Below are 71,934 nucleotides of genomic sequence, written 5' to 3'. Positions count from 1 at the left end.
TCTGGACTGCACTTGGGGATGAAATCACCTCTCAAAGCCTTGGTGCAAAAACACTTTGGTCTGGGAAAAAATGTGCCTGTGTGAAAATGCCCTTAGACTAAAGTTGTCCTCTTTTTCTGTCAGCATATTGTGTGAGAGTTAAAAAAAAAAAAAAAAAAAAAAAAAGGACACATTGTCATAGAAACAGCTGTACAGACACTTTTCACACTTGCATTTTTTTTCCAGCGTTCTATACCTTTGAAATGTGAAAGCTGTTTTCAAGCCTGGGAGGAGTCCAGAGATTCCTGGCCCTCCTGAAAATAGTGGTCTTGGACTTGCTTCCATCGAACAGTGGTGCGGTCTGCATCAGGAAGCTATTGGAACTAAGCGCCACATGCTGTGTAGCGCGATTGGTTCAACTTGTCAACGTTACTTCCTGGTTCAAGTTTTGTTACATCAGGGAAGTGGTTATTATGGTCAGTGGAGGAGATGGGACAGCCTTATTGATTTATAAAACTGACTTTCAAAGGACTGGAGTGCTGTAATTAGCTTACATTTGGTGTGCGAGTGTTTGCACTGAAAGCCACATCTTGTGCTGGCCTGCACGTCTAAAAAAAACTTTTTATATGCAAATGGATCCACTTTTGTAGCTATTCCTGTTTGATGACATGCCATGCCATGAACAGTGCTGATCTTCACTTGCTTGCGTGTTGGCACCAAAGGGGGGGGAAAAAGAAAAAAATAAATAAATAAAACAGCAAACAGTTGCCTAACATTTTTGGTAACTTGCATATAAAAAAGTGATGTATGGAATTCCACAATCAGTCCATGGTTCGAAAGGAATTCTAATATGTGAAAGCAAACCTATATAAACCTTAGTAGTGGTTATCTGTTTGTTGTGTTTTTGTCATATGGTCATAATTATGCAATGTTCCTGTAGGGGTATTTGAGGAGCATGGACACCACAGGGCTCGCTGGACTCCAGGTAAGACAGTATGACATGAACATGTAACAGGTCTTTCTGAGATTTTTATACATGTATAATACAAATTATATGATTTTTCCTAATAATCATTTTCTAATTTTATGACTGTTCTTAAAATCAGTTTACCGCATTCCTTTCTTAATTTTTTTCCCTCAGCCTTTTTCCTGGTCGCCACTCTGGCCATCATGTCAGTCGTGCTGCTTGTTGGGTTGTTCCTGATCTCAGTGCGTCGTGTGAAGCATCAGCGCCTCCTGCTGCTGGATGACAAGCAAGAGCTACTACCTGAGGAGCACATTCCTGAGGAGGACGTCCGCAATGACTCCCACTAAATCCTTTTCCTTCTCTCTTTCCCCTCTCTGCTACTGAGCACCTATATATCTACACTCCGATATCTGCACTACACACAGCCTGTCGCACACATCTGGGGTTTGGGAAAGCTTTGAGAAGGTAGGGCATTAGTACAAAGGCAGAATATTGGACCCAGTGGTTATAAGTATTTGGCAAAAATGTACTGTATAGGTGAAACTACACTGACATACCAGCTTTAATCAGATTCATTATGTATCATGCAAGTGAGATGAGCGATTGTGATTGTAGATGATGATTAGTAGTTCTTTAAAACACTGAAACTTTGAGTGAGAAACTTAGTCTTCAACTGTTTTTTTAGTGATGGAGAAAAATGTGGTAACATTCCTTTCTCTTTGTTTTATTTTTTATAGTATAAAACAAAAATCAGCAAATGAGCAAATAAATTTAATTTCATTTGCTCATTAGAATATAGTTTCTTCAAAATAGTTACCTTGGCATACTTTGGAAAATGGACAGATTTTTAGAAGGTTCATTAATGCATTCCCTCATTCCTGTCTCGATGTGTGTACACTAAAATACGAATGGATTTTCTATTTTTCCTTTTTAATTTATTCTACCTGTTGATAGAACAATCATTTTGGGTGATTACATATATGTGATATATCCTTCTGCATAAATATTCTTAGAATAAGTGGCTTTTTTCATTTTTCTTTTAAATAAAGTGAAACTTATTTAAACAGAATTAACAGCCAATGTTGTACAATGTGAAAGATAATGTGGACAAAGTAGTGTGATTATATAGGACAACTCTTTTAGTTGATGGTACACTCCACTTATTTCAGATTTTCTACTGAAGATAAAACAGCACAAAAAGATTAAAGATTTTAAGAGTTAAAGATTAAAATATATTAGAAGATTAATTATCTGACTAGTATGAAACATAATAGTGGATTCTTAGCATATATATGTGATGTTTCTCACGCAAAGTGAGATGGATAACTACAATGGTTGAACTACTGAATGTGTCAAGCACACAGAATCTCCTTTGAACTGGAAATGGAGACATTACTTTGAAGTTAGCAATCTATAATAATAAAGAAAACACTTGACTTAATACCCTGATATGTGTGTGTGTTATTTATAGTATGTTGTTCATAGAAGCAAATATGTTAATTCTCTCATCCTTCCAGTTAGTCCTCTCTTAAAGATGCAGGCTATTAAAGGCTGACTATTTTAACTAGGGGTAGTTTTTACTGTACAGTGCATGTCTACACGTTTAGACACGTGATAAACAACAAATTGTATCGGGCTTTGTATTCAACAAAGTATTGAGTGCACTTTGACATAGATTCTTCAAGTATCTGGAGCTGTACTGGAAGGATGAACGTCACTGCTTCAAAAGATATTCCTTTTTTTTAATATAGTTGTTGTTTATTGATGGTGGTGGAGAGCACTGTATAACACGTCAGTCCGAAATCTCCCATTCAGTCTTCAGTTGGTTTGGGATCTAGTGACTGGGTAGGCCATTACATATGACTGACTTCATTTTCATACTCGTCAAACTTTTCAGGGAACCCTCATGCCCAACAGCCACTGTTTTTTCTTTATTCTGTCGCCCATCTATGGATTTAGAGGTTAAAATAGGAATACTTTATACTATATACTGTTTGTATACCAGGATTTTGGGTTTAACATAATTGATCAATCCTTTGATCAAAAAAGGATGTATATGTAAAGTATGCTTATAAATGCAAATGCGGTTCAGTGCAAAAGTTGGTTTGTGGGTCGAAAATGTGTGTGTCCTGCAAAAAGACAACCAAAACAGAAAAATAGTTTTCCCATGACCCTCAGTCTCCAGACTTGATTTGAAGACAGCAGTATCTGTTAAAGCTCTTAAGAGGATACAAAAGAGGTTGGAGGCAGCTCTGAAACCAATAAATGTCTTGCTGCTATGAATCAGTGTACTGGTCTTCATAATGTCCTATGGGTATGCAAACGTTTGCAATCAACTGTATACAGTATGAATAGAATGAGTCTGAACATGACACTTTCCTTGCTAAAGCACCTGAAGGTCTTGATGGAAAACTGCTGGATCGTGGTCCCTAGGGCTTGCACTGAGAGCCTACAGGTCTTAGTATGTTAAGCTCTGTATCACAAGGGGGCGCTGCTGGCTCTTCCTGCCTGTAGATAGTAAAGCTGCAGTAATGATTCTGCCTGTGGCCTGTTGTCTTCTCCTACTGTTTTAGATGTTGGGAACTGACACCAGCAGTTCCCTTGAGATGATGAGTCCCTTCCTGCTTGAAATTTAACTCAGCTGGTCTGTTCTTTTAAGTCATGAATAAAGACAAGATTCAAGAATATCATGTATAAATCATGTGTTTAATCGACTCCATAGATAGATTTCTTTAGTAAACCAGCTCCTGCTTTGTATCTGTTAAAACAAAAGTGTAAGAGAGAGAGAGAGAGAGAGTGTGTGTGTGTGTGTATGTGTGTGTGTGTGTGTGTGTGCATGTTTAGGAGGTTGACACGGTGAACTGAAGAGTGTGCTGGGCTTGTGCCATTGTCTCTGCAAGCTGAGGCAGCTGAAATTAGGTCATAAAGACCGAGCCATTAGCTCATTTCCTAGTCATGTCCAACCAACCAGCCTCTCCAAAGGCAATGCACTTCACTTTTTAGACACTTACCAAAATGTAGCTTTCACTGAAGCTCTACATTACAGTCTGGTTACAGATAGAGAAGTGTGGAGTTAGTGTAATTTAGCAGAATGGAGGATTATGTGGAGGAAGTCTGAAATGTCTTCAGAATAAAATCCTCCTGAAACTGTACCTAATGATTTTGATGAAAAATATGACAGAAGTTTATCCAAGAGCTCAATGTTTGTGTTTCAAGCACAGTGTTAGTGACAGGGTGTTTACAGAGAAGTCACAGGTTTCCTTAGGGCTGACTGTTAGTAGACTGCACGTGTGACTGTATGTGTGTATGCTATGTTCACCCTGACCGTAGTAACCCTAGCATGTTGTTATAGCCCATGGTCATCTGGTTTTCATCCTACATTAGTATAATTGTGGATTCTTAGCATTAGCGCCCATACCAGCTGCCTCTTTAACTGCAAAGATGCTTAGCATTCCATGTACGTGACTATGCCATGCCCTCCTGCCCTCAAACACACACTCACACACACGTGTGAGAATCTGAAACTTCATGCATATATGGAATAGTTCATGTAAACATTCGTAGCTTAATATGTATGGCAAAATGCGTGCATAAAATACTAGAAATGATCTAGAGATGGGAAGTAACAAAGTACATTTACTTTGTTACTGTACATGTTTGAAGTATTTGTAATATACATTTTACTTGTTTTTTTTTTACAGCACCTGTAATACTTTTAGAACACATAAGCAGACTTTTTATGTGTACACTTTTAAGCTCTTCATATTCAATAATTCTACCTCAAATCTTAAAACCCACTAAAGTGACTTAATATTTATTGCTACATACTGTATATTTGTTTGTTGTGAGCTTACATTTTGTATTTATCTAGCCAATTTGTCATGTGAGAGCTATTAGCATTATTAACATATTAAAATTAACATATTATTGTTTTATCAGTTTTATCATCCTGACTAACCTTTGAGACATTAGGGATTTACAGTAGATAACATTTTTCGCTAGATTTTGCTAGATAGCTATTTGTTAGCTAGCTTTAGTTGCCCACGTTCTTTTGTTAAAGGTGACTCATTTAGTATCAGTAACCCAAATTAACTTTTATACGGTGCAGGCTGTGTGACTACTTTGTCTTTTGTGTTTCTCACATTGCATTTACTTTAGCAAGTTTAAAAGTTTGTACTTTACATAGAGGTTTGAAACCAGAGTATTTATTTAGATTGGCACTTTTGCTTGAGTAAGGAATTTGCCACCTCTTAGCTCATCCCAGTAGGAGTATGTGTATGTGTTGGTCCACAGTAGACATCGCATTTCCTTTCACAGATAATAGCTGTATTGTTGTGTTGTGAGTGTTTATGTTCCCCTGAGGCGCTGTTTCCCCTGAAAGTCCCTCTGTCAGCCATCTCTCCCTGCAGCCCTCTGGCCCTCTCAGCCCCGTCAGCACATCTTTAGCATGTGGAGAACAGACAGATCCCTGAGCCCAGCTGATCCAGAGCAGAAGCCAGTAGATTAAAGGACAGAAAAAGAGAACGACACAGAGGTTGAGGAGGGGGCATAGAAAAAAAAATGTAGAAGATAGGTTGTGACAAATGAGAGTGGTAGAAAGAGTGGGAAAGCTGGAAGACCGCACAGGGGTTGAGTTTCAGCATGAGACATGCTCCGCCCATGACAAGGATGATGTCATGGCTTTGTCTCTCAGAGCATGGATGAAGTTGAGGAGCTGAGATGGTGGGCGGCAGGGATCTTGGCGGAAGGGGGACTGTAATTTGAGTGACCCCGTCTAAAATTGAAAGCAGTTGTGAATCCTCTGGAGGGCAAAGCATTTGCAATCCAGACTCCGCTAGCGGTTCCCACGACACCGACCGACCTCCCTCTTCCCTCTTTCCTGACTCCTTGTCCTTTTTATTCTGTTCTTCCATCAAGAGTCTATGTGCCTATAAATGGGAAGTCTGGTGGCATTTTAGAAGGATAGTCTGCACTGAAAAAGGCAAGAAAGTAAGACAAAGGCCACAGGGTCACAGTGTACATGCTTATTAAAAGCAATTTCAAATGATAGAAAATACCATGAAGTGGAAAAATAGTTCAGATAACAGGAGAATGTCAGGCGGATAGCCTACATTCTCCATTTTCCTTTTTACGTTTTCCAACAGTGCCTGTCTCACTCTCTCCATCACTATTATATAAACTAACTGTTTTCTCTTTATCTCAAAGACAAATACTTTTTCATGGGTCGAGATTCAGATTTTAGTGTTTATATTCCTAGTGAGGGAAGTGTGGCTACAGTTCAGATCTGATTAAAAATATTTAAATATAAAGAATCATGACTTCTGAAGTCCCTCTGAATTGGCAGCTGAGGTCTGGCCATATATCAACTTATCAGGCTTGTGACCAATTTAGTTAGACACATTTCCAGATGATATTGTTGATAAGTAAAAATCTGGATGAATACACACATACAGAAGAATAACTTCTAAATTCTTTGTCATTGTTTCAAATGAAATGAGAATAATCAAATCATTAAAATAAAATTAAATTAGCTATAAAATTGACTGTATGCTAAATGCTTTCAGACCACAGGCGTATGTGTTTTGGCGCACCTAAGGTTGCGAGCCCAGGATGTCAGCCAGGTGAATTGTGGGTGGTAACCATTAGGTAAGCCAAGCATGTGTGTGGGAAACTTTATGAGCAATCAGTTGTATTTATGACAGCGAAAGGATTATGGGCTATTGCCATTTTCAAATGAGCGAATCTTTGTTGATGGGAGTGGCTACAATTTGATGTCAGATATGAGGTCATGGAGTTTTTTCAGGTCATCGCCCCTTGTCTTTCTTATTCTCCTACCCTCATTCCATTCCCTCTCTCCTTTGCCTCCCTACTCACCCGTAAAAAATAATGCCCTATTGTATTTTTGCAAGATAGAATCAGAAGGAAAGAATGTTTGGTACTGATTCAAAAATGTAAATAGCATTTGGAATTGGTCAGGAAAAAAGAAGTTGTACGTCAACTGAGCGAAAAAGAATAGAGCCATGTTCTCTCATTTTTCATCCCTAAGTGGGCTGTGAATTGATTTGTTACATAACAGCAAGCTGAGATCAGATAAGCACCATTACCAACTGTTCTACATTCAGCATATCGTGACATGAGATTCGTGCAGCTCTGGGGTGAAAGGTGCTCTGTAATTTCCGAGCACTGATTATAAGTTCTGGCAAGCATTCCCTACGCATACCTGTGACTAGGTGGCCTTTTTTTTTATTGCTGTCTTAGCTTTAGGGTGAAGTACTATGGTGTAAAATAGTAACACAAACAAAGTGCCAAAAACAAAACACTCATCAGGACAATCAGGACAGCTTTTATTTAATTTGGAAGCCTTGTGTAACATAGAAAACATACCACATGGCCACGAATAGTCCCAGATGGAATGCTTTTGGTTGGGGTTTAATTGTTTCAACACTTATTACCATGTTTGGTGATTGTGGTACAACAGGGCCATATCAGTAAGATTTGCGATTGGTCACAATCCAATAAGTAATTTTCATTTTTATCTTGTTTGATATCACAATGATCCGTAACATATATGTTTAATTTATTTCCATGGAGTTAACACTGTTGGCCTGAATGTACTTAAAAGCAGGCAAGTTTAACAATGGCTACAAATATATAATGTGTATAATGTGCACCACAGAAAAGATAACAAATACTCTAATAGTCAGATATCCTAACAAATAGTGTTCTGTGGGATTTTAGAGATTAGACGTATTAACTAGAAAGAAAAATGGTAAGACTTGGTACTTTCTCAGTTAGTCATTATGCCTTCCAGGAAGTGGGGTGATAAAGACTCAGGGAATGTCAGATTTTTTACACTGTCCTGGACTCCTGCTGTGTTTGATTAGTGGCTACAGAATTAACCATATGCTGTAATTATGAATGTGTGTGTGTCTGTGTGTGTGTGACAGACAGAGAGAGAGAGAGAGAGAGAGAGAGCACAGGCAAGAGGAAGAGTTTAGAAGCAATATGTTATCAATTATGATGTTTGACCTTTTTTTGCAATACAAAGTTGAAGCCAGGAAAAGCGAAAGAAACGAGAAAGCAAGAATGTGCACGCTACAAGTTTGAGAACAATGGACTAGAGATAAGAAAAAATGGGATCCTTATGCCTACTACAGTCAACAAACAATAAATGATGAAAAACAAAGATTAATTCTATTGACTCCATCTAATATCTATTAAGTCCTCTACTGACATACAGTATCATTACTCCTCTCCTATTCCAGCACCTGTCTAGAGAGGCGATATCACATGGAGATTCTCAAACATGTCTCATAAAAGATTTCAGTTGCTAATCAGTGTAACTTTTCTACTGGTTAAATAAACTGTGGTTCTCTAAACTGGGAACATGTTGACTTCTGTTGTGTCTTATGATGGATATGGATATAGCTCTCTTAAAGAAATGGAGGAATAATTGTAATATCCATTGTGAGTAAAAGTAACTTTACAATGTCCACTGACAGATGAGAAAACAGAAGATCCACATGCTCTAATCTGATTGCAGTCACACAGTTTTTTTTTTTTTTTAATGAGATTTGGTTGGTTCTTATTTTCCATTAAAGTAACTTGAAAAGCAAGTTAATGAAATGAAACACCAAGTGTGGAAAGCATGTGAGACTTGTATGAAGATCTTTGTTTTTAAAATGACTGAAAAATTATTTTAAGCTGGAAAAAAGAAAAACCTATATTTGAGCCATGATGTTTGAGATGTAATATGTTCTTGGAAGGTCTAATTGCAAATGTAATAAATGTAAAAAATGTAAAAAAAAAAAAAAAAAAAAAAAAAGAAGGTTTTAAAATTAAATGTAATTGAGTTAAAGTACAAGTAATAATTTAAATTTAAACCAAGGTAAAATTTAAAATCCTTAAAATTATACTTTCTTTATAGTAACAAACTATAATTGACTGTCTGCCTCTGAATGTTAGCAATCAGTGATCACACAACAAAGTCAACATTTGTGTTTACAGCAGTGCTGATTATCAGTGAATCTTCTGTTGAAAATTCATTCTTTCTTTTTTCTGGAAAACACCTTAGGCTAAAAGTGTGCTAGTATAACGCAGCCATGCTACTTCTTTGTGTAAAAGTCTTGTGTGCATTTGTCTGTCCTTTTCTTCTCCATAACTGCTCAAATATTCCAAGCATCCATTTACAAGCACAGAAACCAAGTGGACCCAAACAAAGTTACTGCACCAGCTGTGGCAACAGATTCCAAGCTGCAAAGCTCTGCCTCATTTCTCTGCTGCCATAGGAACAGGTGGAGGGCCTGGCACTGCATTTTACCAAGCGTTAGACTCCACTAGGATCAACTCCAAAGTCATAGACAGCAAATGGTCTCACAGGCTGTGTGTGAGATGGACAGAGACAGGATGCAAACTTTCTGTTTACTTCCCCAAAGGTTCGAGTCGTTTCCTGCTGGTCATTTGGTCACTGAACGCAAAGTCAATGAAGTACTGTATGCTTACCCGTCATGTAACTCAGTCCTTGACACAGCGAAAAAATAAAAGGCCTCTTCCTCTGTAGTCAGTTGCACCAGTCTCATTGATCAGAGTGTGAAGTCTATCCTAATTTCTATGTTGGATGTTTTTAACACTAGCTTTGTATAGAATTTCAGTTGCATGACAGAGGTGTAACTAGCATTGCATTAAAAGTAAACATACAACAAAACTAGGATAAATGACAAAGTTAGTTAGCCTTATATAATAGGTAACATAAAACATTACTAATTATTAATTGATCATTGGATGAAACCAAGAAACCGAACATAAAAGCATATATTAATAAAAAAGATGAATGCTTCGAGCAGGTTGAATACTTTGTACATTTGTCTACTATACCATACTATTCCACCAGGTCCATAAATATTTGGACAGTGACATTGATGATGATTATTATTATTATTATTTTAGCTGTCTACGAGAGTATACTTGAGTTAATATTAAATAACAAATATGAGCTCAAAGTGCAGCCTTTCAGCTTTAATTTGAGGGTATGTACATCTAAATGTTGTAGGAATTACAGCACTTTTTATATGTGACCCCCCCAAGGTTATGATGGCTCTGCTGATGGACTCACAATTTCAAAATCCTCCATAAATTTTCAATGGGATTCAAGTAAGGAGATTGGCTAGGACATTAAGCACCTTCCTGAGTTATTTTGGCTGTAGGTTTGGGGTTGTTGTTTTGTTGAAATGTCCATCTTCTTCCCAGGTTCAGTTTTTGGCCTGTTAGTTTAAATTCTCCTCTCGGTACATCAATCCATTGATGTTTCCTTTGAAAAGAGTTCTGATTGTCTAAATGCTTTTAGATGTCTATCTCTGTGCTTCTCTTTTAATGGAGATCTTTTGCGTGAGGTGTAGGAATGGAAATGATCGCGGTGCAGTTCATTGCTTATTGTTCTCTGTAATTGTTGTTCCTGCTGCTTTCAAGTCCTCCTGCAACACTTTTTAAATGATTGCTGGCTTCTCTCTTACCTTCCTTATCATAAGTCTGAGAGCACATTATAAAATCCCGCATGGGGCACGTGAGGAAAATTAGTTGTGGTTTTATGAACTTTCCACCTGTATATTATCAAGCCAATTGTACTGACAGGGATTGTACTAACATCCTTCATCATATTTGTGTATTATGCTACTAGCCTATTTTTTGTTTGTTTCAATTGTCTTTTGCATTTCTGCTACAGAATATTGCAGTAGACAGATAAAAATGCAATCTTTTACTATCACTTTCATTGTCTGTTTTTCATCACCTGTTTTTTTCCCTGCTTTCCATGGTCTTTTAGGGATTAATACTTAAAGACAAGCATTGTAACACCAAAAGAGAAGAACCTTAGCTATCTAACAACGTTGCAACGCTGCATAAAAACCTCACTGTGTGAGAGTGTTTGATTGCTTGAGGCTAGTGATTATGCTGCCTTATTGATCTTCCTTTGTGTAACCTAAAATGCACATCAGAATCTAGAAATCTCTATAAACCAGTTCATTGCTCAATACATTTTTTCATAAACACTCTGTTGGCCAGATATAGCAAACCTAATGAACGTTATTAATTGTGCTGATATGCATATATAATATGCATATATTAACTGTGCTGATATAATTATAACATGCAAGTATGATTTGGTATTCTTAAAAATGTAATTCTTAAGAATGGTATTCTCAAGAATGTAATTATTAATTGCAGGTAGACACAACATTTGGTGAAAATGACCATAGAAAGACCATAGGATTGTTCTCATATAAAAGTGCTCTCTAATGTATTCCGATCCTTTTTGGCCCATGTGCAGCTTTGAGTAACATGTGCTTGTACAGCTGTGTTATTGCATCACCTTTCATGCACCAAAAAAAAAAAAGAAAACTCACAGCCCAATTATATAGACATGCACAATGTCTGATAATGTGTTTCTCAAGCTTCCAAATTTTTTCTTGACAACAAGGTCCTGATGTCCTGCAAAAGTTTGTAATTGGTCTCCACCAACAGAGGCCCCACTATGGCTCCACATGTGTATTTCATCCCTCCTGCTGTGAATATGAATCATCAGTTATTCCAGCAAGGCTTCAACTTCATAGAGACAGTCAACCTATTCTCAGACTGACATATATTTAAGTATGAATAAGGCTGTACGGTAACTTTGGAACTCTGGTATCTTGATGCTGGTTTACATTCTCAACAGAAGTAACTGAGTCATTAGTCTTTCTGTCACATGTTGAGCAGTAATACAGAGCCGTGATTTGGGTAGATGGGGTAACTGCATCTGGCAGACGTGAGGTGGCTGGTGCCAGTCACCACTGTTTCAAGCTGTTTTAACAATTCTAGGTTAGAGCCAGTGACCAGACTTCTGTAATTAGAGTAACCCAAGCCTGAGCCTCCAGCTCGTGCCTGTTGAAATGTGGGTAGTGCAAAGGGAAACCCGGGCCAACTTGTCTCCCTATATCTAGGTCACTGAAAACAAAGTGTAATTTATGGGTTTTCTCCAGCAGAAGTTCAGCTGTGGTGTCTTTATTCTCTCCTCAAAGCTGGCAGTGGTAATTTTGCACAACAGTCCCATTCCAGTAAGCAACAGATCACAACACTACTGTCCTTTTTTAATTAAATTTTTTTTTTCTTTTTTTAATTTCATTTGCACAACCGGTTCTGGAAAAGGAGAACTTACATGGCTGTCCAAGAATGCAAAAGAGGTGCATGGCAAAATATTCAGGAACTTCTCCAGTTTTCCATGCTGGAGGCCTCTGAAATCTATCTACCAGTCATACCCCAGACTGCTTAGGCCATCATCAGAGCGGAGGAAAACTCTATACAAACTCCTGTTTGGCCTTCGTTGTCTTACTTGTGCTGAAATGCAGAATTCCTTTATGCACACTCCTGTTGTGAGATGCTTTTTGGAAAAGCTCTCTGGTGCGCACTCTGCAAATACAAAGACCAAGTTCCAATTTTGGATTGAGTTGCTTGGGGCACAGCAGGAAGGTTTCCTCAGCTTCATCTATGCATCACAGCCCTGAATGCCTTCAGGTACCTGTGACTACTTTTATGAGTCCTGACACAAAATGATATTAGATGAAGTATACCTAAGCTATCAATCTGAAATGAGCTAAATAAATCTAAAATAAGCATGATTCATCCTGGTCATTCCAATGAAATAAAACTATTAAAACAATGAAAGCAAGGGCTTGTGCTATGGTAATAAAACAAATAGTCATAAAAACACATTCCAAGAAACTTCATGGAAAGGAAAATAATCTGATAATAGTCGTCTCTTAATATAATAGCAGCCTTTGGGGATAATCACACTAACATAATGTGTGATGTGGAAAAAGCTTTGCTCTCTTTTTGTGTCAAAACTGTTGAGCTGAAGCTGGAAGTGAGCATTCTTCACATCGTGCCCCCACCCTGTGCAAAAAACATGGCCCTCCTGTTTGTTTGTGTAGAAGTTAACTGTGTGACTGGAATGTCTTTCACCCCCACCACATCTTTCACTCTTCATTCTCCTAAATATTTCTGTGTGAAAACAACCATTTATGTGTATATGTGTGTTTATTTGCACATAGCTGTTGATTCTTATATAGCCTATAAAATGCCTGTGAGCAAACACAATGTTTATTACTGAGTCTAAATATTCTGATTTATGGAATGAAAAATGCTCATCATTCATATTTCTCGTACAGGGCTCCAATGATGGAGTTGCTTTCGGCACAGTCCCTTAATTTAAAGTTTCCAACAGTCAACTGAAAACATGAAGAGTCTTCCTTTAATCTCTTTAGACATCTAATGTACCTGAACATCTGTTTAGTCCAGAGACAGGATGATTTCACTGCCTCACTTCTCTGATGCTGTCTGAAATGTCCTGACTCAGAGCTGGAGCTGTGCTGAAGTAACAGCTACTGCATATATTTAAGAACAGCAAAATACAAGTTCATGCAACACTGGGGATTTTCCTGTGTGAACTACAGAGCAGTTCCAAACTGAGGTGTGACACATAATGAAGTCATCTTACTCTGGCTACAGTCAAACCAGATGCTATCATACTGAGTAACATTTCAAAAAAGTATGCCACTTAATCTAACCTAGTGACTTTTTTGACTAATACACAAAACTCCTGCAGTTAACTCCTTTTTTGTCCTGTTTTCCATTTGAATTTTTGGGCAATGACCTGTTTAATCCATTTAAATAATAAAAGACAGAATTCTAAGTTTTGTATGATAACTCTCTTGTATATGAATAAATTTATGAGCATCTAAATATTATTCTAAATGTTTAAATAATCTATATAATCTAAATATTTTGAGAAGTCCATACTTTAGCCATGACTGAAAGCACAATTTAGGACTCCTTGGACTGTGTTTAAGACTAATTAAATTTGAAAGCATTTAGTTTTCTTGACTAAATGACCACTGTGCACTGAACCACCTATTGTGTCAAAGTTCAGCTCTGCAGATAAGCAAATTAAATTGTTGCTCAGGGTCTCACAGCTAGGACTCCATGTTAAGGACAGGTTAAAAATAAGCTTATAATAATAGTACAGTAACACATCTAATTTCCAACATAATTGATTGTGCCTGATGTCAGGTAAAAGTCATAAGACATAGAACAAGTAAGTGTTGTTGCATTTTATGAGATGTTGAATGAAGTCCCAGTTTCAAGGAAAGGAACAACTGCTAGCCCCACGCATAATAGCTTTTCATATAAATTCCGGTGTTATGAATGTGACATTTGCACTCATATTAGCTAACAAAATGACTCACAGCAGAGACATGGCTTAATAAGTCATTTTGCATGTGTTGTCATTATGCGTCTTGTGGACAGTGCTGACAAATCTTACTTTTGTGGGAGACTACACATTTTCTACAAACTGTGAATTTTAAAACCATCACAGAAAGCATCATATGTATAATATGAAAGAGGCTTGAATGAACACAAAAAAGTATAGAAAAAAAATTGTTTTGAAAATACTGGCATTATGGATGTGACATTTTGGCACTATTGGATGTGACGTGTCTGGACCAGTACTCCATGTATTTGATATGACGCAATTTTCTCTATAATTCAACCAGAGAAATGAAATATAGAAGTTAAGTGGAGTGAAATATAAACATTTTAAAAGTAGTTTTTTTTCCTGTGCTCACAACTTTATTTTTCCATACTAAGTTTGACATTTGTGTGGAATCAACCCAATCGTTTTATTCTCTTGTGTAAGAAGGTAGCACAGGGAAAGGCGGCACAGAGATTCCAGCATGTTAAAAAAGACTTTAAATGTTAGATTTAAGTATGCCAATACAAAGCATAGAATGAAGAAATTCAACTGTCAGCACTGAGAATTTCAGATTGCATGTCTTGGCCATCAGCTATCCCATTGGTGTAATAATTTTGAGATTATGGATGGTCAAGTAAGTTGTCAAAAGAGCTATGGAGGACTAATGATGTTGGAGAAGGCTAACATGAGCTAAGCATGACTGGCTTAGCTAACCAGTGTCACTGTGGGAAAATAAAGACATATTGTGCTCTGGAATTAAGCCAACACATAAGTAGCTGTTAATTAGTTTAGGTTTGTCTATTTTGTCACTACATTAGAAACACTGTGATTAGGTTCACTCTTCTGTTCTTACTATTGTTATTACTATTTGGTTTGCATCATGTTGCATCTCAGATGATCTCAGTGCATTATTGAAATATTCAGTGGACCACAGACAGCTACAGTTGCAGCCCCTGGCGAAACCTCAGCAGATTATAAAACCATCTAATTATATAGCCTACACATCAGTTCAGTTCCCTTGATTTATACAAGATGTGCAGATAGTAGACTACAATATCATATCAGAACTGGATCTGTGTCAGTGTCCTGAACCCCCCTCCTAGAAAGGCTGGTCCTGCCCTTCACTATAGCCTTATGAACGTTTCATTTCTCGTATCATAAGCTCTTAGCTTTACTTCCCATAAACTACCAGTTATGAGTTAGCTCATACAGTATGAGTGAGAGGTTACTGAGCGCGCGCGACTATTCCCTCCCTGAAACTGCGCGCGCGCGTGTCCTCTCCTCAAAGCTTTACTGCCACAGAGGAAGACCTGGGAAACAGGAAATATGCAAATATAGGTGAGCTTCGCCGCATTTTCTTCCAGCCTTTTGTGTCCTCGTAACCGGCAGTGTAACCGCTGGAGTGACGTGTGACCTTCAGCCGTTAGTGGGCGTTCAGTGGTGCAGTAACGTTCCCGAGCAGCGCGAGCTGAACACACAGCAGTGTGGATCTCTCCTTCTCCGTGTGCGTGAGGCGCAGCGGACAGCACGGCTGCTCTTCTCCTCTCCTGCGCCAATGTTACGCACAGAGTCCCACTAATGCGCCCTGACTGGGAAACTTACTTCATCGACGCACGTGGAAAAGGTTTTCCAGAGAAGGACCCATCACAGTGCACGACTTCGGGACCTTTGATGACTCCGATCTGCACACCTGTGAAGGTAAGATAGCATCTTGATAGAGCTTGTGTCAGTTAAATACCCGTGATGATGCCAAGCGAACCTTTCCCTGGCGTCTAACGCACACTTCATGTCAAGCAACTAGTGTGCTTACTGTTAGGGATGAGTCAGAGAGCTTTTTGTTTCAGTTAAAGCTGTTAAATGTGTTGTGTTGTGTTGTGTTGTGTTGTGTGAGGAGTGAGTGAGTGGTTGATAAGGTTTTATTAAAACCAAAACACTACACTATAACTTTATTCAGTTACTGAACCGACTCTCACTCTCTGAATCAGCAGGCTATGAATCAACTCCCCAGTCAATGTGGTGCAACCTTTTCCACTACAGAAAGGGGAAAACGATGCTCTATAGAACAATAGAAAGTTCTGTCAGTAAAGACAAGAACTTTTGGCTTTTCACTCACTAATCTATAGTTCTACAGTACATCATTAGAGGGTAAAGTCTTCTGCATACATAGTAACCATACTACCATAGCCTACTAAATAGTATGTCAAGGTAGTAATCTGATATCCTTTAGCTGTTTCAACAGAAAATTACTCAGTTTATAATTCCTCAACTTGATATTAAGCGAAATTAAGCGCCATCTTGGCATCATGGGACATTTTAGGCTAATAACCTTCATTTGTCAGAATAATGTTTAGTCGAGCTGCATAATGTGGATCCTATAATCAGAAACCTGTTGCTTTGACGAGCAATTTGACTTTGCACTTTTATTCATCATTAATCTGCATTTTATGGACCATACCTTATGGTTCATTGTTACACAACATTTATATGCCTAAATTCCCAAATGCATTCCTGTCACTCTGATTTATTAGCTTAATTGTAGCTTAGGCAGATTCTTTGGAGTCAAGGAGGCTTGCTTAAAAGCCCTCAGAAACAGATCTGCTTGTAGATAAATGCAAAGCGGACTCCTGGAGCATTGGCCCTGCTCTCCGGCCCCTCTTGCTCAACTGACTTTATTTTCTTTAGCAACTGGAATGCTGACTATTCAGAGCTCAGAAATAAAACATGGCCTGCTCTATATTCAGACATTTACTTGAGTCTGGAATAAATTGCTTTATTAGCTGTCATGCTAGGGATGACAGTCATCAGAGTCAGATTGGCCTTAGTGCTCAATTGCTTTCACATGCCAAGAATTGGCCCTGGTTTGTGCCAGCACAAGGACATTAATCATAATTAAAAATCTGAAAACATAATAGAATTTTGCAAGTGTTGTTATTTACACGCATATAACATGTGCTCTTTGAATGCAATACAAATACTGTGTGTAGACAACCCATGTGAGAGTCTGCAAAAGCAAACACCAAATCCTGAATCCTTAAACCATGCCAAACTCTGAGCTTGCCAGGTATCACTGAGATGAAGAATTCTGATCACATATGGATTGGTTTAACAAAATGGATTATTTGACAAAAGAAATGCTTGCTCTGTATGCACCTGTGCTAAAGCTTAGCAACACACAGAATGTATTGTCTGCCAAATGCTGTCTCTTGGAAAAGCACCCAACTTCTGGTTATTTTCTGTGTAAACACACTGTGGACCTGTTGGATACATATATGTAGAACTTGGCAAAACATGACAGTCACGGATTCTGGCCCAACACTCCTGCTCATACCCCTGTCATAGCAAAACATGGAATTATTTCCCCTGAAAGAGATTCCTGTCTTTTCCCAGCTACTTGTTTATCTTGAATATTGTTGTGTATCACAGGGAAAATATATTTCGTAGATAGCAACCCTGGGAGTCTTTGAGGAGAAAGGGTGAGGTTTTACCATTTGGAGTCTCAGAGAAGAATAGGAAAGCATGGGAACTGAAACTAAAAGATGTTAAGTTTATGTTTAGGGCCTTGAATGGAAAAGTTACATGTTTACTTTGAAAGCACTCATCTCTCACACCTCTGCTGTAGAGGGACTTTGACAAGTAGCCTGCGCCTTGCATGTTCCTCTTTTCAAGAAAGCAACACCCATCCTCATGAGCATGTAAATGGAATAACCTGAATCTTCATTTCCTTTTTTTTTTCTAAACCCCAACAAGAGGAATGATGATGATCTTCCCAGTTCTCTGCACAGTATCATACAACATGACTACAGCCCATATACTGACTATATACAGACTATATATCTGTAGTGCATCCTGTGCTTTTTGTATCAAGAGGATGATATTTCATTAACACTCTGGCATTTTTTTAAACCATGTCTCTTCTCTTGTGGCATTTTAAAAATTTTGCCAAGAACTGGAACAGGCTCAGGTCCTTTGAAGAACTATTTTAGAACAAAAGCCAAAAAGTGTCTGCAACTACTGCAATAAAACTATTGCAGCCCATTTGTTATGCTTAATGCTCTTTCAGTATAATAGTCCCACTCTTTATGATTAGCCAGGCCATAAATTTTGCCTGCATACATCTAGTTTTGCATTGCATCATGAACTAGAGTAACAATATTGACTAGATGATGTTGATGATGTATAGATATGGTAGATGGCCATGTGAGCATTTTGATGGAGACAGTTTAACACATACGTAACAGGCAGCTTCTCCTTTTCTCCTGCTAAGCCAAAAGCATAGTTTTACACTCATCTCCCTTTTACAGCAGCATTCCCAGCCCAGCGATACACTGGCGGCCTGTGGAAGAGATAGAAGTTGGCTTTAGTTGAAAGGAGGAGTAAGTCTGGAAGGAAGCAGTGGCTCTACAGCTGCGTTTACGATTCTGAATGTGAGGTGGTTCATGAAGACTGTTCGTTGCCTGCTGACTCAGAAGTAACACTGTCTGTCTCTATAAACTGTTACTGTCTTCTATGAATCTTTCAGCCCACCTCCCTGTTCTGACTTCTCAGATCCGTGGATGGATAGTGCTGTCTCAGACATCTGACACCCTTTCAGCACATCTCCCTGTGTCTTCCCCTTGTATAAATCATTATCGTCTTTATAGTTTCTTATTCCTTTTTAATTATCATCCTTGGCTTACTTTTTATAGACATGCATTTTTCAGGCGCCACGTATAAATTCTTTTATCTTTTTTTTTTTTTCAAATGTAGAAACCAACTAACTTCCACCCACCCATGATTAAGTGATAACAGTGCTTACTTTTCTGTCACCTTTTATTTGATATACAGACACTTAGGACTTTATTTACTCCATTCTGGCATGGCTTACCAGCTATAATTAGTCACATGCAGAGACACAAAGGGATTTTCCCTCGTAAGAGAGACTCAAGCTGATAACATTTGCTCTCCAGACATTTTTTTTACAGTCTCATTCTTTACTACAGCCGATGACACTTTTATGGTGCTTTGGAAAAGTTTGGATGTTGCAGCTCTCCTGGTCAAACCCTTTACCCTAACTGTATGCACTCTAGGGTAACAACCACACTTATGTGAAATTATGATGCCTCACAGACAGCCAGAACGACTTAGGTTTGAATTTTCAGCCCGAGCTGCTTATCATTATGTCATTAGAAGATTTCTCCCTGCCATGTCACGGGCTGCCTGCAGGAATGCCTCAGTCTTACAGTCCAGGACTATAACCAACTGTGTTATTTCCTAAGTAGGTGCTTTTGTGTGTATTTTCACATGTAACCGATTACTAACCCACACAGCTGCTCCGTTCTTTCAGGGAGTTGCCAAGTGTGGTCCAATCTTTCACAACTTCAGAATGTCTGATTTAGAGCATGCCAAGTGCATGAAATATGTACACAATATTAGTTTCATGGAATTATTTTGTACACATAATTCAAATAACATATGGGCTGGAGAAGATTACGCAGAGAAGCTAATTGAACCAGAAATCTTAGATAGGTAGATAGATGTGCCATCTACTAATACAAGAGTACAGCCCACATCTGTTGTAAGTTAGGGTAAGTATTTACAAGACCAAATAGTATCCATTTAGGATATTTAGGATATTGATGTTGAAGGCAGAACAGTTACGATACCACTTGTTACTTGCAACACAACAAGCTTTAGAGAAGTTTTTTATGGACTGTTTGAACATGGAGGACAACCAAACAAACATTCTATTTCCTCTTCACCCTGGTGTTTGAGGATCACATATGAAATGGTTTTGTCTGCTCTTTACTGCCCTGTTTGAGGCATCTACTTCAACCAAACATTTCTCATTGTTGCTGCCCAGGCTACAAGAGAGGGCCTTTGTTTTTGGTGAGAATGAGGGGGAGACTGAAGAGTCCGGTGCCATGGGCCGATGAATGGTGGTACAGGGGGGTTGAGTCCACTGGGAAATGTGAAGGTCAGCTAGAAAAGAAACAATGATGTCCCCTCTTTGTGGACAATGGCACAAGCAGGCTGGTGCTCATGTCTCTCCTCTGCAATGTCTTCACTGTTTATTTTTGTGTTTGGGTCCATTGGGTGGCCTTCCTCAGTGAGCAGGTCAAATACTGAACATCAAAGTATAACCTTGTACTTTCACACACAGTCACACAAACAAATATAGTGCCCACAGAGTGGCTCTATTTTTTTATATGAATGCAAGTGTGCTAGTGCCGGCCACAAAGCATTTGATATCTTTGCAAATATATAGCATTTGTTTTCTGGGTACAAGCTTCAGAACCTTGAAGGTTGTAATCTGATTGGCTCTTTGCACCATGTATATGCACTTTCGTGTTCCAGTTTCCAGTGGGAAAAGAAACTTTTGAACACTGTGGCACAATGAGCAACATACAGGTTGTGGTACATTCTGAAGGGATCATTACTATGCCCTACTCTCTTTGAAGGTTACACAGTGAGAAATCATAGGGGCTGAAGGTAATGGTCATTTGGAACGCAAAAAAGTCACTTTTTCAAAGCCGAAGCCAGTTTTTTATCGCCACATAATCACTGACATGTAAACAAGAATGAGTGTCTCAATATAATAGGGATGTAACTGAATATGAATACATTTACTTTTGTGTGGGTGTGAGTGAGACATAAAGCTTGCAGGACCAACAAAGACCATGTTCATTAACATGCATTTACAGTATTCATTCATTCATCCTTAGTAACTGCCTGATCATAGCCGTTCTGGTTTAAATTAGGATGCTAGTTTGTTTATTTTTGTTTATTTCTCTAGTTGAGATCAGTTATGAAGTGTTGTAGCTGAGGTTGAGGAGCCAGTATTCACTGACCATGCTGTTGGAATTTACCACTTCTTCCAATGTCTTCCAGTGTGTATGGTGGTGGCATAGTAGTAAAGCTCATATCTAAGTAATAAGAAACAAACAAAAACCTTCAAGTTTAAGCCATTCCTACTTGACATTTAAATACAGATACAGATATCTGGAGCACTAAACAGATACAGATCACATGGTTATTGCATTTTACTCCTTCTATATAATAATGAACAAAAAGACTAAGCAAATACAAAGGCACAAGCTGCAGAATGTTACCTGAGCTAGCGATAAAAACATGAAACCTATAGGAACATATTTGCTGCAGCACTGCTGTCCGTAGTTTCATTCAATTCAGTACATTTTACTATTACTAAATGTAATGCTTTGTCCTTGAACTTGACCTACCTTTGTAGGTAAACTTGACTGCCATGGCCATTGTTGAATTCAGAGTAAAAACAGGGCAGAGAATCTCAGGCGCAAAGTGTCCATCGGTTGTTCCTTTCGAGGACGACTGTTTTGGAGAGTCCTTTATAGTAATTGCTCTATTTCATCACCTCAGTATGGAACAACCCTTCAAATGGCTGCCGTGGGCGGTCCCCCTTTTGGAGTTCCCTTCGTTGGGCTTCATCACTTGAGAATGGACTTAATGACTGGACTGAAAAAAGTTTACAGCATTCCGTTTAAAACAGGTATTAAAGAATGTTGTTTGAAGCAGTTAGTGGTGAGTAAACGAAAATATCTTGCCGAAGGGCTATGGGAAAAAGTCTATGGCTGGTTGTCTGCCATATCAGTCATCCTGGCTCTTTCTGTTCTTGGCCACATTCATTAACAAAACATACCAGATTCTCTAGTGAATGCTGGAGACCTGGCTTTTGGAACTAGTACATGTGAGACATACACTCACAAGTTTTCATTTGTTTCCAGTGTAAAACTTAAATGCTGATAATGACTAACATGGGCAATATGTTTAATGTTCTTTTCTTTCTTTCTTTTTATTATTAAAACCACAAGTTATGGTAGAGGTTGTTTGAATCATTCACATTACACTGTAATGACATCACTATTATACGATTGCAAATGTGCTATGTAGGCGAGACATACTGCCTCCTCATTACATATGACATGTCTACACATGGTTCTGCTAAGAGAAAGCTGGGACACACCATATTAGGTTGTAATGCATGCACTTAGTCATTTCTAAGTTATACAACTCTTAAACCCAGATCTCTCTCGCACATAGGGCTTTTAAACCTGGACTTCTTTAGTGCCTCCGCAATCACTCATAAAAAGAAAAAAAAACTCCCCTCTTTCCCGTCCACACATGCGCATACACATATACACACACACACACACAGCTGTACAGCTGTGCTCCCATATGTCAGCGGGAGTGTGTGTCTCTCTGTCTGTTACTGTCAGGAGCAGGGCTCGGAGAGCATGCAGATGCACCTGAAAGCATGCCATGAGGGATCGACTGTTACATGTGAAATTATACGTTTTAGAAAGCTCCCCTTCATGTGTTTTTCATCATGACAGCATTTTGCCTGAGGAGCATGTTAGATCGCTCTGAGCATGAACTTTGACACGTAGGACGTAGCTCTACATTAAAATGTACAGAGTAGTGTGTAAGAGTCACTCTAACATCTGGGTCAATTAAACAGATGTTGGTCCATTTCCACTCGGCCTCAAAATACCCCCAGCCCCCAGAGGAGGCACTTACCCTCTATTAGAACCTTCACAGTGGTAAAGGAGCAACTTCTTGCTGCAACTCTGTTTCTGGAATTCAACAAACAAGCTCTGGAGCCAAAAAAGTGTACATGGGGTCTAACCACGGAGCCTCCTTCAAGCTCACAGTTACAGGAAGTGAGATGCCTTTTAATTAGGCAACACTGGAAATTAGGTTCTAAAAGACCCAGGGCACTGTGCTGAAAAACACGCGAAAGGACACTACAGGGCATTATGCCAGAGTAATTTGGAAATCGCAATGTTTGCAAAAGTTCTAAACAGCAAAAGTATGAAGGCAAGCAGCAGGGCCTCAGCAGCAGGAGTTATACAGCCACTAGCACAGTCTCTCGCGCGTATATGGACCGTGAGATTATACATACCGATTTATTGACATACATAAATCAAAGCTCAGGAAAAGAGAGTGTTAACTCCTTGGTTGTAAAACAAAAAGCCAGGGGGAAAGGCAAACCTCTAACCCTGTTTGAATTATTGAGATCTGCTCGAAAGCTCTATTTAGGTAACATTGTGAAGTTCGACCCCCTGCTGGTGGTGTACTGTGACAGAGGGCAAGATGGGAGTAAAGGCCAAGGGCAGGTGTCACTTGAGAGACAGTCTATGGTAACACCATAAATAAACACCAGTGCATTGCAGACAGAGCCCTGTCGGCCCTGTTATTTCCTTTCACTGTAACAGCAGTTCCTGTTGGACTTACAGGACAAATGCTCAACACATTGCATGAACAAGAGAAGAGCACATTCTTGTGTCCACGCCAACCATTACATATGTTCGGCTTTCTCCTCTTCTAAGGGCGATAGAGGTTCAGAAAGGCAAAGAAAGTCTCTACAAGTCTCTCCCACCCCCTGTTTCTCAAACAACTTCTATTGGATTTCAGCTCTTTAATTGCTTTGGCTCAGAATGTAGGCATTTTTCCCCCAGTGATTTTTTGTATCCAAAGCCTTCCTCTTTGAGTGAAAGAAACGGAAAGCACTGCACCACTGATAAAGAGGGCGGGTTTGCCTTTCGCTTTTCTCAGTTTATACTAAAAGAATGAAGTACTGCGGAAAGAAAATCATATTCTAAGCTAATCAGGAAAAACTACTATGTTTATTTCCCTTACCTGTGTATCAGCGCTGGGGAGTCCACCGGGTTTGCTTACACAAACACACTGGAACAAAGAGCAGTTGTAAATGACACAGTCCAATATTTCTGTTGGCCTTTGTGGTAAGAAATAGACGTTAGTTCTGTACCACTTCTAAGCTTTCATTTTAAACATGTTCTTGACATGCAGCAGACTGGGGCGTTGACAGTTTCAGTGCTCAGACGTTATTTGTTGACTGATTGGAAGAATTTCTTTCAGCTTAGAATGCTGTATAAAAGCGTACATATCTAAGCTCATTTTTTCTTATTGTGACTAATTTTAAAATAAACTGTATTTTGCAGGTTTATAGTTCCTGTGCCATATTCACACCATGCCTGAGGGGGCGGGCCGGGACAGCCAGAAGAAGCCGAGTAACCAAGGTCAGTAGCCACAAGATATAACATCCATAAGACTGTCAGCTGAAAAATGAATAATTCATGCAAAGGAACAGACAATTCTTGATGGATGAAGAAAAAAGTCTCATTATTTAAATCTGTATAGTAACAATATTGGAGTGATAAAGCTTTTAATTTTTGGACTTTCTGCCACCAGAAATTATCAGGTCTGAGTTGACATTATTTATACCCCTTTTTTATACTCCATTTATACCCCATTTATTGTCCTACTTGTTTTTAAGTTACTGAGGTTTGGATACATTTATTTCAGATGACCTGTAAAAGAGAATAATAACTATAAGAACTCAAACATAAATATAACAACTTTGATAATGATGGGTTGTGATTTCCACCACAAATAAATTTTAAAAATCACAGATGCCCTGGATATGCTTCATGGACTCCTGGGGGTCTTTGGACCCAACTTTGAGAACCACTGCTCCGGAGATGAAAGTTACATACAGTGACATGATAAGAAAGCTCATATTTACAACTGAAAGGAATGTATCTGATAAAAATAAATTATTCATCAGTGGAAATAAACTACCAACATGTATATGTGCATTATAGAAATTTAACCCTGAACTGAATGTAGAGGATTGAGTTGAGGATTTCTGTATTTTTAGATTATAGTTTCCTCCTACATTACAAATAAATCTTGCTTATATGATGAAATAATCTGAAAATTGCAGTTGTTTAGGACTGCTCATTTCTCTTTGATGGGCGGATGGGTGGGGCCTCTGATCAGACTTTTTTAGTTCCTAAGGAAACACATATTTGTACTTTGTATCACATGAGATATATTTACACTTGTTTAACACAGTCTTATTTTTTTATAACTGTAAACTGCCAACAGACAGTCCAACCGTTAGTTTCTTTCATTTGTTTACTGGAAAGTACCCATTCATCGTGTGTGTTCTGCAGTGGTGTTTTAGAAAATACAGCAACAAGACACCAGTTTATCCAAAGCTGACAGCAACATGACAAACTATTTGCAAGTTTTCCACATAAAATAATGTTGCTGTACACTGAATAATGCTGGACAGCATAAACATCACATTAAATATTGGTAAGGTTTCAATTGTTTGGGCTGCTGTTAGCACATCTGACTGGTGATGTGCATCGAACACTTTTAGAGTAAAGCACACGATCTCAGGTTTTGACCACATCCTCATAGGCAGGTGCAGAGTGCCACATTTCTACATCTTTGCAGAATTTGCACAAAGGAAGTAGCACCATTCAATTCAGAAAACAGCGAAAAGGCTCACTCTGAAATGAATCCTAAATTGCAATCCCTTATAGACTTACTACTTACTGCAATATTTACTCTAATAAATGTAGTAAAGAATAAATACATGTCTCTTATTTGGGTGTAGGGCAGTGTGAAAAATGCCATAATGATCTGCCTTCTAACTTTAAGTAGACTAAAACACAAAGATATCGAGGTGCAGACAAGTATGTTAATGCATTACATACTTTCATTAGCGTTTAGGGAAATGCAACATGCATATAGAGTTGTTTTCTGATTCTGCAAGGCAACATGCCAATGTGTTACAGGAAGAAAGGGGTGTGGTTGTGACACATATGTCTCTAGCTGTCAGTGATCTTAGTTGAACTGTTTTTCCTGGGCAAGGGCTGTTAAGCAGACAGATAACTGACATGAGAGCTGGCTTGTCACTACCGGAAAAAGAAATATAATAAATTGTAATTTGAGTACTTGGCTACTGCACCGTGGCTTAGCGCTCTACCGCTTGGGCTTTACAGATGGAGCTTTTAAAAAAGTTTTAAATGTTTATTGTTACTCTAGCAAGCTAATCAAATGTGATGATCATCATTAGCCTTCTCTGTATATAATCTGTGGCTCTGCACAGCGAGAATCAGGTAGGATCTCTTGTTTCATTTTGAGTTCTCTTTGAAGTGGCTGTATAATCCATGAATACAGGCCAAATAGATTTTTACTGGCCATCACTGAAGTGGTTAGATTTGAGATGGCTGGTGTAATTGTGAGAGACATTTTTATAAATTACGGTCATGCTTCAAAAATGGTTTTATGCTTGATTAGAACTTACTTAAAAGTAGATCTTTAGTCACATATAATGAAAGCAGTAGAAGTAACTTTTGGCTATAAAACAGCAGTTCATATGGGCGTTATGAATTATGAAGGCCAGTATAATATATATTTCCATATTTTCCAAAGCTGTAGACTAGAATATTTATAGAGCGGGAATGTTTGGAAGCTGCCCAATTCAAACATTTTATTTGAGTATTTTATAGCAAATTTGTGCCCTTGTTGATGACATCCAGTTTCCATATTATTAAAAATAATTATGAAGCATAACCCTTTCTTCCTCTCTCTCTCATTTCCTCTCTTTTTATTGTAGCTAAGATGAATTCCTAAAGAGCCACATCAAATCCTTTGCCTGCAAGACTAAATAATGATTTAGTTTGTGTTTGTCTCTGTTCCAGAGGATGCATCCGCTTTACATTATCACACGTCATGCACTTGTCAAATAGAATTTATGTTAAGCTTTGAAAAAGTTTGGCCCAGCATTCTTTTTTCACTCAGTATAAAAACCTTGGAACTGGCTTATAGTGTACTCATCTGACCTTGAAGTGACCAGCTGATGAAGTGACCAGTCCAGCTAGCAATGATCTATGTTTAGCAGTGGAGGGCATTTGCCTTATTTTCTCCCTTTTTCACATTTGTTCATTCGAAAAACTGCTGCCATATTGCTGTTGATTTTGGAAAACAGCCAGCAAAAGATAAACACTTGCTTTCAGGCTTTTTATGAGGAAGCCTAAATCATATTCAGACAATCGATACTGCCAAAGTGCTTTCAAAACTTGGGACCGGGGAAGTCTTTGTGAGCGGTTCCAGTGACTAGTTAGATGACTGGTAGACAGACCTGGCCAGAGAGCCAGCATGGTTTCTAACTGTTCACTGCTGGGTCACAGGAAATGGAGGACTGTACGTCTCAGTTGGTTTCTGTTCCATAAATGGGCAACCATTGTAGAGGCTATAGCTGTACATTCTCCTTCTAAATAATACCCAACTTTTGTTCTACAGTGGCCTGTTTTTGCTCTCTATGATGGCCAGACTGCTTTGTGCACATTGGTATACTTTTTTTTTTCAGTTAGAACATTACTGTGGTATCTTAGATATACTAGATAACACAGGATGCATTCTGTTTGAGTAAATTACATGTTTACATGTTTGGTCATCCAAGAAATTGAGGGCAGGAAGTTGTGATTTCTGTTTCCTGGCTTTTCAGTGTGGTTGCAGCATTTCAGTGCAAAGCTGTGTGATTGACACACTTGCACTCTATTGTTTGTAATATGTTTTTTCTCAGTCACTTTTTCAAGACTGAATAGGTTTTAGCAAAAGTGTTTGAAAAACTACATGGTAAGCACTTTTATCAAGGACCAAGGCAAAAGAGAAAGTAATAGAAGCTAGCAATATGACTTGAAACTAAGTTTCTTTCACTCTCTCTTTGTGTCTCATATTCTGTGTCTTCACTTTTCTCCTCAACTCTGCGGTTGTGTAGCTGCTAAGCGGCCTTCCTCTGTCTCCTCTCTGAGTGGGATCGTGAGCCGGATGGCCTCCTCTGGTGGCACCTCTCGTGGGAGCTGCACCTCCGTCAACACTGTTTGTTCTGACAGCGACCGGGGAGCGAGTCTCAGCTCCTCCACCTCCTCCGCCTCACTGCAAGATGGCCACTCATCCTCCTCCTCATCTTCACTGCCCTGTGGAGCTGTTCCAGCTTACCCATCACTACCCCAGCGCAATGGCTCTGACATCAGCCTGGACCTCACGCCATTGTCAGGCCCAGCCTCCCCCTCTTCCACCACCCTGCCGAAACTTTCACGCCTGCAGCGGGTGTTGCTGGAGATCGTTGAGACAGAGCAGGCATACGTGAGGGATCTAAAGAGCATAGTCGAGGTATGGTTTCTAATTCACACCATCAAACACACCTCTCACTTTCAATTCTCTTTAAGTGCAACATTAATATGAGGCATATGTAGTCATTCAGACAAAACCAGACGCTCTCAGTAGAGCTATATATCTCGAGTAGACCTTTTCTTTTCCCCAGTTGTACATGCTTGAGGCATTTTTACTGAGTTATAGGAATTCAGACTAATACAAAGGCCTTTATCTTTACATTAATGCTATCATATTTTCTTCAGATGTAATATGAACTGGTTGTGTAGGTGACAGAAGAAAAAAGCTGGACTTTCCGCTGTGCCAGCGGCCATTTCCTCATGATCACTGTGAGATGCCACAGCACCATTCATCACACTCTCAGGTGGAGTGGCGGAGGTCATGGCAGTGGATAAAAGCAACAGTAAATTTAATCTGCCACTTCAAAAGCACATTTGCGATGTTTCTCACTGGGGTCAGTCGAACAAGGACAATGAGGAGGTTGTTGTTCATAGCTCGCTCACACACACACGGACAAACACCAATCAGATGGTGGTGAATAGTATAACAGGCTCTTTGTAGAACACTCAACACATTGGTCATATAGTACAGGGAGTCGAACCGCTGACCTTGGGAGAAGGTTGTCAGGCTTCAATCAAGAGTGGTGAAATATAAGAGGCATGCACTGTTAGAAAAAAGATTCTATTATCTATGTCTCTTGAGGCACAGGTAATACTTGGTTTTAAATACACATACAGGTGCACAACATGGCCATATGCCATATGCATACTACATTCATTTGGCGCCTTATTGCGCACATTTGCAAAAAGAATTAACACGACACATGTTTGTGGCGCAATACCAACATGAACAGCTTGGGCAATATGTGGTGCAAGATGTCACTTATCATTTCTCATTAATTTTGAGAGAAATATAGTCTTAGTTGTTGCTAGGCGATTCGTGACCTGAAATACCATTATGTTTGTGCAGCTGCCAATGTTTCCGCCATTTTCTCACGGTACATATTATCCTTATCTCCAGTCATCTTCACTGTACACCTTGTTGTGCACAATCACAGGAAGTGGTCAAAGAAAGTTTCCCGGTGCTGACAAGGTATGCTTCAACTCTGACCTGCCCTCTAGTGGGCAGAGCTTTTAATGTTCCAGATGTACAAAAGGTATGCAGGGTATTATATGAAAATGTGCCTAGCTGTTGTGCGCACATTAAGTAGAATCCCCAGTCTTTGGGTTCTTCAGCTAATCCCTCTTAATGTTCTATATAAAACACTATAACAATGTGTCCCTATCAGAAAGGTTAAACCTATTTAGAGAGTTAAGTACTTTTAGTTATATAATCAACCCTTTTTCTCAGAGTTTATAGGCCATTTGTTTTCAAATTTTCAGTTAATATGTGCTGCTCTTCAGTATATGGGCGGATCCTTCAGTGATTGACTGACACATTTTGATTGCGTTGATTTTTATACAATCATGTAAAGTTTCAAGACATTACTTATGCCTTTAACAGGTGGCATTTTGGTGCAGCAAGCTCTCCCAGGCATTGATATTAATGGCCATATTGTGTATTCAGTCTGAGAAAAAAAGGGTTTCTTAAGAGTTTTTCACTTCCTAAAGGAGTTGGACTTGGAACCCTATCTGACTGGGAAAAACCCAGTTCCTCCAGAGAGACAAATCAAAGGAGCCTTTAGAGTTTTAGAGTTCTAACCTTTTTTCCTTTTCTTGTGGTGGTGTTTGTGTCAAATACAAAGTTAGAAGGGATTAGTGTTTATCGTGTTGGGTGCTGCAGGTTGCAGAATGTGTCACTATACCTTATCACTGATGGGGCTTTTGAAGTCAGCTTCTTTAAAAAGAAGCGATAAAAAAGAGAAGATACTCAAGTGTGGCCTGCTCAGTGAAGATGACCATAAATTATTTGCTGAAAGAGTTTTCTAGTGGAGGAGTACTGCTATTTTATCAGTCTGCAGCCTCAAAATGGGGTGTGATTGTTGGATGATGTCAGAGAGCTTACTCTGGAATTTGCACATATCATGTCTCAAACCCTGGCTGAGCTTCTATTAGCAAGAGATGTCTGGTTTTAATACAAAGTAAGTGAACAATGATGTCTAACTTGCTTGAAAGAAGGGCCAACTTTTCCTGCCCCCATATGTGAACTGTCCTTCATATGTGGAGGGTTTTTTTTTGTTTGTTTATTTGTGAGTCCTTCAGTATTTATCTGCATGATTGTATATCTGTGATTTAAAGAGCTTTTGGGGTAACAGACTGAGTGAAGCCCCCTTTTTCCTTTTTCTAGGACAGGAAACAGGGGGGATGGGGGTCTTGGCTGTAACCCCCTTTCTGGAGCACAAGTAGAGGGGCCCACTCACTAGAGAGGGACAAACTTCTCCTACAATCTATGACCTACTTTCTCAGACAAAGGAGAATATGTGCAACTCCTGTAACTCTCAGCCTATGCCCCGTCTCCGTCCTGCTCTGCCTCTCATTCCTTTGTCTGCCTTTTAATGAAAATGTCCCTCTGTAGTTTCTTTTCCTTGTTCTCCATTCCACTCTGTGGTTTACTCTCCTAATCTGATACTCATGTTTCACTCTGTCTCCTGTTTTGCACTTTTCCCTGTCTCACTGTCATATCCCTCACTGATTACCCCCTCATCCCTTTCTCCCCCTCAAGCTCCTAGGCAGCACAGCATCCGGGGAGTTTTTTTTTTTCCTCTGACCTGTGACAGACTGTAAATCAGCATAATAACAGTGGCCCATACCAGCTTTGCCTTTAAGAGGTGATGAATGTGTCAGACTCCTCATTTTCCACCTCATTTTGACCTACCACGTCCTGTTTGCGTTCCCCGACACCCTGGCGGCTCTGGAAACAAACACAGGGCAAGAAAGAGCTCCTAGTTTTGCACTGCAGGAATGTAGCTGTGTTGTAGGGACAGAGTGAGGAGGGGGACCGGAGCGCTTTCTTCCACCATAATGTCTCGCATGCCTCATAATGTTTGTTTGTTTAGAGCTATTTATTGCACCAGTCCAGTCTGGGGCATTTTTGGCACTGTTTTTTTAGTGTTTGTTTTGCCTGGTGGCCCCTTTTTATATTGACTATAGTGACTTTTCTCATGGCAGATTACATCAGGAAGTAATGGCACCTCCAATTTTTTCATGTGTCACATGTTTGTTTGCACTAAAAAGCTGGACAGTTGAAGGGTTAATGAGGCCAAGCAGTGAACACTGATAATGTGCTGATGGATGTGCCTGACTAGCACAGCATAAGCATACATTAGTCTGGAACCAGACAAAAAAAAGTGCCCTACATGATATAATTTGACTGAAAGTGATATTGTAGAACATTAGTATTTATAAATGACACTGATTTGATTGCAGCATGTGTTTTCCACATTGAGTTGATAAAATAAATGGATCACAGCAGCATTATAATTAAACATTTCTCCTTGCACAGCACATTTTTGTGTGTTCCCAGCTCCCAAACCATCTGACTCAACTCATCAGCTCTACTGATGAGGGTAAAATTGTGTGTTAGAGCAAAGAAAACTAAAACAGTCCAGAGAGGATTCAGTCCCAGGATTGGGAAACACTGGTGTATGATTAAAATCACTTCCATGACCCTATTAGCTTCAAGTATTAGCTCAACAGTCTATTGAATGGAAAAGATCTGAGCCCCATTCGTCATATTTTGCTTACCAAACCCACGAGTTACTTGGGTAGAGTTACATCATTCACCTTCACTAACTGCTTTATACTGGTGAGGGTCACAGTGGATCGGGAGCCTGTATTGGGAACAAGGGGCGTAAGGTGGGAATACACCCTGGATGGGACTCCAGTCTATCACAGATCACCATACACACACATTCCTTCCTAGGAGCAATTTAGCTTAGGGGGAGGAATGGATGGAGGAAACCTTAGATGGGAGGAAACCAGCTAACCACATGGACACGGGGAGAACATGCGAAATTCCGCACAGTTAGTAACCCGTGCTCAAGATCGATTCGGGGGCCCTTGAGCAGTGATGTGGCAACCCAGTACCACTGTGCCACCCTCCAAGATTTACTAATCATCCTAATTCTTGACAGGCTAATTTGGCTCCCATGTGAGAACTTGATTAGTAAAGCTGCTACTATATTTTTGTATGCTTTAGCGTTGTTTGGAAAGGCCAAAGGAAATTGTTTCACTTTGCACACTTTCTTTTATGTGTACACTCAATTTTCTATTTGGAGTTCTTGAATTAATAAAATTGTTAATTTGGTTAATTTGGGCTCTGTTAGCTGATCAGTTTATAGTGAGGCCTAATAGGATTGGAAAAGTCCTGCTCTCCTGATGTGCTCAGTTGCATCTGGGTGTCATTGATTGCTGAGAAGACCCATTTTCTCATGAGATCAGATGGTGGCGTTATTTCCTGTGAAAACAGCACAAGAGTGCAGAAAGATAAGATAAATAATGATAAATGTTGTAACAGGGAGGGTCTTTTACCATCCATTAATTGCATTCCTCATTTTCTTGATGCTTTTACATGGTAGGTTTTAGTGTCTTAATATCAGCCTTTCCTCTCATTAAAAAGCCTTCATGGAAATTAAATTATAACAATGTGTGTTACAATTAACAATTAGTGCTGTTAGATTGCTCAGAGGTGAGAGGACCTTCCTGCTGTGGAAGGATTAGTTGTGTAGATACCGTACCATGTGCATGTGCAACTGATTTACATATAATTGCTTATAATGGAAATAAGATAAATAGAAGCAAATTATAGGTAATTATAGCCAAATTAAATGTCATATAGCTCATGAGTTTTTGATAGACTATTGCCAGAGTGCTGGAAACACTTTATTTACAGCTGAACTAATGCCTCAAAGTTTCAGCACATTCTTTCTTTCTGCTTTGTCTCTTTCAGGACTATCTGGGGTGCATTATTGACTGTGGAGACCTTCCTCTTAAACCTGAGGAGGTCAGCACACTGTTCTGCAACATAGAGGACATCTATGAGTTCAACAGGTGAGCGCTGTTATACTCTGCTTTCTCTTGCTTTCTCTGTCTCCACTTTTTTTCTTTCCCTCACTGCCCCTCTGTGTTTTGCAGTTATGTCTGGGTCAGAGGTAGTTTGGTCACACGCTGCTGCTTGGGTGGCTCTTCTATCTGTTTAATGTGACTCACACAAAGGTTGGCCCAGACTGTAGACAATTGCAGTGAAAAAGACAATGTCCAGGCTGCAGCCAAGAGGAATGCTGTTTTGCTTTTGAGCCTCTCCAGAAGACTCACTCTCAGTCTTAATTGCTATGCTGCTCTGCTCTTAACAAGCCTGGTCTTGACTTTTCTTTTTTTTTTTGTCTTTGTCTTTTTTTTTTTTACAAGCACAGAAAGGCAGCGTATGGTTTATCACATCATGGGTTCATACAGGGAGCAGTGAAGTACATTAAGGTTGAGGTATATTGTATATTGTATTAGCAATTACTGGGTAGCTAGTAGCAAGAAGGATAGATTACTGCTAATGTACGGCTAATATGGATCACTACATGCTTTTTAAAAATAGCATGAAGGTGATGGTGTAGGAGGACAGCATGCAGGATTTTTCAGAGGCTGCCTCTGTAGAATATTTTAATCACCCAAAATTTAGTTCCGCATATTTTAATCATATCTTTTATGAAAACAGAACTACTTTCTGTAGTGAAAACGGAAAAACATTCTGCATCTTAACCAGAGAACAGGATGTAGAATAACGTTTTTGTATGCTGTAATGCACTATAATGGACATATTTTCATGAATATTTGACTTTGCATGGTGAAACAAGTATTAACAATTAAAAACTATATATTTTTTTATAATTTCAAAAGTGAATTAATTTCCTATTTTAGTGTGTACCTTGAAAAAAAAAATAAGACAAAAAGCTGTTTCCTTGTTTTCCCATTTTCTTTTCTTTTGGAAAACAAATGAACAGAACATACACTGACTGATTATATATTTGCATGTATTTTTTATGTCTCTCTGTCACCATTACAGAAGAGGTAATGATAGTTTGTGTTATAGTTTGTAGTTTGTAGTGTTGTAGTACAGTCAGGTCCATAAATATTGGGACATTGACACAATTCTAACATTTTTGGCTCTATACACCACCACAATGGATTTCAAATGAAACGAACAAGATGTGCTTTAACTGCAGACTGTCAGCTTTAATTTGAGGGTATTTACATCCAAATCAGGTGAACGGTGTAGGAATTACAACAGTTTGCATATGTGCCTCCCACTTGTTAAGGGACCAAAAGTAATGGGACAGAATAATAATCATAAATCAAACTTTCACTTTTTAATACTTGGTTGCAAATCCTTTGCAGTCAATTACAGCCCGAAGTCTGGAACGCATAGACATCACCAGATGCTGGGTTTCATCCCTGGTGATGCTCTGCCAGGCCTCTACTGCAACTGTCTTCAGTTCCTGCTTGTTCTTGGGGCATTTTCCCTTCAGTTTTGTCTTCAACAAGTGAAATGCATGCTCAATCGGATTCAGGTCAGGTGATTGACTTGGCCATTGCATAACAGTCCACTTCTTTCCCTTCAAAAACTCTTTGGTTGCTTTTGCAGTATGCGTTGGGTCATTGTCCATCTGCACTGTGAAGCGCCGTCCAATGAGTTCTGAAGCATTTAGCTGAATATGAGCAGATAATATTGCCCGAAACACTTCAGAATTCATCCTGCTGCTTTTGTCAGCAGTCACATCATCAATAAATACAAGAGAACCAGTTCCATTGGCAGCCATACATGCCCACGCCATGACACTACCACCACCATGCTTCACTGATGAGGTGGTATGCTTAGGATCATGAGCAGTTCCGTTCCTTCTCCATACTCTTCTCTTCCCATCACTCTGGTACAAGTTGATCTTGGTCTCATCTGTCCATAGGATGTTGTTCCAGAACTGTGAAGGCTTTTTTAGATGTCGTTTGGCAAACTCTAATCTGGCCTTCCTGTTTTTGAGGCTCACCAATGGATTACATCTTGTGGTGAACCCTCTGTATTCACTCTGGTGAAGTCTTCTCTTGATTGTTGACTTTGACACACATACACCTACCTCCTGGAGAGTGTTCTTGATCTGGCCAACTGTTGTGAAGGGTGTTTTCTTCACCAGGGAAAGAATTCTTCGGTCATCCACCACAGTTGTTTTCTGTGGTCTTCCGGGTCTTTTGGTGTTGCTGAGCTCACCGGTGCGTTCCTTCTTTTTAAGAATGTTCCAAACAGTTGTTTTGGCCACGCCTAATGTTTTTGCTATCTCTCTGATGGGTTTGTTTTGTTTTTTCAGCCTAACGATGGCTTGCTTCACTGATAGTGACAGCTCTTTGGATCTCATCTTGAGAGTTGACAGCAACAGATTCCAAATGCAAATAGCACACTTGAAATGAACTCTGGATCTTTTATCTGCTCATTGTAATTGGGATAATGAGGGAATAACACACACCTGGCCATGGAATAGCTGAGAAGCCAATTGTCCCATCACTTTTGGTCCCTTAACAAGTGGGAGGCACATATGCAAACTGTTGTAATTCCTACACCGTTCACCTGATTTAGATGTAAAAAGCTGACAGTCTGCAGTTAAAGCACATCTTGTTCGTTTCATTTGAAATCCATTGTGGTGGTGTATAGAGCCAAAAATGTTAGAATTGTGTCGATGTCCCAATATTTATGGACCTGACTGTAGGTAGTTTGTTAAGTAATCATTATTTGGTCAAACATTTTCTCCATGACAATTATTTGATTTTAGATCACTTGTGCGTATTGAAGCCTTCAGTATAAACTCTGCTCATCAGCTGTTTCCTTGCACCAGTCACCAGCAGTCACATGTATCCAGCTGCAGATTGACTGAAATTTTTAGGATGTTTGCAATGTCTTTCGAGGAAGCATCCTCATGCCTATTACTTTTCATCACCCCAGGACCTCTCCTGCTGAGGGCCGTGTTTTCACATTTCACTCTCTCATGTCCACTCCAGGCCTTTCTCATTACAGGACCTCCTCTGACATTACTAAATGATGAAATCTAACATGACGTTTTCCAGCAGCCCCCATGGGAAATCTGCTTTGCTATGTGGTAACAGAAAATCTTACAAAAGTCTTGCGGCATATTGTATGGTAATATCTATAAAATGCAGGGTGTCAGAGCCAGGTTTTTGTTCCCTCCTCAGGCACTTTGTGGCTTCTCTGAAATTTGATTTGCGTGTAAAGGAATGAGAGTTAATCACAGTTCCGCTGCAGCACAGATTTGTTCCTCATTCTTCTCTTCTCCATAATTGTTTAGAGTGGAAGGCTGACCTTGTTTTTTTTCCCACAGTTTATATTTTATTTCTCCTGCTCTTCTTTGTTTTATCCATTTCGTTCTCTCATTTCTATGGAATGAGGTCCCTGTTTTCACTCACAATGCTGTTGTATCTTTTTCTTGGCACCAGTCAGTGCATACAGATGTCATGTTACCTGGAGCCAAAGCAGCCAGACTCTCAGGTAGCGCTCTAGGCCTCTGTAGTGAATACTCTACACATGGCCTGTCACAGAGTGAAGACACAGGCAGGCGAGCAGTGCATGCTGGGGCAGCAGACAGCCTGCTGTCTCTTCCCACACTCATCATATCTGTCATATTACAGCGCTCTATTGAAGTGAAATGCTAGAGTGGGATTTTAGCCTTCACTGTCCATTCACTGTAGCAGTGCAAGTTATATTTACTACCTTCTGAATTCATATATTGAACTCAGAATAGAGAAAATGGTAAGGTAGTGATGAAAAGACTTTTCTCAGTTACATTCCTCGTTTCTGCAACATATTTGGAGCTTATTCATCAGACAACATTGTTGATGCACCGCTAATTGTTCGATACACCACACAATGAACTAAATGCTGAAAGTCTCTTTTCACAAATATTTTCTTACACCTCTTCGATATGCATTTGTAGAGGTGATGTTAAGCATGATCTAATCTCAAGCTCCATGCAGTATTAAAAATGCAGCATTTATTTGGAACACTTTTGAATCTTATATGTGTTAACCCTAACCTCAACCCTAGCATAAGCCTAACTCCAGTGATTTTGTTTAAGGTAGGATGATTAAAATGTTTGTATGGGTAGTCACTACATTCTAACTAGTGAATGAATTAATCATATCAATAACTTTATAAGTGCAACATATTTTCTGTGTGTGACTACTAGAGAGATATGTGGTCCACCAGGGCAAGATGCCTAACATAGGCATGTAGAACTTAGGCCAGCTTCAAAAGCATATTTCTCACCCTGGGGGTCAGAAGGGGGCATTTATTGGAACCGCCCAGACAGATTCCTCAACTAAGTGAAATCTAGACCTCTGTCTGAACTCTGTCTCCTGTGTCCCTTCATCTGAGTTCTTGATCTGTTGCATGGCTTTGATATTATGCCCACAATGGCACTTTTTCCAGGTTTGAGGAAGGACCCATGTTAAGCAGCAAAGACAGACATAGGAGGATTTCCCAGACACAACTACACCATTTCTGTTTTATATGATTTTGTGGATAACAAAGAGGTGTAGAGTTGGTGTCATTCAACCTTAGAAACATTGCCTGTAGCTCCTGGAAGGGCTGATACTTTTGTACAATTTTCTGGCCCCAAGCTTCAGAATCGTCCAAGTTTCACTGTGATTGGATCACTGCACCTTTGTATGCACAGGACAACTTTTCAACACCAGGACACAGTGAGCTTTTTAGGGTGAAATACAGTCACTGGATTAAAAATGTTACAGTTTTATTGAAACAGTGGCGGGTAAAAGTGATTCATCGTTTACAGTGTTCTTGTGAAAGTAAGCTGTTCTTGGCCAAGTTTAGTGACCAAAAGTATGACACTCTCTAGCAAAGTTGAAGTCTAGCTCACGAGACTAGGTGTCTCTTAAAGAGGGATTATCACTCCAAACCAAGAAATGGAGCAGAAGCGAGTGCCTCTGTATGGAATCATGTCTGCAGTGCAACTTAAGGTTTGACAGATTTTTAAAATATATGAGCACAGTGAGAAATGCTTAAATAAAGTAGGCTTTTTTCCTGTATATACCACACTAACAGCATTACCAGACAAATGTTGAGCATGTGTGAAAGAAGCCAGATGACAGTAGGCTGAGTAAAGGAATAGAATAAGAGGCCAAGTAAGTCTAAAAGCAATATAGGAAGAGGTTAAGGTGGAGATGGAAGGAATGAAGGCAAGGAAGGGAGTTTTTGAATTTAATGTCCCCTGCAGGTAACTCCCTTTCCTGATCCTGATTATAACTATAGGAGGTAGAAATAGAGATTATCAGCATCCTTTTTTTCCAACACTGCCAGTGTTAAATTCCCTTCGTCACTTTTCTTTCACCACATAAGGATTCTATAAGAGCACTTTTGCAACACATGTGGTTTCTGCAACCATGATTCATTATATGGTATGCTTTATTAAACAACTCTGAGACATTTAAAGATGTGATCAGTACTTGGACTGCTTTTCCAAATGGTGTTAAGAGTCTATGTAAGTGTTTAGTGATTGACAGCATGGAAAAGTAATAGCAAGCATATAACAAGCATAACTTAAGTCTTTGGCTCAGATGAGGCAACACTTTCCTCTGATTTTTAGTACCAAATTCTCAGATGATGAGCCAGGTTGTTATTATATCCATCTTGGCTGAGTTTGAATGTAAATAGATGCATGGCCTATGATCACAATACTATACCTATATATTAGCCTTTTAGTATACGGAGACATCTTTGTTCTAGAAAAAAAAAGCATACTGCCAAGCTGCATAAACAATACTGTTTTGTTCTGCCTCTCTATTGTAACCAAGCCTCTAGCATCACAAAGCATAAATGGTACTTAGGAAAAGCCAGCTCCTTAGTGTGCTTTAAAGCAGACAGCCAGCATGAATTCCCCTCCACTTTTGTTATAACCAAAGTGAAGCCCCTCACCACAAAGGGCAGCTGCAAAACGTGCTCTGTCTCCAGAGAAGGAGGGAAAGATGCTGAAAGCTGGAGCGCAGCGGTTTTCCCCGTGAACTTTTCCCCTCGGCCACATGTAGGCGTGATCAGAGGACTTACAGAGCACCACGTTGTTTTCTTTGGAGCATCGTGGAGGGTTCCCCACAGACTGACCAGTATAGTAGCGTGTAGCCTTTTTAGTGATGATAGTTCAAAGTTTGCTGATGAATTGAATGAAGTCCAATGTGTTCAGTCAGCTAAATTCTCACCAAGCTCTTGTTAGATCTTCAAGGGTAGGGTTGCAACCTCACACCAAAACCCCTGGAGATCAAGTGAAAAATCCCAGTTTTTCTGTTTTATGTCTGACTCACGATAGCTATTGTTTTACAAAAAACTAACCCTAAATCCCTCTACTACTCCTCTGTCCCTCCAACGATGCTGTCCAAGATAATCCACGCCTGCTGTATTTGATTCATTCAGTCACCATAAGGGGCGCTCCTTTGCTTTCTCTCTGCTCACTGCCATTTAAAAGATATAAATCATGCATACTGTGTTCTCAGGAAGCATATTTATTTACGTGTGTTGTGATAAAACTATAGACATTTTAGTTAAAGAAAAAATGTGAGCTGGCAGCACACACATGGCATGCACATATTCAGAATTAGTTAGCATTCTGGTTCAGGGGTCTTGTAACAGGAAAATCCAGAGAAGGGGGTTCAATGTCTGTAAGGTCTGCTGTGGGGATCTGGGGGAAATGGAATGGGGGTTGGTATTTGAGCCAAAATAAGATGTATTCCATCTGTGTGCTCTTAAGCGATAGTGGGGTTGAACCGATGGAAAAGAAACAAATGAATGCTATGTGGAAATGGAGACAGGAATCGGGGTTTACTGTAGCCAGGATCGTCCTTTTGAAACACCAGTCCCAGATGTCTCCATAGAAGGAGAATAACACTGTTCAAACAAATACCAGTCCCAAATCTTAGCTCAGGAAAGAAATTGGGCTTCCATATTCTGTGGTGTGAAACTGCATAGATTTGAAACATTTTATCATTCACATGTTTACTTAGGAGATATATTTGTGAGAATATGAAATCAGGCAGCAGCAGAGGTCTCACTTTGTGAATCACATCAAGATGTGACTAAAATATTTGCTCTATCAACAGTGAGCTTTTGGAAGATCTGGAGCGTAGCCCTCATGCAGCAGCTATAGCCGAATGCTTTGTGGAGAGGGTAAGTAAAAAACAGTGAGGTCACGAACTTTTAAATTATATCAATAGTACAAAATTTGCATGTGAATCTCTAACCTGTCACATGATGCTTGTGTCCTACAACAGCAAAGAAAAAAAGTGGTTTTTTTTTTTTATTTCACTCCCACAACAAAGCAAAAAAGAAGTCTATGATTTAAATTGTCATAAAATGTTTTATGTTTCCCTTGGATTGGCGAAATTGCTTATTCAAACGCAGCTTTTGTTAAACTTGTTAAAAAAAAACAGCTGTGTGAATGTGCCATATGCCTGGCAGTGTAGCAGAAGCACAACAGTGGAATATTGTCTGTGAGGTATTTGTGTGAAAGACAGATGGGCTTTGTGAATGAATCCCAAACATATCAGCAAACTGTGCTGACCTTTGAACATGTGCATGTGTGTCAGCTGAGGGGGTTTGGAGTCACTTTCACTGACACACTCCACACTACTGTGACAGGCTGATGACCAGACCTGGGTGGCATGGGAGCGCAGACAATGCCATCTTTGTGTTTAGTGAGGGGTTGAATATGCCATTCCTCTTTTTTTTTGAACATCTTAAAACAAAACTTCTGTTAAATAAGTATTTGCTGTTTGCTGATGGTATCAACCTCTTTCCCAGGATTTAAGGCCATATTTTCTTCCTGCTGAATAGAGCACTTTTTGGATCAATTAGTGTTTAGATAAGGACAGTACATTGGATTAAGCCATTACCAGTGAAAAAAAAAGTATTTTTCCAAAACAAAGATTTCTGAGCTAAACACCAGGCTCTAAATAAAGCACAAATCCGATATGGTTAAATGCTTGAAGGCCACATCTGGCCAGATTTTCCATCAGTCCCCGGTTGTGAAACGCAGTATTCAAACCTGGGTGGCAAGGTGGTCCCTGTGTGTGTGTGGGTTTCCTCCAGGCTCTCTAGTTTCTTCCCACCTCCAAAAAACATGCCCATAGGTCTATTGGCTGCACTAAATTTCCACTAAGTGTAAATGTGTGTAGGCATTGTACCGCGCCATGGTTTATTTCCACCTCATATTCATTGTTCCTAGTATAGGCTCTGATCAGCATAAAGCGGGTGAGTCAATGAATGTAAATGTAAAGATGAATCAATGAATTAATGTAGCATTTTAGGATCAATTAGTTTTTAAAAAAGGACATACCAGTAGCAGTGGCTATTTTTAGGACCCTTATGTGGACTAATTTGGCCTTTTCTCAGGATCTCAGTGAAAAAATTCAGACACCAGTATTTTTCCAAAACAAAGATTTCTAATGTGGACATCAGGCTCCAAATAAAGCACAATTCAGACTTGTTTACATGCTTGCACAGAAACCCATATGTGGCCATCCGTTCCCAGTTGTGAAACACAGTATCGAAAGCAGATTAAGGACATCACGTAATTATGATGTGATGATGAAAATAGTAGTGTATGTGGGTAACAGTGGCTTACATTTTGATACATGGCTCCAAACCAGCCGCTGTGTGATTGCGGGTTTGAGTCCTGGATGGATCATAAGTGCTGCAGCTGAAGATCCCCACCATTAAGCTAATTTCTGAACCCTATAAGTTGCTATAATGACTCCCATATTTGCTCTGCCAATTCTCCACCCATTTGAAAACCTCCAGTGTTATATATGTTTGAATGAGTTATGAGCAGTTTTAAAAGTTCAGCTATATGGTCTGTATTATGGATATTAAAATAGTTTGACAATTGCGTACATATTTGTGTAATAAATTCTTATTTTTTTCTCTGGTTCAGAGTGAAGCCTTTGACATTTACACCATTTACTGCATGAACTATCCCAAGTAAGTAGATTTATTTACAGTATATTTTCTGTGCTTTAGTTATGTAATGCTTTGTCGTTTATCTGACTTGCACTCACATATCTCATATCTCAGAACTCATTACATGTCAACTACACAGGTGTTGTTATGGCTTGTAATTACCTCACATTTAAACTCTTATGGAACCAACATGTACAGCACAAACTCCTTTAAAAACCATACATTTTCATGGAACCCCTTAAAATATTGGCTTTTTATTAAATTCTTCATCTTATAGCATTTTGTTTAATAACTGCTATGAATTATTTGGTAACTACAGTGAAACTAATGGGACAGATGTGTAGTATGAGTGGGAAGAATGTAAGTCTGGACCTGTTGATGGGTTCTCATAAGTACCATAATCCATGGTTTAAAACAAGATACTGTATATTTAGGTCCTTGACTAAGATATTGACTTCAGCCATTAGATAATTAATTGAGGTTTAGGTTTGTTTTAGTGACCAGGGTTGGCTGGTGTAAACGCACTAGCACCTTTTTACCCAAAATGCCTTTGGAAGAGAAACTAAAAGTAAATAGATTAAGCACACATTGTCCAGCTAAAGTATAGCTTGAAGCCAATGGATCATTATGGGCTTAAAACACTTTAAAAAATAAATCACAAATGCAGCTGTTATCATACTATTGACAGATAGCTATTGATAGATTTTAGGCCTCCCATCTAATTTCACAACTACCCATCACTGCTTCACTGTTAGTGACAATGAATGGATTGCATGAAGGTTGTGTTTCCATTTCTTCTTCTTCATTCCCATGGGCCACTAAAATGCCTTAGCTGCAGATGTTCTGCTCAAGCTGATTCATGACCACAGTCATATTTACTCACGTGTATAGACACACAACCAAATAACACTGGCTCCGCTGCACCGTTTTCAGTGTGCTAGTATGTGAGTGTGAACCTGAACCATATGACCCCACTATGCCTCTAGGACCAGCAGTATTTTTTCCTGATGCAGTTTGCAGACACCTTAGCAGCTGCATTTTGAGACACTGGGTGTTTTTGTAAATGGTTTTGGTTTGTCATAAGGAAGTTTTACAGAGCCATCAGCTGAATCTATTAGCATAGTGACATGAAATGCCTGCAAGGCAGTGTTGCTTATCTTATGTCTCCCAATGGACCACCCTGACCATGACTGTCTACTAACCTTCTTCCTAAACACCAGCTCAGTGGCCGTCCTCAGGGAATGCATGAAGAATGAAAGCCTGGTGCGTTTCTTCCAGGAGAGGCAGGCCACTCTCTGCCACTCACTGCCCTTAGAGGCCTACCTGCTAAAACCTGTGCAGAGGATCTTGAAGTACCACCTCTTGCTGCAGGTCAGTGTATGGACAAGGAACTGTTTTACATATGACTGCGCTCTTTATAGCTTACAGTTTGGGCGTTAATCTCCAAGATTTACTTCTGTAATTACTTCTGTAATTCTGTAAATTTTACTTCATTGCCTGTTTAACGTAGTTTCTGTGAAAGAAGCTTTATCAAATAAAGCTTTATCAAGCTTTATCAAACGAGTTATAAAGTAACGTAATATTCAAGAGAAGCAAGAACCAGAATAGTGTCTGCATCTAGCAGTTCAATGTCTCCCCCTTCTGCCAGGAGCTGTCTAAGCACTTTGACAAGAATGATTCAGGATATGAGGTGGTGGAAGATGCCATCATCACCATGACAGCTGTGGCCTGGTACATTAATGACATGAAGCGGAAACAGGAACATGCAGTACGACTCCAGGTGCAAGCAAAGATATTTTGTCTGTTGTCTTTCAGTGCAAGTAATCCAGAAATATACAGTCAATTACAAATTACAATTCCCTCTAATTTTTTGTCAATGTCAATATTACAAAGCCATTGATTTTAATACACCTCCTGATTTAAATTGTGTCTCTGGATTTTAACCTGCCATCTGACAGATAGTGGTGAAGACAGATGCAACTGCAGGGTTTTTATCAAAAAAAAAAGACAAAAAAAAAACAAAAAAACCAAAAACAAACAAACAAAAAAAACCCAGTTAAAACAAGAGTCATAGGTTGAGAGAAACAAGAGCTAGAGAACTGAAATTAGCAATTAGAAAGTAGCAATTACACAAGAAACTTAAATAGGGACACTAATCAAGGGGAAACACAAAACAGGTGAGCGTGACTAAGGAGATCATGTGACAAGGTCGTGTGATCTATTGTCGTTTTATCTGTCCACAGAACATTGTTCCAAAAGTACATTCAATTTTTGAAAAACTGAAGTTGGACCTAGCCTTTGCGATCCTGCTGGGGCTCTGATCATAACTCCTTTTTATGGAGCTCATGATAGAAAGTGCAAAACCTAATGTACCCCAAGACTTAAAAGAACACACCATAATTTTTAGTCACATTTTCTGCATTTGTAGCATCTGCTTGATTGTTGTTTGACTCAATAAATGTTTTAAATATATGAGTACATAGCGCAAACACAAAATCATACACTCTAACATGAAGGGTCTTAGCATGAGAGAGATACAAGTGATCGTACATGAATAATGCACTAAAAAGCAGATACTGTGTTTAGATACTGAATGTACTGTATGTGACACATAACCACAAATTCTTCTTCGTCTGAAAGAGTAGTGTTTATCTCTGAAGTATGCAAACACGCTTCACTAAAGAATCCAAAAGGATTCTATCAAAATATCCATTATGAACTGAAGGTTTGTAATGAGGATGGTTTTCTGGTGCCTTAACTCTTTAAACTTATAGATGGTGCTAATAATGTTGTTTTGGCCATTTTAATAGTTCTTGTAGAATGTGCTTTCAAAATAATAACACCTGTGCCCTTGCCATTCATGCAATTATTCAATCAGCCAATCATGTGACAACAGCCTAATGCATTAAACCATGCAGATACAGGTCAAGAGTTCAATTCGTGTTTACAGCAAACATCAGAATGGGGAAAAATGTGATCTTAGTTATTTTGACTTTGGTGTATTGTTCATTCTGATGTTTGACATGAACATTATCTGAAACTTGTGACCTGTATCTGCATGATTTTATGCTTTGCACTGGTGCCACATGTTTGGCTGATTAGATAACTATATGAAAGAGAAGGTGTACCGGTGTTCCTATTAAAGTGACCAGTGAGAGTATATACCAAATAAATTACCATAAATAACAGTAAACAGTAATAAGCAAGTCAGTATGTAGTGTGTCCACATTTGCCTTTTAAAACCCAATTCTCAATTCTCTTAGGTCATGTAATTTTATAAGGAAATTTGAAATCTTGTAGAACTTGCTGTAGTTCTTTTGTAGGCTTTGACAGTCTCACTTCTGGCAGGTAAAACCAGACAACTTCAATGAAATTTTTATTTGAAAAGTGCTCTATAACTAAATGTCTTCCTTTCTTTAATGTTACAGAGAAAAAAAATCCTAGTAACATTTAATTTTTTGGGGGAAATTAATTTTTGCCCATCTAAAATGAGGTCTTTTCTACTGACACACTAAGAAATAAGAGATGTAGAAGAGACAAAATTAACTTTTAGGACAAAATTCATAAAATAATTAAGGGTATCTGGTTAACACCTAAAAAGTTGTTCAAAATGTATGGATTCACACAACAGACACAAATACACACAACTGAAGCTAAAATTATTAGCATCGTAGTGGAACCTAACGAATTTGTCACATTCTGACAGGAGATTGAGAGTCTGTTGCTAAACTGGACTGGTCCTGATCTCAGCGGCTTTGGAGAGCTGGTTCTGGAAGGTTCCTTTCGGGTTCAGAGGGTGAAAAAGGAGAGGGCCTTCTTCCTCTTTGATAAAATGCTGCTTATTGCAAAAAAGAGGATGGAGCATTTCATCTACAGCACACATATTTTTGTGAGTCATCAGTGTTACAAATCACTTTTGGCAACTCTATTCGTTTGCTGCAATGTTTGGATCCGTCGTCCGGATATGAATAGTTGTGAAAGTCTTGATATATGACATTGTTCATTTGTAACCTCTTTTGTAATTTTCAAGTGTTGTAACTTGCTCCTGGTGGAAAACATGAAGGATCCTCTCTGTTTCAAGGTGTCAGATCAGACAATTCCCAAACAACAGCACATTGTTCAGGTAAGAAATGGAAGATGAGAAACATCAACGATATACAGTGTGTATACAGTATATATTTAAATTCCATTTAAATTTGATGTATTGATTATCACTTTTCACACACACACAAACACATAAAGTGATTTGTCATTCTATCAGGTACCTGTACATATACTGCATGGACCAGCATAGGACCACGTAGCTGAACAGGTGTTATTTTAGGTGTACAGCAGTGACATTTACATGGTAGTGCCATGTGTGTGGTACTGGAACAGGACAGCAGAGGAAGCACTGTTTAAACACCTCTATGTCACTGTTGGCCTAGAGCAGGGGTCTTCAATCTTATCCGGAAAAGGCCAGTGTGGCTGCAGGGTTTATTTCGAGCCAAGCCAGAGCCACACCTGATTTCACTTGTTTAATCAGTGCATCTTAGTCTCCAATCAAGTGTGTCTCCGCCATCAAGTGTGCCTCCAATTTGGCTGTAATGAAAACCTGCAGCCACACTGGCCCTTTGCAGATAAGACTGAAGACCCCTGGGCTAGAGAATAATTAATACATATTGTACATGCAAAATCAAGTCTATTAACCCTCAACTGCTCCGTTGTATCCTGTCTCAAATGTACATTGCTTTGGATAAAAGTGTCAGCCAAAAATGTAAAAGGTAAATATAGGTGCCCCAATATTTAAGAGTACCTGATTAAAATGTTATTCACTATCCACTGAGATTCAGCTATTCACTCTGTTTACATTCTACATTTCTGCACCAGTGATATAATCTGAATGTTAGCATTTGTTTTTAATATCAGTCTGTAGATTATGAGCTTTCTGTTTTTACTAGGCTAAAAACCAGGAAGAAAAGCGATTGTGGCTACACTACCTCAAGAGGCTAATAGTGGAAAACCATCCTGCATCTCTCCCCCAGAAAGTAAGATTTAGACCAAGTCATGCAAGTCATGCATAGCTTATATAGTGAAATGCATAGCATTTCATTTCAATAATTATCAGAATTCATGTAAGGAATAAAACACAACAGAGGGTCATGAAGTGATTTATTCCCCTTATATCACAGCAGTTTACTAACAGTTACACATTTGTTTTTATTTAGGGACTATGTGGCATACTTTTCTATCCATTTATAGTTACAGTTACATGTTGTGGAATGTCAGTGAAACAAGTTAGTTCCTGTTATCATGTTAAAGCAGCCATGAACAACTGTTCCTTCTTCAGCCCCACCCTAAAAGAACGCTGCCTCAAAGCATGAGTGTGAAGTCTCCATCCATAAATCTTAAATAAACATTCTTACAGAAAGCTTTAGCATAGCAATGATTATGCATTTAAATTTCTTAAATAACAAACTTGTAACATCTGTGTATTGTTAGACTTAAAATTATGTGACTGTCCACCATACAAGTCCCTGTGAATTAGTTACCACAGAAATGAAAAAATATTAGAATGAGCGCATTAACATAAATCTATAATTTGCCTTGCCACTGGTACTCTTGTCAGAGCAGTGTTGTTATAGAAAATTAATCAATGCCTTCTGACCAATCACAATCAAGAATTTAACAGAGCTGTTATAATCTACTAGTAACTGTTATTGAGAAAGCATCAAAGATTATACAAACGTCATCTGAAACATTATAAAGAGATCCTGCATGATAAAGAACAGTTTCTAGGACTGAGTCTTTTTAGTAGCTAACTTACAGCCTTATTTTTTTTTCTTTTCACAGGCAAGACAGGTTCTTGGTGATAATTTCTGTCAGTGTAAGTAATGCAGTCATGTTTGGATAGATCTTGATTTTGCATGACGTGTGAACCAGGAAACAGAAATGCACAGCCTTACTCAAGCCAAACTAATAACTACAACTGCTTAGGATTTGCCAAGAACGGCAACCCCTAATGTCAGCTCATCTCATGCATGCATATTTCATGCACTTGATTAAATGTGTTAAATTTGTTGTATCTTTAATTTGTGTGCTTTTTAATGAGCTATTTTTGTTTGACATTCAGCACCTCAGTTTGAACAAGAACCAAACCGAAAGCCCATCCCTTCTCCTCGATTAGACGATGCCCATGGCTTTCACAGAGGAAGAAGACAATCAGGTTTGAAAGCAATTTTTAAAGTATAGAGTTCACACTTTTTTTTATTAGAAATGTAACTATATTAATATTAAGGTGTTGGTTGAATGATTTCACCATATTTATAGCCTGACATCTACTTCAAGGGGAAGGCAGGAAGGAGTTGTTTTACAGAAGATCACTTGGGAACCACAGGCTTTCATGTACATCTAAGAAACTGAATTGAATTATTCTGTATGTACTACTTTGCTTATGCTTTTCTTCAGAACCCCCTGAATTTATCTACACCCCTGAGAAGGCCAGGAAATGCCTTCCATTGCTGCTGGAAGGGAACCTGCCATATCGCAGAGGGCGCCGACAGTCAGGTGAATCTTACATAACAGCATACAGATATTTGTCATAGAGTACTGTGTGGTGACACATAGATAATTAATTTCAGAAATAATTTGTGATTACTTTTGGCTTGGGAGTTACAAAATGACATCTTATGGTTCTAGCTCCTGCCAAAGACATAGAAGCAGCCTTTCAACAAAGTGGTGAGTTCACCATAATAAATGCCATAGGAAATGAATACATAATTACTAAAATATATAGACATAAAAGATTGGTTCTAATTTCTCTGTGTTCTTTTTTATTTCTGTGCCATGTACCATTGGACAATAGCCTCTTTAAAGGTGAGAGCAGAGTCATCTTACAGAGTAAATGTCTCAAGTTCTGTAACATTTTAAATGAAGATACAACATGTGCAAAAACAAAGTACTTGACCTGATAGCTCTTCTTATGTGATTGTATTTGTGGTTTCCTAGGCTGGCAGTGAAGGTGAGCTCTACACACAGGTCGAGAGCTTGGCCTCCTCAGGCAGTGCCAGTACTCTTGCATCATCAGTCATTGAGGTTGGTTCAGCCCAGGATAAATTGGGTCTTGGTCCGGATGAAGAAGAGGACATGTCACCTCTCCCCACACCTCCAACGCTTTCCATCACTGAAGAAATCATGCAGTTTATCAATGAGAGCCGTGCACGAGAGGGCATGCCAGAGCTGTCTTCTGATGTGGTAAGAAATGAACTAGGAAATTAAATATGACCACTGATATATCCAAAACTATTAGTATTTTGTAAATTGGTAATATCAATATGAATAAAAATATGATGTATACTGGAAATCTACCCTTGATAGGACTTCATACATTGAAACTGTATATTGTATACCGATTATTACGATTAACTGCCGACACAAAGCATTGATTGTTTATCATGCTAATGCTCTGTCCACAGAGTGAGCCCAGGTCAGAGCCCTTGGACACCCAGTGCACTGAGCCACAGGACATAAGGGAATATCAGAAAACACATGTGGTAAATGAGGAAAATCAGCTGGATATTGTTTCCTGTAGCCCACAGGATAAGCAACCACTAATAGATATTCAAATAAACAAAGAGGATGACATTGAACATTTTCCACATAATTTATTGCCTGATTCAACCTCTCCGAAAGATTTTGGGGAAGATATTTCATTATTATCATCCTCTCACATGCCCAGACATAACTATGAGAATGTGAGTGAATCACCGGAATCAGAGGTAGTCATGGCAAGACTCGTACCTGAGCAAATTATGGGGCAGGAAGTTGAGGACACTGCTGCCAAAGATACAATATCTGACCTAGAAAATAAAATGGAAGAAATTGTCAGTGGAACCCCAGGTGAGCTGTGTGATAACTCCTCTTCTGCACTCAAACCTGCTGATAACCTTCTCCTGCCTAAAGGGGACGTTGAACAAAAGCTGACTAAAAGTCACCGGCAGATTATTGAAAAAATTCGCAGCTACTATGAGGCAGCAGAGGCAGTGGCCGAGGATGGACAAGTTTCACGCAGGAATAGTTTTTCTAACATCCCTGCTGGCCTGGTAAAAGACTCTGTGTCACGCTTTAATTTCTTTGTTCACCAAGTCAGTGTATGTGATTCTGAGAGTGGGCGCTCAGATTCCAATGAGAATGAAATTACGTCCACATCACCTACTGTACCTGACCAAAATGCAAAGATTTTCAACCAGCCTGACTATACCGGTGATGATGCTGTAGTTGCACATAATAGCCAAGGGCAAAGTAAGACTGAGTCAAAATCTGATGATGATCAGATTTGTGACTTTAAACCCTGTATGGAACTCTGGAAAGAGAAGGAGAGGAAAGCTTCAGGTCTTCAAGAGAGACTGAAAGCATCTGCCTGTAAGGAGGGTAGATTTGCTGAGGACAAAGAAGTATGTGCAAAAGATCCATTGTCTACAACTGATAGGAGGACTCCTGTACTCAGTGAACAAGTTGAACCTGAACAGGAGCACAATGAAAGCATAGAGCCCAAAAGCCCTGAGCAAACAGACAAAACTATCAAAGAAGCTCAGTCTACTGCTGTGCCCAGAGACAAGACTTACTATAACGGCAGTTTGGATGGTCTACCTAGTCAGATTAAAGTGGGACGGTGGTCTCGCCATGGTAAGGCGGTCACCTGCAGTAGGACACTTTACGAAGGCATTGCGGATGTGTCAAGTCTAGGATTCTTTGAAACTGCTCCAATGGATCAGTGTTTAGTAGAGAACTCAGAAAAAATTCTGAGTAAGGTACAGATGCTAGCACAAATGTATATGGCCAAGTCAAGCAGTATGAAGGTACCATTACATCAGAAAAGAACCCGGTTTACAAAGGGACCATGTAAAGCAAATACCCTTCCAAAGTCTGAGATACTGTTGCATCAGGCAGAAGTGAAGACACAGAATCAACTCTCAGGTGAGACATTATTTTTATATATGATATTGCAAACTATGCATGACTATTTGTAATTTCAATTCAGAGCTTGTTTTCTTATTTGACAGATATTCACATGGAGTCTGTTACTCACTCTGCACCTGAGTCGTTTGGGCACGTGACTGTTAAAGAACAATTCACTACAACCTGTCACCAAGAAAATTATTGCAATATTACTGGACAAAAGGAGCAAGTCACTAGAATTGGAGCTAGTGCAACAGAAATCAATTCATTTGAAACATCGACTAGTTCATCTGAGTTATCATCTGAAATAATGGAAGAACATTTGGCCACAGATTTGGGAACTCAAAGGTCCTTAGAGAGCTCTACAGATCAAGAAATCCTTTCCAAAGAAAACCAAGTCATGTCACCTCTTCAAAGCTCTGGATCACAAGTCCAACACTTTCTTGAGCAGGATGCCAACCACACTTTGTGTTCAATTAGGGAGAACCATTCAACAGTAAATAAAAATCTGACCTTTGAGAGAGAAGATGAACATCAAAGTCAGTTATTGGTTGTGGGCCAACCAGTGATGGATTGTTATTCTAACTCTATAAATGAATCCGAAGAAGTTGTGAGTCTGAAGGAACAAGCCCATGGTGTTGAAGAGAAGAATGGTTTAATTAATAAGCCTTATGAAAGCCTGCAGTCTACTGAGGATACAGTGGGTGATACCCAATTGAGGGCATCAGTAAATTCTGGTTCCACTGATGATCCCATATCTTGCACTGAGAACTCCACTCCTAAAGTGGATGTGTCCCCTGTTAATATTACGGATACATCTCTTCCAATAGAATTGGCACTGTACTTGGAGAATGGTGTCTCAGAAACAACATCCAACAGAAATCCCCAAATGTCACCAGATGTGCTCAACTTTGATGTATCACATCACCCATGTTCTTCACAACTCCAATATCAATGTTCATCTGAAGCAAGCTGTACAAATGTACCACTTCTGCTTGGTTCCAGAGGAATGGTAAATCCAGAGTTTCTGGAAGGCAAAGAGGTACTAAACAATGATGTATTGGTGTTGGGCAATCCCCAAACATTGCCTCCCTGTAGACCTGCCATAGATAATCTTCCAAAATTCAACAGTCAAGGACTTGCCAATCAGCCTAGTACGATGGGAAGGAGCTTTTCTCCCTGGAACACATCAAACATGTCCTCCCAAAGGTACTTCGTAGAGTATGTTTTTGTTTTTGCACTTGGCTATTGGTGGAGAAAATTCCACCCTGAAAAAAAGAGCAGGGTGTTTATTATGCCATAGAAAAGAGGGAGAGTATAAGCTCAGTGAATCTGATACAAGAGCAATTCAAATAATAGACTGACCTAAATTTACAGCTACATCACTTCATATACTGCAAAATTTTAGAACATGATTGGTTATGGAGAAAAGGAGGATCTACATTTTATTGGTAAATGATTACATGAATCTAACAAAAGAGGAGTAAAGATATGGTTATATGAGATTACTGGACTGCAGGTGCATAATAAAACTGGCTCACGTTTTTTTTTCTATGGCACCAAGAACTCAGAAAATAAAACCTAAAGGATGTGATGAAAGGAAAACATTGTATCACATGTGGGGTCAGTGCAAACTCGTGCAGATGATCAACAAGAACAAACTGAAGTCCACACAGAAACCAAAATGTAAAAACATAATACAGATACAGAATAATACTGTTAATAAGAGGGAAAATAAACTATAAGTAAAAAAATTCTGACTTCACCAGCCACAAACACTTTTTCTCAAAGTACAATCAAGGAATGATGGCAAGTATATAAAAATGGTTAGAATACAGGGTATCAGTAAATTAATATCTATGGGGTGTATGACTATGGGGTGTATGACAAAGTGATCTTGATCTTCTGAATTCTGGTCCAGAGTCTCTATCTTCTGCCCCTTTTGGTTTTGCACCTTGTAGAAAGGCTGTTGGACAGTCAGAGAGAGGTTACCAGCACTTCATCTGATTGTCTCTTTTAATATCTGGATATTGTTTAAGCAGAGGTTTTGACAAATGAGACTGTTCTTCTGCAAGAGTTTCACACGGACCCCTTTGTTTCTCCAGAAGAGAGCGCTGTTCAGGAGTGAGCAAACTGCACTCGAGTTTCCTGACACAAAGGCAGTCAAACCAACCAGACATCACCTACCTAGAAATAAATTCCAAATTAATCACCTCTCTCATTTTCTGCTGTAAAATCTGTAAAGGTTTTAGTAGTATTAAGAAGTTTATTTTGTGATAGGTGCAGTCATTGACTTCTATCAAATTCTAGCTCAGTAAGCAAAGAATTATGTTTAGTCAACTGGACTGTATAGGTTCCCTTGTGTCTTCAATTAATACTTCCTTTTTATTTGGACAAGCTTGTTTGCAACAAGATTATAATGTCAATTTTCATATCAATTTGATTGCTCAGAAAAATGCAGAAAAATGTGAATCCTTGAGAGCTTTAAAGAACCTGGTTATCAGAAACAGTACAGTCAGGATGAGATAGTTGGGGGAGGGCAAGGGAGGGAAAGCAAATGCTAAAGGGGTGGGAGAAGGGAATTCAGCAGCAAGTTTTCATTTTCTATAGAAGAGTGTCAGAAAGGGTAAAGTGGCCCATCAATTTACAAACGGCAACATAATTAAAGGTTATTGGTCACAAAGAGAAACTGTCTTGGAGATTATGGCTCTATGGGCTTTAGAGAAACACTAAGAGGTCAAAAATCTGTCTTTGTCATAAAGTAGCGAGAGTAAAGCAAGGGCACGTGAATGGGCATTCTTAAGGGTGTAATTCAGCAACTTAAGCACTAGCGACACTCAGAGAACTGACACATGGTTGGAGAAGTTTGTCAGTTTGGCAAAAAGTCCTACCATCAATAAAAAAGATCTCTCTATGTGAGAAGGGAGAGTCCTGAAAAAACCTCCTTTATCTGTGAAAACATCTACAGTCTACAGAGTCATGTATGGACCCTTGAATGTTGAGATGCATAGCATGTTTGGTCTTGTCAGCAACAACTGACAAGAAGAGATGAGAGCAAAGTCCCAATTGGCATGACTCTATTTAGAGATGCATGTGACGTTATTGAGGAGGCAGAGAAAACTGTGAGGAGTGTGGAAAAATACGTGATATACATGGGCCCACAATAGGGTCCCCAGCTTTGAGGGCCCATTCTGCACAGTCCAGAGCCAATAAGCTGGCTATTGTCTCTTCATAGGTGCAGGTATGAGAGCTAAAAAATATTCCAATAATATCATGAAAACTGTCCCCTTGAATTTGGGATAAAACAGCATGGCAGCCTTGAAGGGCAGGCCAGTGTGTGATCCAGTGTGAAAAGGTTTAGACATGTCTGGGTGTTTCAGAGGTGGAGAGGAGAGCAGGGTGAATTTAAGCAAATGACTCATCCATTTCTGGGGTCCAAGTGATGCAAGTGCTACCTGGCTAGCTGCCTTTTAGGGCATCAGTTAAAGGTTTGGCCAAATCTGGGATGTACTGTCTATTGAAATTAAAAAGTACCTTAGCAGACATCAGCCCTGTAACAGTTGAAGGCTTACCTAGAGATGCTGACATTTTGACTCTGTCAGGAAGAGGAAACCTGCTATGTATACTTATACATGGTGTAATCAATAGTCAAATGATATTGAGTTGGATTAGTGCTAGTTTGGGAACAGGCCAAAACTGGAGACAATGTAGGTGATGAGCATGAAACAATAATGTCTTTTGAAAGAGGCATCTGAATAATATTAATGGTGGCCTTCTGGCGGATGTATGGGCCCTAGAACATAATTACGGCCAATTTTACAAAACCCAACATCCAAAGGTTCCGTAAACCACAAACCAGAGAATGTGTCAGAAAAATGCTTAAGCAATTTGTCATGTTGTGTCTGGTGAGCAAGACATAGATGCAGGCACTAAAAATAAAAGAAGTTAGAACGGAACAGATATGTAGAATATCAGCCTAAATTTCATTTAAGATATCCACCAAGTGCTTAATATCTGTTTTCAGTTTTGGCTGGCTTATATTGAACAGCTGCAGATATTTAATTTTGATCTTATTTCTGTTTTGATTTTAGACCATCACAGCCACAGCCCTGGTCCAGGCAACAAGACCAAGACACTTCATCAACTTCTGTGGTCTCATCCAGTAAACCATTATTATGTGATAATTCTTCAAGCATTCCCTCAAGTTTTCCTGACTCAAAGCCACCATCTGCCTTTAGCTTTAGTCTTCGGATGCGTTCACCCTCCCCTAATACAAGTTATTCAAACTCATCTACAAATTCCTCTGCTCTTGCCAAATCACTTGCTGCTTCTTGTATTAGTCAGACAATTTCTCAAAGCATGGCCAGAAGGAACGCTCGCATGCAGGCTGCCTCTCCCCCTGTCAGTTCCAGTTCACTGCATGCATCCACTCTAAGACTGAGGTCTCCCTCCCCCAAACCTGTCATCCTGAACTCATATGTACAGTCGGATCCTAGCAGTTTACCCACTAAGGTGACAGGTAGCCAAAAACATTCCCCTTCCTCTTCCTGCTCTAATAGCCTACGATCTAGCCCAGCAAATGTACAATCTCCTCCTCCTTATTGCAGCCAAAATTTAGTCTCTCCTGCTTCCCCTGTACATCTCTACTCATTACCCTCTGTTACTCATACAAGGGCTGATCATCTTGAACAGTCTCCTCATACTCCTCTGAATAGCAATAACAACAACAATAATGGTCTTTGTAGTAATGCCTGGACAATTAATCATCAAAAGCCATCATCAACACCACAAATGTACAGAGCTCCTCATTCTCATGATCCAAATCGAGGGACCTCACACAACAGAATTGCTCGACCATTTCTGTCCTCAGAGCCTAACTCACGTGTGCAGTCTCCCTCTCACTCGCCGTCTCTGATCACACGTATCTGTTCCCCACCACTTGTCCAGAGTAGTGCTGGTCCATTAATAACCAAGCCTCCTAATCCACGGACCCCCAGACAGGGTGGGGCCAGTCCTTTCACACCTTTGTCTTTAGAGCTTTCTCAGACAACTTCATCTTGCTTTTTGTCTCCATGTGCAAGTCCCAGGGTAACCTCCCCACCTCCTATTGGTATTCCTACAAACATATGGTGCATTGTAAGCCCTCAGCCAAGGAATCCACTAGTGACACCTTCCTCCCCAACAAGAGCAGAGGCAAGTTCTATTTCAAGAGACTCAAGAATCACTTCACCAGTGTCCGGATCATCTCCATGTTCACTATTCTTCTCTCAGAACCAGAGAAGACCAAGAGGAAGCAGCTTGCCATTTGAGAACCTGACAGACAGCCGATCAAGTCCGTTCAGAAATGAGCATAGGTCCTTTGCTGAGAATGGACAATGGGCAGTGGATGCAGAGTCACACCCAACTAGTCCTCAAATGCGCTCCTGCAATGGTTCCCCTATGTGTGTTAGTCCAGGACCTAAGTCTCCTATTAGGGGGGCTGCTGAGAAGACCACTGATGCTGGAAAGCACCTAACAAACTTTAACTGGCCAGAAGTGCATGAACTGCCATCCATCTATAACAAAGAGGACAGTTCTCAGTGTAACCTTTTACCCTCATCGTCTTGTCCTGAAACTGGACAGGAGGACTCAGAACTGGGGAAGGCTACTTGCCGGAGTAGCCTTGTCTGTGCCTATGTAGCTCAAGCCACCCCTGACACTCATATTCAACACTCATATGATGGAAAACAAGTGGATAATGTGCCAATACAGGGGACTAAGACACCATTAAAAACCAGTTATGCCACAACTGTCAACCTACAGATTGCTGGGAGTGGGAGAATTGCATCCTTTAGTAATGCTCAGGTTAGTCTGACTCAAACTCTGGCACCAGTGACAGAGAGCCAGGGCATGAGAAGGGTCAGCATAAATGGCTGCACACTCTCACTGCAGAACTGCAAAAGGCTCTAAGTGGAACTCATCTGAGGTATATTATAGTGTCTCCTGCTTTAACAACATTTACCAGGCACTCTACCATGTGTAAAAGGAGGCAGATAGAGATTCATGTCCATTTTACTGAGATGACAAATTACGGGTGTCAGGAAATTTGTTTTTATTGCTCGTTGCTAACTCTTTAGTTGCAAAGGGTGCTTCATATACAACTCAAGTTTGGATTACTGCCCAACCAGAAATTCTGGTTTGTTTTTTTAAGCAGTGTTATTTTATTATTTTTATATAATTGTAAAATATTCTAATTTCTACTTAACTTAACCAAAGCCTCTGTTACAAAAAGTTTTTTTCTTTTGCTGAAATAGGCAGTTTTTTATTTATGAAGTAGGGTTTTTATGGCACTTATCTCTTTTCTGTATTTTGCACAATTTCCTATGTGGTCCAGACATATCTAAATGATTGTGTTTTTCATAGAGTAGTAAGAAAAGAAATTTGTATGTACAAATAAGGGAAGGTAGAAGAATGTTGCTGTTTTTCAATAAGGTTAATCAAACATGCCACTGCTATAATTGAAAAATTGATTCCATCATTCCAAATTCATAGTGAGTCCATTTATAGCCCCAATCCACCAGATCCTTTGAAAGCACCTTAGTAATATCTGTGGTAATGGTAAAGTGGACAATTTCTCGTGTTTTCTAGATTATCAGTTTAATGTTGCCAGTCTGCTTCTGTACATGAGAAACAAAAAAATTAAAAATATTAGTAAGAATCAGAACAAACATGTTATTTAAAAAAGTATACCATAATACAGTCCATCCTGCCTGCCCTTCCTGCAATAGGAATAAGCAAATAAATTTGCAGCATTTAATGATGTGTAGTTATAACTATGTATAGTTTTAACTATATATTGTATAATTCTATACTATACTATGTATTGTGATAACTATGTATAGTTATCAAAAGTATGACTGAGTTTGCAGAATTTGCAGCATTTCATAATGTATAGTTATTTCCAGTGTGACAGCTGTCAAACCATTTGAATACACCCTATAATAATAATTTGTTCCCTCATTATAAATAAAAATCTGTGTATGTTTTTTCTTAATTGTCATCCATTTTAATTAGACATTGCATAGTGCCTACTGTGCAAGCCTCTGGAGGCAGTGTTATGATCTGGGGTTGCATCAACTGGTCAGGTCTAGGTTCAGCCTCATTGTGTGGCAATAAAATGAAGTCCGCTGAGCACCTGAATGTACTGAATAACCAGTTTATCCCGTCAACGGACTTTTTCTTCCCTGACAGCACAGGCATATATACCAGGATGAAAATGCTAAGATTCACCAGGCTTAACTTGTGAAAGAGTCGTTCAGGGAGCATGAGGAATCATTTTCACACATGAATTGGCCACCACAGAGGCCTGACTTTAACCCCAATGGAAGTCTTTGGGATGTGCTGGAGAAGACTTTACGGAGTGGTTACACTCTCCTGTCCTCAATGCAAGATCTCAGCCAAAAATTAATGCAACTCTGGATGGAAATAAATGTTGTGAAATCGCATAAGGTTGTTGAAACAATGCCAGGACGAATGCGTGCCGTAATCAAAGCTAAATGACTTTTTTTTTGGCCAGGCAGTGTATAAGTTTGCGATACAGAAGAGACAAGGTCCATGGAGTAAGAAACTGTACTCCTGCACAAGCAGAACACAAAAAAGAACCTATTTTTGAAGAACACCATGTGCTGTTAATTTGCTGACCTATGAGTGAATTGTTATATAAAGTTGTATGCTCCTCCCAGGAGGGTGTTTCTCCTTTACGTAACAGTTCCAAAGTTTTCTCCAGAAGTCTGGAGAGTCAATACATTTCCTGAAAGCTGAATAACTGATGCTTCTTTTTTTTTTTTTTTTTTTTTTTTTTTTTTTTGCTGTCCTGGGAAAGCAAACAGAATGTTTTTGCCTAATGTATACTTCATGCTGAGGATAGGCTTTATATAATGTTTTAACGCCAACACAAATAGCACAAATAGTTTGTATATGCTTTGTAAATGTTTGCCTATTCTGCCCAAGTTTGTTAATGTCTGTCGTTATATATGGCTCAGTAAGTGTCGTTTAACTTGTGCTGTTTTTGTGCGCTGTTGTCATGCATGCTGGGATTTTTCCTTATTAAGGCGGGGCTTTGCCGATCTCATATCTAAGAGTTGTCAGATACGAACTGGGTAGTGTCGGGACTGCACAGTGGACCCAGCGCTCAGGCGGCAAAGTAACCCGATCCTCCTGTAGTAATTGCATGCAGCTGGTTCCAAAAACGTCTTTTCCACATTGTCTCAGCTACCTTTTTGGTCTGGGTCTTGCGAGGGCTCTTGCGGATTTCCAAGGGAGTGCGTAATTTACGTTTAGGAAGAGAAGAAGATGTGGAAATGTGGAGACATGTGGTGCGCGTGGCGAGCCAGAGCTGGAACATGGGTTTGAGAAGAGCAGAACAGCACCAGTTTTACATGGAGTTAACACCATTGCTTTTTTATTTAGGCGCCATGGTTTTGAGACAAGCCAAGTGTAACTCAGCTTGCAGTTCGGAGACTGTAGCTTTGGTCCAGATGTTCCTGGAAAATATCTCCAAACTGGTACTGAACTGCATGCACCTACCAGAGCTTCCTAATCTGTTGTTTCTTTTCTCTCATTTTTTTCTCTCTTTCTACTCAACTGAAAGAGAAACTAACTCGCTTACCTAATGACTTTATTTACATAGTCTCTGTAATCTACCTCTCTATAACCAGTGACCCAAGTCCTCATCGCTCATTTCCACATAACGAAGCTGCTTATCTAAAGCTGTTTCTTCTCTGGACATTTCCTTCAGCTTTTATTTGTATTTTTTATTGATCTATGGACTGGTGTCCCATGTGGGGAGAATGTAACTGGCCACATTGCGCTCAGTGATCCAGGGACAGGTTCCAGATCCAGTGCGCAGACCCTGAGCAGGCTAAAGCGCTTACTGCAGATGAATGAATGCAGGCATGCATGAATGGATGAATGAATACATTGGGCAGTAGCAGCCACAGTCAAACGTGCTGATTTACTTTACTTGTAGCCTACATCTGACATCTGTTTAATCATTTACCGGACGAGTGAAAGGATGACCACGTGAAATAACTACTTTATTGCTGTTTGAAAGTTTTCATCAGCTAAGAAAGGTCAAGCAATTACTCAAATATCGGGATAGATCTAGAAACTGTAATCTTAAACTTGTGCGTAAAATAAGACCAAACCTGTAGTAGGCTATCTAATCCCATAGCTGACTGTTTGAAGCTTTTATTGCGCAATTTAATGTCCACTGATACATTATTATTATTATTATTATTATTATTATTATTATTATTTTACAGGTCAGAAAAAATGTAAACAAATTGGACAATATTTTTTATAGATAGAGCATGATTTGTGTGTGTGCGTGTGTGTATGTGTGTGTATGTGTGTTTGTGTGTGATTTTTTTTTTTTTTTTACTTTTAGCACGCCTGAGCTGGTTGATGATGGCATCAGGATTTTTTTTTCGAAATTTATATCTCAATGTTGATAAATTTAGTTATCAAGATATTAATTAATCTGCGCAACGTGTTTGCAGCCTGAAAGGTTTTGCGCATTGCAAGCTAGAAATCTCTCTTTCTCTCTCTCTCTGCTTCACCTCTCTCTCTCTCTCTCTCTCTCCCTCTCTCTCTCTGCTTCACCTCTCTCTCTCTCTCTCTCTCTCTGCTTCACCCCTCTCTCTCTCTCTCTCTCTCTCTCTCTCTCTCTCTCTCTGCTTCACCCCTCTCTCTCTTTCTCTCTCTCTGCTTCACCTCTCTCTCTCTCTCTCTCTCTCTCTCTCTGCTTCACCCCTCTCTCTTTCTCTCTCTCTCTCCCTGCTTCACCTTTCTCTCTCTCTCTCTCTCTGCTTCACCCCTCTCTCTTTCTCTCTCTCTCCCTCTCTCTCTCTGCTTCACCTCTCTCTCTTTCTCTCTCTCTCATTCTCTCACGCTCTATGCTTCACCTCTCTCTCTCTCTCTCTCTCTCTCTCTCACGCTCTATGTTTCACCTGTCTCCCACGCGCTTCACAAAGAATCTAAGAGTAAGGGGCGGGGCTGACCGCGTTCCTAAGGATGACGGCATGATTTATGAATGAATATTGATGGTAATTGGCTGATGCGTTGGCGGGCTGCGAAGTAAACTCATAAACCAAATCTCATAGTCACAGGCTTCGAGCATTTCAAATGAACGCGTTACTGATTTCATACACGAAAGCACAAATCTAAATGCTCATATACAGTACTGTATATAATATGTATAATATGTTTTATTTATTATAAATTGATAGTGTATCCAATAAGTGTGTTTTAATGAATTAGTATTTCAAGTTAGATTTAGGCTTATTTTATTAGAGTAATACCCGTACACCTGCATATTCTTGCAATGATCCAATCAGACAATCTCGTGGAAGCAGAGCAGTGCATGTGCTCATACAGATACTGGTCAAGAGTTTCAGATAATGATCACATCAAACATCCGAATGAGGAAAAATGTGCCTTTGATTGTGGTGTAGTTGTTGGTGCTAGACAGGGTGGTTTCAGAAACTGCTGATCTCCTGGGATTTTCACACACAACACTGTGTAGAGTATACACAGATTGGTGCAAAAAAGTTCTGTGGAAGTGGGTAGAAACGCCTTGTTGATGAAAGATTAGACACAAATTGCCAGACTGTTTAGACTGTTTAATTGACAGGAAGGCTAGGTAACTCAAATAACCACTCAACTATGGTGAGCAGAAATACATCTCAGAACACACAACACATGAAACCTTTAGGTGCATGGGCTATAAGAGCAGTCAACTACATTTGGTTCTCCATCAAGTCAACCAAGAAGAGGAATCTGAGGCTACAGTGGGCACGAGCTTACGGAAACTTGACAGTTGAAGATTGAAAAAAAAAAAAAACTTGCCTGGTCTGATGCGTCTTGATTTCTGCTGCGATATACAGATGGTAGCGTAAGAATATGGCTTGAACAAGAACAATCTGTCTGATGTCAATAGGTCAGGCTGGTGGTGGTGGTGTAATGGTGTGGTGAATGTTTTCTTGGTACACATGGAGCCCCTTAATACCAATTAAGCATAGTTTTATTGTCACGGCCTATCTGACTATTCCTGAGGAGTGATCTGATCAGAGAGTCATCTGAATTATTATGATATTGTCTGAGCAGACCAACACATGGTGATGTGTCAGAACCGGTAAGAAAACTTGAGAGCCTGATGACACCAGGGTGCCATGTGCCCCCTGCATTCTTGGTTCACCACACTGCTCCTCAGTCACTGAGAGAAGCATTCATGGCGACTCTCTCCTATAGGGTCTGCATGGGAACAGTGCCAGTACCACACATAAATGGAAGGACAAGGCAACAAACAAGACAACAATGCAAGAAATCTACATTAATACAGAGTCAGTGAGTGCAAGATTAGCAGAAGAGTATGTGTAAATGTTGCAATAAATGGAGTGAATCCAGTAGCAGCAGTAGTAATTAAATGAAATGTGTAACATTAATGACTATAGATTAATACAATCAGAATTAGGAGTTCAGATTTAACAGTGTGATAAAAGTATAGTCCGTGCAAATATTACAGCAGCGCAGAGTGAAAGAAGCAGGGGTCTGCAGCAGCCTCTGAAGAAGAGTTATAAATTGAAATAAATATAAACTCTGCATGTTTCAGTCATTAAGAGTCTGCATCTTCTGGCAGATAACAGGTGGAGATATATATATACACACACATAGTACTGTGCAAAAGTCTTAGGCACCCTATTTTTTTTAGTACAAACTTATAGATTTTATGTTATAGATTTTTATTTTATGACTTCTACATGATTGATTCAGTACAAAAACATTATAGAATTCCAAACATTAGTTTTACAGCACAAAAATAAATTTACAGAAAACTAAAACTAAATAAAGTTACAGAAAAATGTTTGTATCTCAGTAAAGAAAGCAGCATATTACATAAGAGACCACTTTTCAAAAAAAAACCCATAATGAAGGCTGCTGGGTTTTTCTGCGAAAATAAGAAGCAAGTGAGACAGTCAAAGTTTCCAGAGGAACTGTTCAGTAAAACTTACAGCTCATTTCCTTATAAAACTGCACTAATTGTACCGTAGACTACTATTAAAAAAAGTGAAGGGTCGTCACACCAAATATTGACTTTGTTTCATTTATTACTGTTTACTGCTCTATATTTTTTTAATGTAGAAGCATTTATTTTCATTATTTTTGAAGGCATCTTTGCTCTACATCATTTCTTTGCATGTGCCTAAGACTTTTGCATTTGCACAGTACTGTATATATATATATATATATATATATATATATATATATATATATATATATATATGATGAGGTTTGTTATAAACAAGATTCAGAGCGCTCAGGTGACCCTCAGGGCAAGTACAGGGTTGATTTACACACATCCTGCAGAATGGATTGCGCTAACCACAGTTGGCACTGTGGAGAGTCACCTCATTTCCTGGCCTAGATCTCCCACAGAGGAAAAAACTGCTGCAGACTGGAGTGATTGCTCCAATGCTAGAACTCAAATAGTGCCAGTATATGCCACACAAATGGCAATATCGTAAGTTTTCACTAGAATGTCTAGAATTGTTTCTGCAGTCAGGGCTTGGGCAGACATCTGGATGTAGTGTTTTGCCTGGCAAGGCTACCAGCAGTGTGATACAGGCATGAATATGTGGCTCAGTCTGAAGTACTTGTGATCCAGAATATTAGCTAGAGCATGCCCCACAGAGCTCAAGTTATCAGAAAAATTACTGGACGGCATGGTGGTACAGCAGGTAGTGTTGCTGCATCACAGCAAGTTACTAGCAAAGTGTTTTAGCTGTTGTCATATTTGAGTGTGAATCAGAGTATAAATCCACCAGCTGAGCACACTTGTCAATGCCGCGGCAGCGAGCACAGAGGTGGCGCCTGTCTTTGGCTTCTACTATCTGCACAACTGCTAGTTTTGTATGTGGCTTGTTTAATGTGGAAATGAGATCTGGAAATGACTGCATAAAACACAAAGGAAATACCAGCCGAGTGGAGAGAATGAGAGAGAAACTGACCCTTTCCCCAGTGTTGTTGTGTTAGCTATCTGACTAACATAACAGCTCTGTAGCGAACAATTAGTGAGGAAAACCCACCCAACCATGTTAGCATGCTTAGCCACAAGCCTGCCAGTCAGTTAAAAGGCAGGGAGTGTGGAAATTTCTGAGCTGTTTGCATGAGCTCGGAGTTCCACTTGATCACACTACTGGCATATATGCACAGGCCAACTGGTTGGCTAGATGTGTACGGTAGGTGTTTATCTCCAGCTTTGCCCGTACAACTATTGTCACAAGCTGTTATACAGATAGTTCCATATTGTGTACATGTGGTCTGATATGTGAACAAGGCAAGAAAAAGAAAGTGGCTGGTATGACAGTGCATTTATTTGTGCACACACAGTATTCATGTGCCAATACACAAGAAGGTACTCATGACACACTCTGGCTAATATAATTAACCCATTCAAACTGTAAACTTGGGTGAAGGTAGATGGAGATCTCCATGGCCAAGAGAGCCCTTACTGGAAACTGCAAGAGCAGATAGGTTATTAGGTTTTTTTAATATACCTCAGCATCAATATTTTTGGGAGGAACGGCTAATTCGTCTTGACTTGCTTTAACTATAGTTTCCAACACTGACACTGCATACTAACACGTTGGCAATAATGAATTTCAATAAAAACTGTCTTAAGCAAAACCATATTTTCCATATTTTCCATTTGTTTGAATATCAAGTTGCACAAACCGCTTAGCACCAAATCTAGATAACACAGCGAAACCAGGCTTGTCTGAAGTTTGGAGATATTTTGCAACTTTAAGGAAGTTTTGATTAGTTTCTGTGCTCCCAGCTGGAAACTGTCAGCCGATCCCAGTGCGCAGTGTGCAGTCAGTGTTCCTAACTGCACTTTTAGAGTAGATCAATAAAGAGACTTCCAGCAAAAAGCGCCAAACATTGTTTATGTTCACTGTTTTTCACAACTGGCTTCATCTATCATTTTTTGTGTAAATGTTTGCATAAGCCAAAAAAAACCTTTAATCTTCCAGTGGATTTAAAAAAGTTTCGTAAAGGCTGATTTTCTTCATACTTGCATGCGTATGTGTCCATTTCTCACACATTACATCTGCATGTAGTCACACCTACAAAACTCCCTAACAATTCCCTTCGTAACTGAATGATTAGGTTTAATTTATGGGTTTGCGTCTTCTTTAGATTTTTTTAGATTATTATTTAGATTATTTTTTAGATTTTTTATTATTATTATGCCAAAAAATAGAATGACTGGTTTTCCCAAAATTTTCTCTATGCTATTCTTAGTTCATGACCTATAGAACTAAATCGTGAGACATAAACGAGGCAGTGGTCAGGCGATGAACAAACAACATGAACTAGACAAGGCAAAGGCAAAAATGTGAAAATCAAAACAGGATCAGAAAACCAGATAGACTATGACAATAGAAAGGCTTGCCATCAACTGGTATCAAAACACAGAGTGTATACTTTGCACTGAATGGGTGGTGTGAGAGTCCTTATATAGTGTGGTTGTGAATGCGTGATTGATTCAGTTGTGTGATCAGTAAGCCGGTGAACGTGAACATGACAGTCTCTGTGGTTGTTGGGTGTTGTAGTCCGTGACAGCCATGTTTGTAGGCCGTGTTGTGTTCTGGACGTCATGTAGTTGGACGTCGTTTCCGGTGTTGACAAGAGAGTAGGATACGAACGTTTTCCCGAATTTATGGGATTTTCATGAATATTTATTTTCTTGTGTATACACTTGTACAAACGATTCACTAATAAATCCATATATCCATATCCAGCTCGATCAGTGAGGAAAACTTTCTACTTGCCTGCATACAACCAGTGAATAGATGTGGCTGAGCCTTTGCGAACATGCTGTGGTATGCTTGGGTTGCTCTCAGAGCCAGACTGATATTGTCAAGGTTTGTGGTCTGCTGTGCCACAGTGACCTGTTTATGGTCTGGTCTGTGGGGTAGCAGGCATGGAAGGACTATCAACCATAAAAAGAAACCAAAAAACCTAGATGTCTTTTTGTCCTGGGTTTCCAGATTGGAGATTTTATCATTGTTTGTTCACAAACAGATCAACTTACATGAATTGTAGATGTTCCACGTTAGCTGCACTGCATGCTTGTAGTTTTGCTAAGGTCCTGGCACGTTATTGCTGTTAGACATCTGCTGAATTGACATGATATACTGTAAGGCCAAATATGTGGATATCTGACCCTCACAGCCATATGTGGGCCTTCCCCTAACTGTTGCCACAAAACTGGAAGCATACAATTGTCTAGAATGTCTTTGTATACTGTAACATTAAGAATTCCCCTTTACTGGAACTTAGGGTCTGAGCCCAAATGTGTTCCAGCATGTCCCTGTGCACAAAGTGAGATCATGGTCTGCCAATGTGGTGTGCAAGAACTCAAGTGGCAACATACCAATTTTAGTAGTTTAAATTCATACAAATAAGTTTGTATCACTCCAAGTCAGCCATGTTTTGAGCACATTAACATTGCTTTTAAAATGATAGTAGATCATTTAATAGATCATAAATCATAATAGATGATAAAGGCTGAAGATGAATTTGTACCATTATTTTACTAATTTGACTATACTTCATTTCTCTATCTTACATTAACAACCTCATTCCAAAAATTGTCCAGTAATAACAACTATAATGTAGTTATTTTTTATAATGATACCAATGTATTCTTCTATCATAACAGGAATTATACGATTCCAAGCTATACACACCAACGCTAAGCAATTATGGGGTATGTGTTTCTTGCAGGCATTATAATAATATTCTTCTATAATATTCTTCATTTTAATTTATGTAGCTCATTATTACACTTATTATAAATGTGAGCAGAAGTGTGTCTCAGGTATATGCATAATTAGTCTGGTAAATTTTCAAGACTGCACTAATTGACAAGTCAATATTTCTGAGAACACACGTGTTTATAATATTCTGGGAACAATTTCAACAGCACATAAACCAGATCCCCCTTACAGATGTGTTTGTGTGTTGGATGTTGCAAATGCATGTCTAAGCATATAAGCAATAGAATAGCAAAGAATATTTCATATAGTAAATTAAATATATTCTCTGGGGAAAAATATGAGTTTTTTTATTCACTACGTTTACAACACATGGTATTATTTCTTTATGTATTAATTTTAAGCACATAAAGTTATAAAATATTCTGGTGTTTTTGCCTGTGTTTACCATAGAGGCTTCAAGGTGTTGTATTCTCACTCCAGCAGAACTGTTCCAGATCCACACTGAAGTGCTTTCAAAAGGAGATGACTGTTCTTGTTCGAGAGACTGAGCAAACATCGCCTTTACCCAGAAGGCTCGATAGTCTCACACGACAGCTTAGTGTGAGTATGATGTCTCTGTGTTAAATACCTCCTAACAGATAAGAATTTGCTTTTTGGTCATACTTTTAAAGGACAAAGGTTTAATGGTGTATGTTGTGGAAGAACATTTGAAGATATATTTGCAGAGTTTGATACTTTGGGGTCCACTTTCATTTTCAACATTCACTGAAATGAATATAATGAATATTATTATACAATAATATCATTATAATGATTGTGTAGTAATGTGTGATATTTCATTTTCTCTTTTTTCCCATAAATCAGAAATGTTTTTCACAACAAAGTCAGAAATGTAGACTGATGGTTGAGTCTATAAAGAGGACCTTATTTATTCATTCTCCAGCCAGAAAATTTCATATCTTCACAACTTTGACATTGCATTTCCTTGAATATTTCCTTTTTATTAGATAAGACATTAAACCTGAAAGCCATAGGGCAGACTTTTGACCTTTTGACAGTGAATGTTTTGTGAATATGTCTGGCTTATTGTCTTCATATATTTTTGCTGCCAGACTAAGTGAGTTTTGTGATGGTGCTTATGTGCTTAACCATTCACATTTGTTTTATCCAGCTGATGAACACTTTTTCCTCACCTGAAGGTTCATTTTATAACTATGGGGCATTCCTATTTTCAGCATCCTAATACATTAGAAGCAATGCTGTGCCTTGGTATACTGACCAATTACAGATATTTTCTTAGAATATCTTTTTAGTTTTGTTATCAAAATGTTTTGTTATCATTTGATAGGTCATTTGCCTATATATATATATATATATATATATATATATATATATATATATATATATATATATATATATACACACACACACATATATATACACACAGCCATAACATTAAAATGACCTGCCTAATATTGTGTAGGTCCTCCTTGTGCCGCCAAAACAGTTCTGACCCGTCGGGCGTGGACTCCACATGACCTTTGAAGGTGTGCTGTGGTATGGGGCACAAAGACGTTAGCAGCAGATTCTTTAAGTCCTGTAAGTTGCGAGGTGGGGCCTCTGTGGATCTGACTTGCACATCCCACAGATGCGCGATTGGATTGAGATCTGGGGAATTTGGAGTCCAAGTCAACACCTTGAACTCTTTGTCATGTTTCTCAAACCATTCCTGAACAATTTTTACAGTGTGGCAGGGCGCATTATCCTGCCGAAAGACGTCACTTCCATTAGGGAATACCGTTGCCATGAAGGGGTGTACCTGGTCTGCAACAATGTTTAGGTAGGTGCTACCTGTCAAAGTAACATCCACATGAATGGCAGGACCCAAGGTTTCCCAGCAGAACACTGCCCGGAGCATCCCAGAGCTTTCTTCCCATAGTGCATCCTGGTGCCATCTCTTCCCCAGGTAAGTGACACATATGCACCCAGCCATCCACATGATGTAAAATCAGACCAGGCCACCTTCTTCCATTGCTCCCTGGTCCAGTTCTGATGCTTTATAGGCACTTTCAGCAGTGGACAGCGGTCAGCATGGGGACTCCGACCGGTCTGTGGCTACACAGCCCCATACGCAGCAAGCTGCGATGCACTGTGTGTGCTACAGTAGCTCTTCTATGGGGTCAGAACAGACGGGCTAGCCTTCTCTCCCCATGCGCATCAGTGAGCCTTGGGTGCCATGACTCTGTCGCCTGTTCACCAGTTCTTTTGGTAGGTACTAAACACTGCATACTGGGAACTCCCCACAAGACCTGCGGTTTTGGAGATGCTCTGACTCAGTGGTCTAGCCAACACAATTTGGCATTTTTTTCCTGCTTCTAACACTTGGACTTCGAGAGCTGACTGTTCACTTGCTGCCTAATATATCCCGCCCCTTGACAAGTGCCATTGTAATGAGAGAATCAATGTTATTCACTTCACCTGTCAGTGCTTTTAATGTTATGGCTGATTGGTGTGTGTATACACACACACAAACACACACACACAAACACACACACACACATATATATGTGTATATATATATATATATATATATATATATATATATATATATACACACATAGTATTTTCACTTAACAGTAAGAATCATGATGTTGCTATATTCCCAATACCAATACTTTGTTACAATAAAACTTGTTCTTGTGTGTTTGATTCCTGTGTTCGATTGGACAGGACAAGATGCATCCTTGCCCAGAGTGTGAGGTCTATAAAGAAGAAAAAGCCGAACAATTTCTCAAAACTTTGCATAAAATTTTGCAAATTATGTGTTCAATCAATAACACTATGACAAAATCTGAATCTAACAGATGAGTGCTTTGAACAAGCTGGGTACAAACCAAAACAAAACATATTCCTGAGTGGAACCCCATGTGGTGTTGTAGCCCATCTGCCTCAAGGATCGAAATTCTGTGTGTTCTGAAATGCTTTTCTTTTGAGTCACCATATTGAGTTATCTGAGTCACAATAGTGATCTTGTCAGCTCGAGTCAGTCTGGCCAGCTTCCTCTGACCTCCATCCGCAGAACTCCAACTTACTGGATGTTCCTTGTTTTTACACCATTTTGTATAAAACAAAGACTGTTGTGTTTGAAACTCCAAGGAGATCAGGAGTTTCTGAAATACTCAAACTGGCCTGTCTGGTACCAACAACTATGGCACGGTCAAAATCACTGGCAGCACAAATTTCCCCATTGAACATTTACTGAAGCTTTTGACTTGTATCTGCATTATTTTATTCACTGTGCTACTGCCACATGATTAGCTGATAGGATAATTGCATGAATGTACAGGTATTCCTATTAAAGTGACCAGTGAGTGTATATTTTATTTCATATTTGCACAGTTTTGTTTTATATTTCATTAACTTAAAGGGTATAGGCTTCACATATAATTGTTGCATTTGGTTTGACAGGAAACTACCTCTGGGAAATACAAACACAAATTTATCACATTTCAATATTTTTAAAAAGGGTTTTAGGAAGGATATTCAGGAATTGCAAGCAACAGCCAAGGCTGAAAAATATTTGTCTGTTATGTTATTGTTTTGGCTTTTCAAACACTTTGCAGTGTTTCTGACTGTTTTACCTGTTGATCAAGTTTAATTGTTTCACTACATTTAAGATTTTTTGACTCATCTAGTCTAACTAACCTAACATTTATGTCATTAACAGTTTGTTGCACAATACTTACAGTAAAAGCAATATATTCTTGTGATATTTATTTGCTGTGTGTTATGTAAATGATTAAGTTTTTGTTTTGTGTTATAAATAAATGTTGCCTTGTCATTTAGCAAGTTTTTGTGAAAATGTCTTCATCTGGGACTTACATTTTTGCATGATTTATGTATCCTGTGCTAATATAAATTCTGAAATATAAACAACTGTGAGCTTCGGAAAGTTCACACAGCTCAACAGTGTGAACAGATGTGATAAGAGCATCCAATCTGCAAGGACATAAGGGCATCCTGGAAAATAAGTGACCCGCCACAGCACTGTTGATAAACCTAAGAGAGTGTGTGTAAGCTATTTTTTATCAATGCGTCAATAGAGAGAAATTGGGATGGAGATAACACAGACCCGAGTTCCTGTGCTAAACAATGGGATCTGACTGCCTGTATTATTATTTAAAAAATTTTTTTTACATTGAACACTCTTTACGTGTAAATTCCACTTTCAAAGTACCAGGTGTACCTTCTGTTGTGGGATAGATTTACAGTTGAGTAAAATAGATTTACAGTTGAGTAAAAGTCTATAAAGAGAATGCTGAAGCCTGTCTACCAGTTTGACCAGTTCAGCCTGTGTTGTGGAAGCTGATTAGACGAAGCTGGATTTTCAGCAAGCTTCAGAAATGCCAAATGTTGCATAATGTAATTAGAGTGTCCTTAATGGTATTGTTTCAGATCTGTTGTCTCTGTACGAGACCCATATGGTGACTGGCTGACAATTTGTTTGAAGGAAGAACTGAGGTTTTTGAAAGATTTTTTTTTAAGTAAAATACCAGGCTATTCCAGTTCCTGTTTCACTAAAAAGTTGTATTATGAATTGTTACATGACACAGTTTTTAAAATCAAAAATTAAAATTTAATTAAAATTAAAAAAAATTACAATTTATTTATTTATCTTTAGGCTGAAAAATTTCTCCATACAATTTGGCGTTTGTAGCCATAACGTTAAATCCACTGAGAGGTGAAGTGAATAACATTGATTATCTTGTTACAATGGCACTTGTCAAGGGGTGGGACGTGTTAGGCAGCAAGTGAACAGTCAGTTCTCAAAGTTGAAGTGTTGGAAGCAGGAAAAATGGGCAAGCGTAAGGATCCGAGCGACTTTGACAAGGGCCAAATTGTGATGGATAGACAACTGGGTCAGAGCATCTCCAAAACAACAGGTTTGTGGGGTGTTCCCGGTATGCAGTGGTTAGTATCTACCAAAAGTG

General features: G+C 39.2%; 3 protein-coding genes and 1 long non-coding RNA gene across 9 annotated transcripts in view; 3 read left to right on the top strand and 1 right to left on the bottom strand.

The window, feature by feature from the left end:
* spint2 (serine peptidase inhibitor, Kunitz type, 2) overlaps nucleotides 1-2,387 on the top strand; it is a 13,003-nt gene extending 10,616 nt beyond the window's left edge. The window contains exons 7-8 of the mRNA XM_026924136.3: nucleotides 920-964; nucleotides 1,121-2,387. Coding sequence (XP_026779937.1) covers nucleotides 920-964; nucleotides 1,121-1,293 — 218 coding nt within the window. The 3' untranslated portion in view covers nucleotides 1,294-2,387. The remainder of the gene's footprint in view (nucleotides 1-919; nucleotides 965-1,120) is intronic.
* A 12,972-nt stretch (nucleotides 2,388-15,359) lies between these two features.
* Nucleotides 15,360-58,147, top strand: plekhg2 (pleckstrin homology domain containing, family G (with RhoGef domain) member 2). 4 transcript variants are annotated; one of them, XM_053239874.1, is made up of 16 exons: nucleotides 15,362-15,926; nucleotides 24,203-24,280; nucleotides 27,841-28,235; nucleotides 33,123-33,223; nucleotides 40,325-40,391; nucleotides 42,157-42,203; nucleotides 43,403-43,553; nucleotides 43,831-43,962; nucleotides 45,889-46,071; nucleotides 46,213-46,305; nucleotides 47,123-47,209; nucleotides 48,015-48,048; nucleotides 48,295-48,387; nucleotides 48,630-48,728; nucleotides 48,861-49,037; nucleotides 49,170-49,331. In XM_053239874.1, exons 2-16 carry the CDS (start codon nucleotides 24,232-24,234, stop codon nucleotides 49,178-49,180), a joined length of 1,719 nt encoding a protein of 572 aa, XP_053095849.1. In that variant the 5' UTR covers nucleotides 15,362-15,926; nucleotides 24,203-24,231; the 3' UTR covers nucleotides 49,181-49,331. The 4 variants fall into 4 exon arrangements, with proteins under 4 accessions (XP_053095848.1, XP_053095849.1, XP_053095850.1 ...); XM_053239873.1 differs by having other exon boundaries at nucleotides 15,360-15,926; nucleotides 48,861-49,311; XM_053239875.1 differs by lacking the exons at nucleotides 15,362-15,926; nucleotides 24,203-24,280 and adding an exon at nucleotides 24,291-26,176 and having other exon boundaries at nucleotides 48,861-49,311.
* Nucleotides 15,925-24,194, bottom strand: LOC113532676 (uncharacterized). The gene is made up of 3 exons (XR_003403364.3): nucleotides 23,880-24,194; nucleotides 21,446-21,695; nucleotides 15,925-21,130 (listed from the first exon to the last, which is right to left on the bottom strand). It is a non-coding gene; the product is annotated as an uncharacterized LOC113532676 (long non-coding RNA).
* Nucleotides 58,148-59,050: 903 nt separating the features above from the next.
* On the top strand, nucleotides 59,051-71,499 carry il15l (interleukin 15, like). Of its 3 annotated transcripts, none has more exons than XM_034310508.2 (4): nucleotides 59,051-59,662; nucleotides 66,886-66,933; nucleotides 67,394-67,543; nucleotides 69,674-71,499. In XM_034310508.2, the coding sequence occupies exons 1-4, from the start codon at nucleotides 59,459-59,461 to the stop codon at nucleotides 69,809-69,811; spliced, it is 540 nt and encodes a 179-aa protein (XP_034166399.1). In that variant the 5' UTR covers nucleotides 59,051-59,458; the 3' UTR covers nucleotides 69,812-71,499. The 3 variants fall into 3 exon arrangements, with proteins under 3 accessions (XP_034166399.1, XP_034166401.1, XP_034166400.1); XM_034310510.2 differs by having other exon boundaries at nucleotides 59,052-59,662; nucleotides 67,427-67,543; nucleotides 69,674-71,498; XM_034310509.2 differs by having other exon boundaries at nucleotides 59,052-59,662; nucleotides 67,424-67,543; nucleotides 69,674-71,498.
* The last annotated feature ends 435 nt before the right edge of the window (nucleotides 71,500-71,934 follow it).

This window comes from Pangasianodon hypophthalmus, chromosome 14 (genome assembly GCF_027358585.1).
Source record: "Pangasianodon hypophthalmus isolate fPanHyp1 chromosome 14, fPanHyp1.pri, whole genome shotgun sequence".
NCBI lineage: Eukaryota > Metazoa > Chordata > Actinopteri > Siluriformes > Pangasiidae > Pangasianodon > Pangasianodon hypophthalmus.
Note: the sequence above shows the minus strand (reverse complement) of the source record. Positions and strands in the feature narration are given on the sequence as shown.

Excerpts from the sequence above, each read along its gene's own strand:
- plekhg2 (XM_053239872.1), top strand. The coding sequence starts at position 49,008 with ATGTACCATTGGACAATAGCCTCTTTAAAG. Across the intron at positions 49,038-49,169 it reads GGACAATAGCCTCTTTAAAG|GCTGGCAGTGAAGGTGAGCT; the intron begins GTGAGAGCAGAG and ends GTGGTTTCCTAG. Across the intron at positions 49,416-49,636 it reads CAGAGCTGTCTTCTGATGTG|AGTGAGCCCAGGTCAGAGCC; the intron begins GTAAGAAATGAA and ends CTCTGTCCACAG.
- il15l (XM_034310508.2), top strand. The coding sequence starts at position 59,459 with ATGTGGAGACATGTGGTGCGCGTGGCGAGCCAGAGCTGGAACATGGGT. Across the intron at positions 66,934-67,393 it reads CAACGCTAAGCAATTATGGG|AGGCTTCAAGGTGTTGTATT; the intron begins GTATGTGTTTCT and ends TGTTTACCATAG. Across the intron at positions 67,544-69,673 it reads GTCTCACACGACAGCTTAGT|GACAAGATGCATCCTTGCCC; the intron begins GTGAGTATGATG and ends TCGATTGGACAG.